The sequence below is a fragment of the Crocuta crocuta genome, unplaced genomic scaffold (assembly GCF_008692635.1).
Source record: "Crocuta crocuta isolate KB4526 unplaced genomic scaffold, BGI_CrCroc_1.0 scaffold548, whole genome shotgun sequence".
NCBI lineage: Eukaryota > Metazoa > Chordata > Mammalia > Carnivora > Hyaenidae > Crocuta > Crocuta crocuta.
Window position 1 is genome coordinate 768,576 of NW_027528725.1, and position 61,997 is coordinate 830,572.

The window sequence follows — 61,997 nt, forward strand, 5'->3', positions numbered from 1 at the left end:
AGTTGACAACAGTGTGTTGTCCCATTTCACTCCACATGTGTTGAGTCTTAACTCTGTGTGCCATCATAATAATATGTTGTTTATTAGGGCCACTACTTATATTAGAAGGATTCCTCTAATTGCCAGAAACTTTAGCAAGGTTACTTAGAAAATTAATGTAGGGGTGCCCGGGTGGCTCATTCGGTTAAACTTCCAATTTCCGCTCAGGTCTTCATCTCCTGGTTAGTGAGTTCAAGCCCCATGTCTGGCTCTGTGCTGACTCTTGGTTTTGGCTCAGGTCATGATCTCATGGTTCATGAGTTCGAGCCCCACATTGGGCTCTGCACTTATAGTGCTTTGGATTCTCTCTCTCCCTTTCTCTCTGCCACTCCCCTGCTTGTGCTCTCTTTCTCCCAAAATAATTAAGTAAACTTTAAAAAATTTTAATAAGAAATTAATAAAATTCCCTTCTGAAGCTATAAATCTGTGTCTTCTACTACCTCACAAATGCTTCAACTAAAAATGCTTTAATTTATTCTTTGAACTTCAAGACATTAAGTAAAGGTGAAAATCTATCTTCCTTCTATCACCAAGCCTTAAATTTTAACCATCTTTAGTGATCTTTTATTTCCACAGTGAGGTCAGAGGTGACTGACTCGACTGTATTTGTTCCTCAAATTTCTATCAGCCTGCATTTTTCTATCATAAAGGAAAGACGGCAATTTGGATCAAGAGTCAAATAAGAAGATCCTTTCTCGGTATTTCTGCAGGAGAGCATGAGATTGACAAATGAAAAGGGAAATTGCATCAGACTGCAGGAAAAAACAGATCAGAACAGGGTTTTTGAACCAAGTAAACATGAGTTATGCGAGATGGTGGGGAATGAGCTGACCCCCCCCCCCCCCCAAACAATAAAGAGGCTCTTCCTTGAAAAGTACCCTGGGCCGGCCCAAGCGTGCAACAATAAAACATCTTCCTTTTTGAAAAAAGAAAAAATTTTAAAGTATCATAAACACAATTTCTCTTACACAAAACTCCAAATACTGCTGAATAAATTTGCTCATGAAGCCAACCAGAAGTGCCTCAAAATCCTAAAATTTACTTGTGTAAATCACTAGCCTCATGCTCCTCTGTACTATTGCTTGAGGTTCTTTTTTTTTTTTTTGCTTTTGCTTTATCTTCGCCCAAAATGTCATCGAAGATCACATGAATTTGATCTGTAAGCACATTGTGTCTCACACCCACAACGCTGGCCGTCTATAGGGGCACCAAGCTGCTTCTCTGAGGACGTCTCTAACAGGACCTGGCAGAGTTCTTAGCGTGGGACCTGGTGAAGACAACATAAGAATGAGTCATGAGGAGCGGGACTCACACTACAGAACACAGACTCCAGGAATCCGAGCGTCAGTAACACAAACTAAATACATACCGGGATCCTGATAATAATTTCCAGTCCTTCCATTGCAGGAACCAGTAAAAACCTGACACTGGCCATGCCATCCTGTTCTTTCCTCACATCTACAGAAAGATGTAGGGTTAAGACGCGCCTTAAATCAGGGCCCATGTTGTTACTTGCAGGAACTCTCTGCCAAAGCTGGAATAGAGTCACCTTACCTACCAAGTCTTGTTATACACATGGAACGATGGTAAGGGCTGCTTCCTCTAATACAGCCCGCTCTCAGCTTCTACATTTCCCCGGGAACAGTCATTCTGTGTTCTACCCACGCTCTGCAGAAAAGAGGGAGAGTTTCGTCTTTCTGGCTAGCTAGTCAAAGGTGACTGCCATGTCAGGAACCTCTCTCCCCCACTCTTGACGTCTCTGCTCAGGCCCTCACAGACGCATTCACAGCTGCTGTCACGTGGGCTACACAAGCACTGAGAGTCCAAGTCACAATGGTCCTAGAGCTGCCAGTGACTCTGGAGATCACCAGTTCCCATCCCTCTCCTTGCAGAAATGAGGAAACTGAGACCCAGAGAAGAGAAGTCATTTATTGGTGTTTGCAGAGGGGAAAGAATAGAACTTGGGTCTCCTAACTCCTGAACAATTCAGAGGGGACCTACTTTGGATTCCAGAGTAGCCACAGAGACTTGGCAGCGAACGGGGACCTCTCAATTATCCGGCTCTCCTCCCAAGCCCAAGCCTTCCATCCGTCCCTGACTTTTAAGTGTCTCTCTGCATCCCTTCCCCAGGTGTGGCTCACATGTGTCCAGCATAAGTGTCCACAATCAGGGCCAGCTTCATGGGAGTAGGACCTGTGCAGTCAGTCACTCAAGGCCCAGAGCCCACAAGGGCCCTGCTGGGTTTAAAGTTCTACTCTCACCATCTTGAAATTCTCTGTGTTTGGACACGGGGCCCCGCACTTTACACTTTGCACTGGGCCCTGAAAGTTACATGGCTAGTCCCGCACACAGTCCATACCGACTGCAGCTTCGACTACCAGCAAGAACACAGAGCTTACAACTCTCCTTCACATCCTGAGTGTGCACAGAGCACAGTGATTTACAAAGCCACAGGGACCTCCCTTGTATTTCTCACCCAAGAAGGATGAGCAAGTAGATCAATAAAGATCATTGCTAAAAGTCTCCCGTCCCTGTGCTGTGGGTGCAGGGAGACAACCCTTGTCCCTGATTCCTGACTTCCTATCGGTGAATACACAGGAAGTACAACCTTGGGCTAATTAGTGAAACTCTCTGAGGCCCTGTTCTTTCTTCTCTCCAATTATAAAAGCAACAAATGCTCATTATAGAAAATCTAAAAAGCACAGGAAAAGAGAAGGAAGAGCACCTCTAGCCTCATTATCTAAGTGCCACCACTGTGAACACTTTGGGGTTTTGCTCTAGCCTTCTCTCCATGCCTAAGTTTCACGTGTGTAGGGGAAGTCACCCTGCTCCCCCTCCCGCCCCCCCCTGNACAGCCAATGGAAGGAGCAGAGAAGTGCTAGCTGGCTTCAAAGATGGTGACAGAAGGTGGACACTGCCAGGGGGCTGGTTCTTTTCGGATAGAGAGGGACCTGGGAGAACACGACAAGCTACCCAGCCCCCGCAGGTGACACAGACCCTCTGCCACCCCAGGAGCAGCCTGCTCCACCAGTTCCTACAGCAACAAAGTCAGCCAGGCACGGGAACAAAACGGGGAAGGAGAAATCTTTGGTTTGGGAGAGAGATGGTCGAGTAAGCAGACATGGGTCAGCGAGTCATGCCTTCCAAACCACAGCTCTCCAAGATTGACAGAAAACATGGTTGTTTCTAAGGCTAGCATCNGAGCATCCCGCCCCACCCCACACCCCACCCTACCCCCGCCCCAGCCCCAGAGACCAGTGGCAGGGATTTGCAGCCTCTCAGGGGCTGCTGAGAGGACCAGGGTGGGAAGAAGGGAGGAAGCAGCTGCAGGGGGTCACCAGTCCCCCTGCCTCCGAAGCCTAATGGCATCTGGAAAACACCTGATACCAAGGGGACAATCACATTATATATCTATATATATAATTGCATATCTTGTTTTTTTCATGCAACATTACATCACAAGTGATTTTCTATCTTATTATTAAATCTCATAAACTTCATAATTTTCCATTACATGAATGTACCACAATCTATTTGGTAATTGCAATGAACATCTTTGTAATTAAAGATTTTTTCAATATTTAGGATTATTTCCTTAGGCAAGAATCCTAGGGAAAGAATAATCAGGTGAAACGTACTGTTAACATTTAGTACACTGCTTTCCAAATGATGCCAATTTACGACCCACAGCATTAGGTGAGAGCCCTATACAAGGGCAAAAGCGTATATAAGACATTTGTTCTGTCTTGACTGTGCAGCATCCCAATTAGCTTCCCCCCCCACTCCTGGCTCATGGTGAACTTGGCTAAATTTTTGTGGCGCCTCCTCTCTTCAGTTCTTGCCCATTTTCCAAGCCTGGTTCTCCGGCCTCGCAGTCAAATCCCAATGGCCTTCCAAGAAGTATCTTCCCTGCTTAGGTTAACCAGAGTCTGTTCCTGATGCTTCCAAGCGAGAATCCTGAGCCACTACCGGCAAACCCGTGACTGTCCTCTCCCCAGGACCCCTCAGAGACAAAACAGACTCACCCAGGGTGGAGATACACACCAGGGGGTGTTGTGAGAAGTGAAGGAAGACCACAAGACTCGTCTGGCCCCTGCCCCCGCCCCCAGGAGGGAGCCAAGGATGACCTCTGTTCTGCAGGCGCAGGCTGTTGGCTTTGCTGCCTGAAACCGTAAGCAGAGGCGAGGTGCTGAGTGAGCCAGCCCAGAGGGGATTGGGGAAGGCCAGGGAAGTAGAGGAGGGGAAAGAGAGACCTGGCTGCAGAGAGCGACAGAGAAGGGCAGGAGAAAGAAGCGGTGGATTTGGAAACCAATCACAATGGGCTTCGAGGTGTGGAATGTAACCCCTTAAGAACAACTCTCGCTGTCAAGTCTTCTGAAAGGGATCTATGACATTTTCTCTCCCAAGTGTCCTCTTTGTGATTAGCACCTTAGAAATGAGTCTTATTTTATGGGGCGACTGGGTGGTGCAGTCAGTTGAGCGTCCGACTTCAGCTCACAGCTCAGGTCATGATCTCACCGTGTGTGGGTTCAAGCCCCGCATCAGGCTCTGTCCTGAGAGCTCGAAGCCTAGAGCCTGCTTCGGATTCTGTGTCTCCTCTCTGCCCCTCCCCTTCCCCCCTTCTCAAAAAAAAATAAATATTAATTTTTTTTTTTTTTTAATCAGGAGACCTGGCAGTTCTGGGCCCACATGTCCACGTGGCGACAGCCATCCAGATACACAGCCTGTGCTGAGGTTGCCTCCAGGCCCCTCCAGCCCGGCCCCTCCAAGACCTGAGGCTGAGGGCCAGGCCGTGTCCCCCCAGGCCTGCTCCTCACCCTCCAGGCCTGCCTGCTGTGGGGAGTGCTGGGGCTCAGCGGCACACATACCCAGAGGAGTGTGTTCCTATCTTTTGTACTTAGACTTTCTTTCTTTCTTTTTTTATGTTTATTTACTTTTGAAGGAGACAGAGTGTGAGCCAGGGAGTGGCAGAGAGAGGAGACACAGCGGGTTCCAGGCTCTGAGCTGTCAGCAGAGTCAGATGCGGGGCTTGAACTCACGAACCATGAGATCATGACCTAAGCTGAAGTTGGACGCCTAATCAACTGAGCCACCCAGGCACTCCTGTACCTACATTTTGTATCGTCTACTTTTTTTTCACTCCCCATCATCACCGAAGCAATTAGTAATGAAGGAAAGGCAAGCAAAAAACAATCAGCATTATCCCAATGGGAAATTTAACCACGACCAGGGGCTGAACTACTGTTGGGTACCCAAGTTTGTTCGGTACATCTTCTTACCTAACATCAGCAGGGGAGGGGCAGAGAGAGAGGGGAGAAGAGAGAGAAAATCCCAAGCAAGCTTTACACAACACAGGGCTCGACCCCATGAACTATGAGATCATGACCTGAGCCAAAATCAAGAGTCAGACACTTAACAGACAGAGACACCAAGGCAACCCTCTGCTTATACTTTTTATAGCCGCCTAATTATCCCCTCAGAGCAGCCATCACTGATTATTACAGTGTGATTATGTGTCTGTGGTTTACCTTCACAAGGGACCATGTCTGTTTTGTTCACATAGTAAAGGCTTACGAAGTACTTATTGAAAACACGTATTTTTTATTTTATAGAGAGAGCATGCAACTTGGGGAGAGGGGCAGAGGGGGAAAGGGAATCTCAAGCATCCTCCACACTTAGTATGGAGCTTGACATAAGGCTCCATCCCACCGCCCTGGGATCATGACCTGAGTGGAAATCAACAGTTGGACGCTTAACCGACTGAGCCACTCAGAGCCCCTTAAGTGCTTATTAAATGAATGAATGAATGAATGAATGGTATACAGGTGGTGAGAGCTACTCACCACAATATAGGGGGCACTGCTCCCACCCATGATGGAGAAAAAGAAAGAAAGAAACTGGGTCTGTGACCTTTCCTACCCCCAAAATCTAGAGGTCACAATTCAGAAGTGTAACTGTCCACTGTTGGCAAACATAAGGACGACCACAGAAGAGCACTCATGACAAAACTAAGGTAGCCAACAGAACTCAGTGGTGGCCCACGTTCACTCATTGGCTTTGTCTTCTCCCCCCCACAGCCACCTTTTTTTTTTTTTTTAATTTATTTCTGAGAGAGAGAGACAGCGTGAGCAGGGGAAGGTCAGAGAGAGAGGGGAGGGTCAGAGAGAGAGGGAGACACAGAATCCGNGCGTGGGCAGCACCAGCACCAGCAAATCTGACCACCACGTCCCAAGCCACAGTTGCCATGGGAGCCTTCTCTCCCTTGCCCCTCTCTAAATAAACATTAAAACAAGAAAACTATAAGGGCAAGCCTAGTTTGTAATGGAAGGGCCTGGAAGTTCTCTCTGAGGAAGGGCCATTTCCCTGAGACCAGAGGGACATGAAAAAGTGAGGCAATGGGCCTTTCCAGCAGAAGAGGAAGCACAGAGGCCCCAAGCTGTGCAAAATACAGATACAATACAATACATTCCAGAAACTGAGCAACCACTGTGACCCACAATAAATAGGGGACAGTGGCCCATGATGAAGCTGGAGAGAGAGGCCAGCTTGAATGTGGGTGTATAGTCCAGGCAATGAATTTATCCAAAGGACAATGAGCATTTGAAACAAAGTGGCTGCACAGAGAAGAGATTAGAAAAGAGATTAGAAAAGAGTTTGTGACAGAGTGAATTAAGTAGTGGCAGGCAGGGTGAAGAGAAGGGAATGATTTAAGATAATTTTTTAGGTAGCATTGACAAGCCTCTGTGATGGGCGTAAAGGGCCAAGGGAAAGAGTAGTCAAGTCTGACTCACAGTAATTAATTTTTTAAAAGTGTAAAAGCCTCTTAAATATATGAAAAGATACTCAACCAGGCTCCCGGTAAAGGAAATGCCAATTAAAACCACACAGGGATGCCTGCATGGCTCAGTCGGTTGAGCATCCAACTCTTCACTTAGGCTAGGGTCATGATCCCAGGGTTGTGGGGTCGAGCCCCACCCATGCTCCGCTCAGAGCCTGCTTGGGATTCTCTCTCTCTCTTTTTCTCTCTCTCTCTTTCCCTCTGCCCTTTCCCCACCAGCATGAGCTCCCTCCCTCAAAACAAAACAAAACAAAACAAAATGGAGGTACCAACTGTGCCTTACCATATAAACAAAAACCTATAAACTTCACAAAACACACTGATGATAAAGCTCCGGAGAAACAGCAATTCTCTTACGCTGCTGATAGGAATGCAAAATGGTACAATCCCTGTGAGAGGGAATTTGGCAACATCTGGCAGAATTACATACCCGTTTGCCCTTTGTGCCAGATATTCTACTTCTATCTCAAGGAAATACCAACAAAAACAAAGGAAAAAAAGATCTTTGCACAGAGCACCATTAGTAATACCAAAAGAAAGAAAAAAGCCCAAGTATCTACCAACAGTTAAACATGTACTTTCGTATCACTCACCAATTCCATTCCCAGGTATTTACCCAGGAGAAATAAAAGCGCATCTACAAAAAGACCTGCGTGGGACTGTTGATAGCAGCCTTAGTCATAATATCCCAAAGCTGGAAACAATCTAAATATCTATCCACCGGTGAATGGATCGGTTATGGCACACCCATACAGTGAGTCTGCCTAGCAACAGAAGAAGTAAACTATTGATATACATAAAACACGGTTGAATCTCAAAGGCATTTACCCGAAATTACCATTTACACGGAACTGTTGAAAAGACGAGACTACAGCGGCAAAGCCGACCAGTGGTTGCCAGGGCCCAGGATTAGGGGAGGGCCTGACGACAGAAACACAAAGAAATTTTCAGGGCTGGTAGAAATGTTCTACATCTTCACAGTGATGGTGGTTACATGATTAAATTCAAAACTCATTGAGATTGTATGCTTAAAATTTGTGACTTTTGTCTAATTTAAATTATACCTCAGTAGAGGTGCCTGTGTGCCGCAGTCAGTTAAGCATCCGACTGTGGATTGCAACTCTTGATGTCAGCACCGGAGATGACAGCGTGGGGACACAGCCAGCCGGTGCCAGGGGTCAAGGCACAGGGACATGGCCAGCGCCGGGGGTCATGGCGTGGGGACACGGACAGTCAGCGCCGGGGGTCACGGCACGGGGACACGGCCGGCCGGCGCCGGGGGTCACAGCGCAGGGACACGGATGGCAGGCAGGAGTGGCAGCAGGTTCTCCTCCGCCATGGACTTGTCCTCACAGCAGTCCATGCAGCAGCCCTGGGGCCATCCCAGGAGCTGTCCTCCCCCCAGGGGACAGCTCAGTGCCAGGGAAGGAGGCCTCTCTAGGGCCAGCGCCCGAGCCATACTGGCATGGTAGCCTGGTGCCCATAGGAAGCATCATCTCTGTCCACACACAGGAGGTTCCAGAGCCCCCGCAGGCCCCCTCCACCCAGGGAATCTGTGGTTGATTTTCCAAAGAGGGCTGTAACAGTACGCCTCCCTCCACACCTCCCCGGTGCATTAGGCCCTCGAGGGACACCTGGTCCCAGGCCAGCCAGCAGGCTGGCTGGCCAGCCACCAACCCACAGTTTAACTAACCCTGCCTCACACCACACACACAAAAACTAATTCTAGAATGTCTAGACCTAGAGGGAAAAGCAAAATAAAGCTTCTAGAGAAAAGCATAGGTGAATCTCTCATGAATCTCTAAGTGTGGGCAAATACACTTAACAGGGGAACAAAAGGCATTAACCACAAAAGAAAAGATTGACAGCTTCGATGGCAGCAAAATTAAGGATTTCCGCTAAGAGTCACTATTAAGAGAGTGAAAACACAAGTCACAGAATAGAAAAAGGTATTTGTGACACATTTATCTCTGAAAGGACTCACTGAAAATATGCAAAGAATTTTACAAATAACTAAGAAAAAGACAACCCAGTTTTAAAGAGGACAAAAGACTAGCACAATTCCACAAAAGTGGATATCCAAACAGTCAAAAAATGTATGAACAGGTGCTCAACATTACTATATATCAGGTCAGTGGGAAAAAATGGGGAGAAAAAAAATCAGTAAGATCCCATGACACACGCACCAGGATGGCTTAAAATAAAAGGTGAGGATGGGGAGCTCCTGGGTCTCGAAGGTGTGCAGGAGGCCCAGGAAAGCCATAGGACCACTTTATAAAACAATATGGCGGCATCCACTCTGGCCAAACTGGCCTTTCTCCTGTGACCCAGAAACTGCCCCCCTAGACCTAGGCCCCTCCCCCAAAATATATAAGAATACACACAGTAGTTTTGTCCATAGTAACCACAACTGGAAACTCAAGTGCCCCCCGAAAGGAGGATGGATTTTTAAATCGCAGTGTATTTATGCTGTGAACAACCAACCACACAGCAAAAGAGAGACAGACAGAATTCCTGCCCCACACAATGTCAAGGCTGAATCCCAAAGACACAATGACCAAAAGAAGCCAGACACAAAAGAACACATGCTGCTTGATCCCATAGTCTGCAAAGTTCAGCAAAACAAATCTGCGGCGATGGAAATCAGAATAGGGAGAGGTTCTGGACTGGGAAGGAACGTGAGAGCTTTCTGGAGAGCTGAAAGATGGCTCCGTCTTACAGTCAGCATCATCACGTGTAAAAATTCATGTCACACTATATGTTAAATTTAGTATCTATGGGGGTGCCTGAGTGGCTCAGTTGGTTAAGCATCTGATTTCGGCTCGGGTCATGATCTCACAGTTCGTGAGTTCAAGCCCCACATCAGACTCTGCGCTGAAGTGCAGAGCTTGCTTGGGATGCTCTCTCTCCCTCTCTCCCTCTCCCCTGCTTGCTCTTTCTCTCCAAATAAATAAATAAAAAAAAATCATTAAAAAAAATTTAGTATCTATGTCAATTCTAATCTAATTGCTGTTAAATGTAATGTTAAATCTTTAAAAATGAATTAATCATTTAACTAGCAGTGCGCGAATCTGAAAACAGGCAGGTCGGTGCCAGAGTGAGCCCACAGTGCTCCCTGGTTACGGGGAGAAGGGGTTATGGTGAGGAACCCAGCCCCTGAGCAGAGAATGGGGCACATGGGGTGTCATGGAAGAGGCACCAGCTGGCCCCTGAGACTCAAAGGTCATGAGTCCGTCCCCAGCCCCACCTCCAAGTCCTGACTTCTGTCAGTGACACCTCGGCCTCTGACAATAAACTCCACTGTGACTTGAGGTGACTGGCATGGATGGAACCAAAGCTTGTGATGTGCTACCTGGTCCGTTAAGTTGTTTCCAAATGTAAGACACACAGATGGGGAGAGTCGGGGCAAAGAGATGATAGGAGTGCAAACTGGTGTAGATTTTCTAGAAGACAAATTTTGTAATATAAAGTAAAAGCTTTAAAAATGAACACTCCCTAGAAATCCTAGGACAATATTTGGATATTCCCAGGGATGTATTTAAAAAGCAAAAAAGGAGGCAGGCCACGCCTGGCTAGCTCCGTCAGAAGAGCATGACACTCTTGATCTCCGAGTTGTAAGTTCCAGCCCCACATTGCGTATAGAGATTACTCCAATAAATATTTTTTAAAAAGGAAAATAACCAAAATGCTTAACAATAGTATTAAACTATTTGTCCGTCCTATGATTTTTTTTAAAGATTTGATTTTTAGGTAATCTCTGCATCCAATGTGGGGCTCAAACTCACAACCCCGAGATCAAGTATCATACATTCCACTAAATGTTTGGCCAGCCAGGGGCCCCCTATGGTTTCTTTTTAAAATATATAATAGGATATCATTAGAGCATTATTTATACCAGAAAAACTCAAGACACCTTAATTGTCTTAATTGATGATGATTTAATTACATGGCAACACTATGGACTATCATGTAATTATATGTCCTGACATGTTGACTGATAAAATGCTGGTTAAAAAAAGCAAATTGCAAAGAAAATGTATAATATGAACAGAATTTATAGAAATTAATATTTTATATATGTTATATGTGTTTATATATTTACATTTGCATTTTAAATGTTATTAAAGTATAATTATTTTTTATTTTTCATATTCATGAACTATTTGGGTTTTTATAATGAGCACACAATGTAATTTTTAAATTAATATAAATTTTTATTTTATTTTAGAGAGAGAGAGAGCACACCCAAGCAGATGTGGGGCAGAAAGAGAGGGAGGGAGAGAATCCCAACCAGGCTCCATGTTGTCAGCACAGAGCCCAAAGCAGGGCTCAAACTCACAAACCATGATATCATGACCTGAGCCAAAATTAGGAATCAGACACTTAACTGACTGACCCACACAGGCACCCCTGAACTAATAAACATTTTTAAATAATAATAAAGTTGGTACAAAGAAAATATACTGAAACCAAGATTCACAATATATTTCTAAATTTAAAAGAAGAAATTTGTTAAAGAGAATGTAGAAAATAATGCTATTTTCTGCAAAATTTAGAACCACACCAGTATTAACAGTGGATGCTTCTAGATGTTGGTGCTAAGGAAAAGGTAAACAATAAAATGGTAACAAGATAGATACATTGGTAAAAGTAGACAAAAATTTTAGACAAAAAATAAGCCGCATTAGTGACAATGTGTTGGACAGTCACATATAGCTGGGGGAAGTATAAACTGGGACTTTTCTGGAAAATAATTTGAAGTCATGTTATTATCCAGAGTCTTAAAACATTTTATACTCTTAGTCCAAAAATATGATCTAGAACTCTATCCTCGGGAAAGAATCTCAGAGATGCAGAGACTGTATACCAAGATATTCATAACACTATTATTTGTAGCACTGAAAAGCTGGACACTGTACAGAGCTCCAATATGACTCTTCATAAAGACATAGGGAAAAAAAATAGAAGCATATGAACTAAAATTTTAACATGGTTTCTTCTGGGTGGTGATAGATTTTTATTTTCTTTTCTACAAGTTTCTCTATTTTTTAAACTTACTAGTGACCTTCTACTGCTTTTTAAAGTTGTAAAGAGGAAGGATTTTTCTAAAAATGATAGATAAGACAACAAATCGTTTGTTGTATGATTTCACTCACATGAGGGACCTGAAGTAGTCAAATTCACAGAGAGATAAAGTACAATAGTGGTTGACAGAAGTCGGGGGGGGGCGGATGGAGAATGGAATTGTTTAATGGGTACATAGTTTCATTTGAGGGAGATGGCAAAATTTTGGAAATGGATGATGGTGAGGGTTGTACAACAACATAAATGTATTTAATGCCACAGAACTATACACCTAAAATGGTTAAAATGGGGGTGTGTGTGTGTGCTGGCTTGGTTAGTTGGAAGAGTGTGAGACTCTTGATCTCGGGGTTGTTGAGTTTAAGCCCCACGTTAAAAATAAAATCTCAAAAAACAAATGGTTAAAATGGTAAATTTTGTTACGTACATTCTAGCCACAATAAAAAAAGAAGAAGAGGGGCACCTGCATGGCTTGGTTGAGCATCTGACTTTGGCTCAGGTCGTGATCTCAAGGTCCATGAGTTTGAGCCCTGCATCCAAACCCCATGTCAGGCTTGATGCTGTCAGCGTAGAGCACGCTTTGGATACTCTGTCCCCCTCTCTCTTTGCCTCTCTTCTATTCGTGCTCTTTCTCAAAAAATAAAATAAACATTTAAAAAAAGGGTGGGGTCCATAAGATTTTGAATAGCTATTATAGACTATTCCACACCTTTCCAATAAATTCTTTTTTCGATGGTTTACAACTCTTACAAGTAAAGGTTTCTAACTCATCATGAGGAGTGATCAGATGTGCAACCTGCATGATGTACCCAGGAAGAAAGCCACGGCGGTGTGCCAAAGATTGCAATAATCTTTCATTACAGAATTTATGTGGATCTTTCCCATCAGTTCCCCAATGAATGAGAACAAAGCTACACACACACACACACACACACACACACACACACGACTCTTTCCCAATGCCTTCAGCGTGGTGCCATGGTTGACTCTGATCTAGACACTGAAATGGTCACATCCCCTGATCTGAATCTGCACCCGAGTTTTCTGATGGTAGTGGGTCCTTCAGCTCTTCCCTAGGGTCTGCTTTGCAGCCTCTTCCCACCCATCTCCCTTTGGAAGCAACAGCCCACTGACAGCTTTGGCATCGTGAGAGGCTCAGAGAAGAGGGCTGTTCTTTGTGCTTACAGAGAGGCTTACAGAAAGGTTTCCGACATCTGAGGGGTTATTATCCTGTTTCATCTATTCTCCAAGGGCTGAAAAAGTCTGCAAAGGCTAACACTCTTTCGAGTGTTAAAATTCGAATTATGTGCTTCATCTTTCCAATTCAACCTCAAAATACCTGTTGAGATTTTCTACATGCCAGGCGCTAGTGCAAGAGCCTGACATTCACTGATGAGCAAGGCGGCGAGGCGAGTCTGCCCCCAAGGACTCAGGTCCGGTGGAGAATGCAGACAAGTAAGTGGGCAAGGGCGACACAGTCGTAACTCAGTGTTGTCTGAGCTCTGATGCAGTGAAGTGTCCGGCATCACGGCTCTGGGGGAGGGGCCGGAAGTGAGCATCACGTGCTCACCCTCTGCTCAGCCCCACGTCTCCATGTGGCCTTCCTGTGTCGCATCTGCTAATATGCAGAAATCTTTACGACACACCTGAAATCACTTATTTTTATTTATTCTTTACTGCCTATCAAGAGTAACGCTATTTGCTTTAGCTCATTAGTTTCTCAAACTTGGCACTACTGACAGGACGGGACAATCCTTTGCTGCGCGTCCCGTGCAGTACACGATGTAGCAGCATCCCCGGCTTCTACCCGCTAGATGCCAGCCGGTAGCACTCCTTTGCCCAAGTCATGACGATTAAAAAAAATGTTTCTGGATATTGTACAAGTCCCCGAGGAGACAAAACTGCCCCCAGTTGAAAATCACTGCTCCTTTCTTTTTTTTTTTTCACTGCTCCTTTCTTACTTACAGGCTGAGGAACCCTAAAGGTCCCTGAGTATGTCCCCTTTGAGTTGCCAAGGTAGTCTTCTCTCCTGAGCGGTCAGTAGAGCCTCTGCGAATGCCAACCCACGATGGCTGTGCTCCCAGAAGCACCGTGAGTCGTGCCCTGGGGCGTGCAGGGAGCCGTGCACAAGCGAGCAGAGAGCACTGACGCCGTCTCAGATGCCAGCCTGAGGAGCATGCGCCGGGGCACAGGCTGCCACGGTGTCAGAGCAGGCGAGTGGTCGGACCTGAAGAAGCCGACTTCACGGTGTTGCAGCAGCAGAGTACCGGGTGGATGAGGGGAATGACAGATTGGAAGGCAGGAGGCTGATGGGCGCCTGGAGCGGCCCGGCTCCAGTGATGGCATTCTTAACTAGGAACGTCGTATAGACTGAAAAGTACAAAAAACGCCTAAGAGGCACAGAGGAAGTAAACTCCACTCGGGAACAGGTGGAGACGCAAGGGAGAAGAGCCAAAGTTGGCTCCCACGTGTTAGGCCTCTGTGGCCCAGAGGCAGAACGTATGAGGTCTTGGGGCTTGTCAGGCTAGGGTGGGTGGGACCCACAGACGGGCTGGGGTACAGCAAGGAGTCACCCCTGTGCTCCAGACTCCAAACTTCAGTTTCTTCCTCTATAAACGGAGGCAGCAGCCAACACAAATGCCGCTGGACAGATTAAATATTTCACGTGAGCCACCCCGCACCGTGCCTGGCACTTGGCGCTCCCCCCACAGCACCACAGGCAGAAACCACAAGCACCAATTTGCGAAGATAAATGGCAAGATCAGCAAGATTTCTCTTCCGAGAAAGGAACTCCATCCCCATTAGCAGTCACTTGCTGTTCTCCCCACCCCCCTCCCTCCCTCCCAAGGCAGTCACTAATCTACCTTGTCACTATGCATTTCCCTAGTCTGTGGACTTTCCTTTCCTGTGGAAGCATACAGCATGAGGTCTTTTGTGACAGGCTTCTTTCCATAGCGTGCTTTCAAGGTCATCCATGCTATGGCCTCTATCTGTATTTCATTCCTTTTAATTGCCAAGTAACGTTCCATGGCAGGGATATGCCACATTTTGTTATCCATTCACTAGTTGATGGACATTTAGACCATTTCCACTCGCAAGCTATTATTATAAATAATGTTGCTATGAATATTAACATAGAAGTTTTTGTATAGACAGAAGTTCTGGCTCTCAAGTATATATCTAGTAATGGAACTGCTAGGCCATGTGATAAGTCTAGGTTTAGCTTTTTGAGGAGCTGCCAGGTTGTTTCCCTGAGCAGCACAAAACGGAGATCAGAATTCAGGACTAGAGAACAAGCTAATCGGCTTGAGTGGACAGTGGCTCAGAGGAGGCAGGCAAAGGAAGAAAGAAGTGAAGCCCCTGGGAATACCTCCCCCTTCATTTGTGTTCGGGCCTCCTGTGTTGTCATGAGAACGTGGAAGGGCAACTTCGAAAGTCAGATACGGTGATGAATGTAAAAAACTTAGGACAAAGCAGAAAGGGGAAAACGTTTTCTAACTTCATTGGAAATGATAAGATCCAGTTATAAAACTGTAAAACCCAACTAGAGTATGTCTGTTTCGATGCCAGAGATGTGAAAGGTGCTGCTGAAGGACAGGGGAAGCTTGATCGTGGCATCTGAGCACTCCACGGAGCCTGGGGAGATCTGTACCTCTGAATGGAGCTCAGGGAAAATGAACATTTACACAGCCGCTAGCTAAACGGTAATACTTCTGATCAAAAATGAACAGCAGAGGGGTGCCTGGGTGGCTCAGTCGGTTAAGTGTCCAACTTAGGCTCAGGTCATGATCTCACAGTTCATAGGTTCAAGCCCCGCATTGGGCTCTGTGCTGACAGCTCAGAGTCTGGAGCCTGCTTCAGATTCTGTGTTTCCCTCTCTCTCTGACCCTCCCCTGCTCACACGGTCTCTCTCTCTCTCTCAGAAATAAATTTAAAAACTTTAAAAATTAAAAAAAAAAGTGAACAGCAGAATCCACAATTACCTCAAGAGAAAATTTTAAGTCAGTAGTGCATTTGGGATAAACCACAATGCAAAAAATATATATGCACCTTTCAGATTTTTGACATTTCCCAATTTACCACAATGCTTACACAATTCTTTTCTACTCACAAGTCACACAAGGCCACAAAGAGAAAAATGAAATGTATCATAAAACAACAGTGTGCACATTTACATATTCCCCAAAGTGTCCCCATGACTCCTACCACACCTTCGACTGAACAGCAGGTAGCATTATTCCTTCCTTCTGATGTCTATAAATACTTTAGGATCAAGTTCAAAGTTTCTCTGCAGTCAGTTCAAAACATGCCTGTGCCAATCTTACTTCCTTTTGTTTTTCCCCAGTGAGGGGATTTTGGAAATGATCTCATTTCCAGACTGTTCTGAGCTTAAGGCAAGGTTAGAGCTATTGATGCCACAAGGCAAGCCCCAGCCCAACAATCGGGTGCCCGTTTGGCCAGTTTTGTTACACAAGATGGAAGTCACGTCCTTGTCCTGTGACAGGTGGGATCGTAGGTGAGGCATGGAAAGGCTCTCTAAGCCACACAGCCCTCGTGGACTCCTGTTGTTTCCCTGCCAATGCCCACCCTCAAGACCAGTCCCCAGAAGACTGACAGCCAAGGCTGGCGAGGCACGGTTGAAGAGAAGGGAGGTCCATCTGTCCGATCGTCTGGGATGGAAAATTAACTTCTGGTGCAAAGAAAAGCCGCCTTAAAGTTTATTGACGTTAGTCATTTTTAACACTGGTTATGGGTCTTTCTTGGAGTTGTGTCAGTTCTGGGTGTAATGAAACAGCATATGAAAGCGGAAGGGCCCACGCCACTGACGGACTCTGCTCCCCAAACCACCCCTTCATGACGAAGACAACCTGGCGGCCTTTCCCCAGAAAGCAAAAGCAAACATCCTGCCCTTTGTGTCTCCCCACGGAGAAAAATAATCTGGCTTTGCCTCCGCTTGCCAGGGTGAGTGAAAAGTTCATCAGTGGAAGCTTGACCACAGGCAGAGAAGGCCGAAGTCCCCCTGTGACTTCTGAACTGGTTTCGATGGCAGGCCCAGCTGGTACATCCACACGGCAAGGCCAGCAGTCTGTCACTGAAACACAGAGCTCAAACGGATGAACACACAGCCCACGTTGGAGCAGATGGCCGTGGATAAATGTTAGTTAATATGAAATGACACCATATGATCGTGAGTGAGTGATTTAAGAAACGGTAAATAAGGGGGGTAAAAAAACAAAAACAAAATCACAAAGTAACTAACAAGCCCAACTTCCTTGTCTGAGGACTCTACATGTTTTCGTAGGTTTATTTTTTTTCAGTCAAAAACCTTTTAAGCCTTCCCAGTAAGTGAGGATTACTATGGCAATAGGAGAGCGCAGGGGACATGTGCCTCTTGTCTACTGGTCCCGGCTCCTGCTTGGGACGGACCTGAACTAGGGAGAATGACGATCTTCCTCTCCTGTCTTCTCCTCAGAGTCTTCAACTACCTCCAGGGACTCGCTAGGCTGACTGGTGTCCAGAGTCCTCCATTTCTCCCCCTTACCTCTCCCTGCCTCCGGGAGCAACTCTGCAGCCAATCAGATATCCACCTACCTGATCTCAGGGATTCCCTCAGCTCTGGTCTCAGGGCCCTAAATTCTACTCCAGAAAGTACTGCCACGCCTATAGTAACCTCCAACTATCACAGTAAACTCGACACTTGCAAAACTGACCTTCTCACCTTCCCCCTGAAACTAGCTCCCCCCTTCCCGCACTTATGTTTTCAGCATAGGCATCCCTTGTCCTAGCCCGTTCAGGTTGCTATAACAGAACTACCACTGACGGGGTGGCTCAAACAACGGATCCACGATCAAGGTGATCAGGTGTTAGCTGATTCGGTGCCTGGTGAGGGGCTGAATCCTGGCCATGTCCTCCCATGGTGGAAGCACAAGGAACGCTGGGTCCCTTTATTCAGGCACTAATCCCAATTCCGGAGAGCCCCACCTTCATGACCTAATTACCTCCCGCAGGCTCCACCTCCAGGACCATCCAGCGGGGGATTGGGGATTAGGCTTTATCGTAGGCACAAGAAGGGACACATTCAGTCCGCAATACCTCTCCTACCCCAGATTCCAAGCTCACCTGGTTTTTCCTTCACAGCATACTGCATCTGCCTCCAACCAGGCCCGCCACCAGCTGCCCAAGCTGACTTTCACAACCTCAAGGACGGCAAGCACCTCCTCACAGGCCTGCCTTTGGGCTCTTCTACTGGTAAATGACAGCCAGGATTCAAAACTACGGCTGACTCCTGAACTGCTCCCTCCCCACTTCAAAAAAAGAAAAGAGAAGAAAAAAGCCATACAGTCCCCCAAACCCCATCATTCTAAGTCCCAACTTTAACCTCTCAATTCAGGTTTTGTAAACCTAACAGTACAACCTCACCAGGCCATCTCCTGGAATCTGATGTGTGACATCCCCATTCCTATGAAATTAACACAGGCATGCCTCGTCTCCCTGCACTTCCCAGATGCTGCGTCTGTTATGAGTTGAAGGCTGTGCAACCCTGTGTCAAGCAAGTCTGTCACCCCCGTTTTCCCAACAGCATCTGCTCACTTCACATCTGTCATATTTTGGTAATTCTCACAATATTCCCAACTTTTTCATTATCATATTCTGGTGATCTGTGACGAATGATCACAACTCAATGAGAGCACAGATAGCATTTTTAGCGATAAAGTACTATCTAATGAAGGTATGTACTTTTCCGGGCATAATGCAATGCACACCTCATAGACTACGGTACAGCATAAACGTGACCTTTATCTGCCCTGGGAAAGGATCCATTTGACTTGTTTTATTGCGATATTTGCTTTACTGCTGTGATCTGGAACTGAATCCACTGTGTTTCTGTGCTATGCCCGTACCATTTCTGTTTTGGTTTCCATTCTGTCCCCCGAAAAATGACCTTCTCCTAGTTCCGTGCTAGGTAGGTAGGGCTTACCTACCTCTCTCATGAGCCACTCCGTATTACACATCCGTAATTCCTACAGCAACTGTTCACGACTTACTTAGCAACAAAGTTGCTAACAACATCTTGTCTAATACCGTCTTGACTGGTAACTCATAGGTCACTGAAGGGAAAACAGGTTGACAGCTTCTTCAAACGCTAAACATTAAATCACCATTTTTACCACAGACTCCTGAGTAACTATGCAAAAGGAATGGAAATACCCAATCTTACATAGACTTGCACAAGGATATCCAAAGCAACAGTATCCATAACAACCAAAAAGCAGAAACTTCAATTTTCCTCATCTGATGAATGGGTAAAACGCGGAGAACCCACACGAAGGAATGCTGGTCAGGAATACGAAGGAACATATACCAACACACGCCACACTATGCCCTGACACACCTTAAAACCACTACGCTACGTAAGGAGACACAAAACACCACAGACTGCATGATTCCATACACAGGAAATACCCTGGAAAGGCAAATTTAGGGAAACAAAGTAGATTCGTGGTTGCCTGAAGCTGGGATCTTTCTGGAAGATAAAAATGGTCCAAAACTAATACATGATTGTCATACTACTTTATAAATTAAGTCGCTTGATTTCTTTGTAAAATGTACCTCCATAAAACTTTAAGAATTCCAAGATTACAGTAGGTGCTCAAATACTAGTTGAACATTTCATCTCTTAACTGCTTCTATCTTTCTCACCACCCTCCCCCCTGTAACTAGACCCCAAACATCTCGAGGGCCCAGACCTAGTTTTTATGCTGATTTCTAACAGAGACTGCACTTAACCCAAAGCTACACAGACACTGTGTTCGTAACTATTGGTGGATTTGGGACTTTCCTGGTCAGGCTACGGAGGCCATCCAAACCATCAGTGCAGGAACAGTGTGTGTGGGTACGGAGGCAGAGTAAGTGTGTCTGAATCACAGCCCTCCTGCCTCATGGCTGTGGACGCAGGGCAAGTGGCCAGCCTGCTCTAAGCATGCTCCTGGTCTAAAACGAGGGAAATGGTGGTGGACACCTCACAGGTTTATACGCGGAGGAAATCAGATGATCTGGATAAAATGTCTAACCCGGTGCGTGCAACATACAAGAACTCACTGAATGTTGGCCTAAAACACTCACACACGAACCGACACAAATGCACACACCAGAGAAATCTTTCAGACAGGAAACCAGCTTCCACGGCAGAGGGGACAGCTACTGACGGGCCCACCCTCTTCTTGTCATCCGACAGGAAGAGCGGCCCCTCCCAAGCCCAGTGACGTTTCCGTGTGAACAGAAATACGAATCATTCAAATGAAGGAACTCCATATTGCCTGCAACTTTTAACACTTAGTCTGACCCTCCACGTGCAGACCCCTATCCCACGAGGCAGGATTCCCCTCCTGCCCCCTTGCTGTTTAGGGCAGAGGATCCAGTTCTAACCAGTGAGCTATGAGAGGAAGTGACATGTCACTCTGAAACCAGAACATGTGTTTGCATGAGGCCCTCCGCAGCTGAGTCCCTCTCCCACAGCGAATAGCGGTGTGCGGGCCTGCGGCTCCGGTCGGCTGGATGCAGACAACGTGGAGCAGCTCCCCAGCTAACCTGCAATGGACACACAGTGTGAGGGACAAATAAACTCTGTCCTATGCCTGTGAGTTTTGGGGTTTTATTAGCACAGCATAACGTAGACTCGCCTGACAATGGCACAGGGCTCTCAGGCTGTGGAAGTATGTATTTCATTTTAAAGTTTATTTATTTTTAAAGACGGAGGGGGAGAAAAAGAGAGAGAGAGAGAAAGAGAGAGCTCGCGTGCTCACTCACATGAGGGAGGGGCAGAGAGGGAGAGACAGAATCCCAAGCAGGCTCCTTGGTGTCAGCGCAGAGCCCAACTCAGGGCTCAAACTCACCAATCGTGAGATCATGACCTGAGCAAAAATCAAGAGTCAGACACTCAACCAACTGAGCCACCCAGGCAGCCCTGAAAGTATGTATTTTAAATCTGTTACCCCACCCCCCAAAAAAAGCCTTCCAGAGCCCCATTACTCCCCTGGCTTCTGTGACAAGCCACTCTCACTGTTCTCCATCAGTCTCTCCAACCCTTTCTCCATTTCCCTAACTTATAAACCCTGCTGTTAACCAGGGTTTTGTCCTTGGCTCGTTACTCTTCTCACTGTTCACGCTCAGCAGGGAGATCATACCCACTCTGCTGACCTCCCTACCACACACACACTACTGCTACCCAGAGCTACCCCAGGCTGGCTCTGAGCTTTCCTTGTGCCCGAAGCCCCGCTGGCCATCTCCGCCTCGTGCTCAACAAGCATCATAAACCCAACACATTCAAGTCTTCCCACTCCACACCCCCACCCCCGCCTTAGCTAACAGCCCCTAAATCAACTTAGTCTCTCAGACTAGAAACCTGACCATTAAGTTAGATTCCACCCCCAACCCCCACCTCACCCTCAGCTCACTCAAACCACCAATGCAGTTAATCAACTTAATCCTCCCTTAAGGTTTCTTATCGTTGTTTGGAGTGAGGGGTGATATTTTTGTTATTGTTGTTTAGTCCACTACAGTGAAGACTAAGAAAACAAATGACTTCAGACTCAGGGAATACCTCACTGGGGTCAGGCACACAATGACGCTCTACCTGAAAAGTCAGTTCAGTCTAGACCAAAACACAAGAGGGCCTTGATTTCTGAGTACACATCAGGAACTGTGCCCGTGGCCTTGTGCACATGCATCTCGACTCTCCAGCCACTTAAGTAAAGGACTCAAAACACTGCCAAAGAAGCTTTTGTTCTTTATTAAATTCTCTTAAGCGTTTACCAAGATCGTTCAAGTTTAAGACAGGGCAAATCTTATGAAGTATTGAAGGGTTCTCTTCTTATAAATAAATTTATAAAGGAAACATCCACTAATTTTCGTCTCTATTTTTTCTAACCTGCTCAATCCTCTAAAGTTGAAAAGAACAATTTTGGTATGCTAAAACCAGAGCTGAGGCTTTTCGATACCTTCAATCAAAATACTCTTCACTCTGAGTGGTTGGCATCTCTTGATCACTTTAACTGTTACACTGCAGGATGTGCTTCTCCCCCCTGGTGTTCTTCAGCCTCAAAACACATCAGAATTCATCCTCCATATAGAAGAAAACGACCACCAACCCCAGTGCACACATTTGATCACGTAACGTGAAGCCTTCTCTGCTCCCTGCAGGGAGTGCTATCGCTGCACATCTTAGGCGGCCACCGAGGCACTTCAGAGACCTGAACAACTTTCTTCTTTCTACAAACTCTTCTGCAGAAAGAGCTGTCAAGAAAACTGTTCTAAAACCCAAAAACGCATAGCAGTTTATGCTTCATTTCTACTTCTTTTCCTCATGGTGGAAAATCTGGCCAGTCCTTACCTTGGCCGGATAACGGCTCAGATAGCAATGCCAAATATCCCACTGCACAAACAAAAAGCCTCACCTGGTACTGGGCACGAGAGGAGGCCACCTCTCAATGCTTCCTACTATTCTGGAAACACTAGCACCTTCCTCTCAGCAAGCTCCAAAAAACTGTGGATGAAGTCCCCATTTTAAATCATTTCAACTCAACAGCAAAAATTACATGGCAAGTTTTCTTAGCACTAGCTGAAAACGAGGAAGGGGAGGAGGGTGCCAACAAGGTTTACAGGACTTGCCCCAAACTGTAAATCTAAAACCTGACTGTTTGGATAGCTGCCGAAACCTGAAATTGCTTACTCTAAAAACCATCACCAAATCAGCCAATCTTCCTTTTTAATCCGAGGTTTTCTCTTTTTTCCGGACAAAGCCCAGCATTCTTCTCTCAGAACACACCAGCCGGGGAATTGCTGATTAACTTGACTGGGTGGCTCTGTAGTCTCAGACCAGACGGTCTAGCTGGCTGCTAGGAAAAAGGTTTCATAGCTTAAAAATATATTATATGAAGTGTTAGTTCAAGATGTGTGTGAAAATGAGTTTTAAGTTGCTGCAAGAGCAGAATGTTAAGGCAACATCAGAAAACAGAGGTGTTGTAAAACACTACGCCCTACGCCCCACCTGGTAAATAGAGCCAAATGATAAGATGTTACTCAATCCCTTAATACAAAAAAAGTCCCAAAATAATCTAAACTTGGCTTTGCAATTTTACCTTTTATATTTTGATGGCAGTGAGAGAGACCCTGGGGCTGTAACTCCCTTGCAAAAAATGTCAACGTATGATTTACTCACAAGGCTTAAAATAAGGAGAGAAAATATAAAATAAATTGTCCTTTGCTTGGCAACCATCCTTTTTAATTACTTATTTTTATACTGTGTCCAGGCTACACACACCTGGGTATGGATGGCTAGTCTGGGTATAGAAAACACCAAGGGTCACTTCTGGAGGAAACACAAGACGATAAACTTCTCAGTTGGTACATCAACAGCATCAGGATAAGCGAGAAAAGGACTGTACCAAGAGACTGACATTTACACTTTCTGACAAAACTGAAATACACTGAATTATAGAGCAAATTCACTGAAACAACAAAGAAAATCTGTCCTTGTAAAGGCTATTTTTCACCCCCAAGAAAGTGTTTCAATTTTGATACTTCCACCACACAACTGGTTGAGAAAATAAAGCGCGGTGTTTAGCAATGGGGCAACCTAACTGCCTGGGGAGGCACCGTGCTCACCCGCCCCAGCCCGGCTGAGGCCAGCAGGCCGGGCGCAGGGACCGCCTCCTACTTTACTTCTCTGCACAAGCCGCGGCGGTCTCCTTGTTGAAGCCACGGATAGAGAGGTCGTAGACCACCTCCTCCACCTTCTTCACATCATACTTCAAGCCGTCATAGCGCTTCCTCAGGGAGTCGTTTTTCAGGTTGAGAAGGCGGAAGCCGGAATCCAGCTCGTTGATGAAGGTGGAGATGTGGAGGGGCCGGGAATAGTCTCCGGCGGTCACACTGTTGACGGACAGCCTTGACTGCACCAGGGAAGGGAAACGGACATATCTTACAACATATCTTACAACAGGGCTGGGCACCAGGCCTTCCTTCTGATCACAACAGCTTTAAAACAACCTTTTTTTCTTCTTTAGAATTATTTCCATAGGACAATTTCTCAAGAGACAGATTACGAGAATAAAAGAAAAGATTTTTCCCCAAAGCAAGTATACATATTAACACAGTTACCAGGAATATATGTGTCTTGCCACTAGTTGGAAAGGGAGAGGGATTACGATCTTTTAAAAATTCACACATTAGGGGACACCTGGGGGGCTCAGTTGGTTGAGCGTCCGACTTTGGCTCAGGTCATGATCTCACTTATGGGTTTGAGCCCCCCCCCATGTCGGGCTCTGCACTGATGGCTCAGAACCTGGAGCTGGCTTCAGATTCTGCATCTCCCTCTCTCTCTCACCCTTACCACTCGCTCGCTCTCTCTAAATAAATAAAAATAATTTAAAAAAAGTTTTTTAATTCACACATTAGTCCATATGAACAGCTAGCTCACTGTATGAACTGGCCTTTCTCCGATGACTAGCAGAACACAGCACACACAGCGCTTGAGGACAAACTGGTGATAGACAAAGGGCTTAGAAAAGACATCCTGAATTTTTGTGCCCATTTTAAAAACTGACAGTAAAGTGGGAAGATCAAAAACGCAAATGGCAAATTACTAAGCTTCTTACCAATTCACTGGCAAGAATTAGAACTCCCGAGAGATAATCTTCTACATCCAGATGAAATCCTTTCTCCCGATCTGGCTCAACTAAAAAATATAACAAAGTAAAAATAAGGTCATGATGTAAACAGCATGTGAGCATAAGAATATAAAATACTACATATACACACACACGTCGTTTTTCTCAAAGAAAAAGAAAAAGAATCTTTAACAACAGTCTTTATAACGTGTTCATACTTTGGACAACTAGGCCTCACTGTGGATTTATGAACTCTTAAGACTTCCCTTTTTCCTCTCATTCTCTCAAAAAGTAACAGCACCCAGAATGTTATCTGGTTACACCAGAGAATATCTTTGTTTCTGGACACAAGATGTTGCAGCATTTAGAGGAGAAGCCGTGACACCCATAGGTGACGTCCACGAGGCTCACACATGCACACGAATGTGCACGCGCATGCACAAATTAAGAAGATGCACTGACAGGGCAAAACGTTGTGGCGCCTGGGTGGCTCAGTTGGTTGAACATGTGACTCTTGATTTCAGCTCAGCTCATGATCCCAGCGTTGTGAGATCAAGCCCCACATTGAGCATGCAGCCTGCTTAGAATTCTCTCTCCTTCTCCCTCTGCCTCCCTCCCCGTTCACGCGCAGACCCTAAAATAAAAATTTTAAAAAGAAATTTTTTTTTAAGACATGGCAACATGTTAGCAAGCAGAAAATCTAAGTGGGGTGTAAACAGGCGTTCACTGTACTATTCTTTCAACTTTCTGTAGGCTTGGATTTTTTTTAAGACCTAAATTTTAAAAACCACAAACAACACCCAAGTACAAAAAGCAAGCCACTACATGTCTGATTTTTGGTGTTCCCAAATCACTATGTTAGCACTTAGTGCTCATTTGTTTTAATAAATACAAAGTATAAGCAACAGCCTCCCCCTGCAACCAGGAATTGAGCGACCAAGCCTGCTCCTGCCGACCCGCACTAATGGAAATACTTACTGCCAAGAATCTCCGTAACCGCTTCCCGAGTCACAAGCGTTTCTGACTCCAAATACACCACAAATGCTGCCAAGAAGACCAAACGCTGCAACACGAACCTCCAGTGCTCGTGAAATCTGCACGGATAGAAGCTCATTTAGGTGGGGGGGACCAGGGGCTTTAAAACAAATTTAGAGGTGCCTGGGTGGCTCAGTTGGTTGGGTGTCTGACTTCAGCTCAGGTCAGGATCTCACGGTTCGTGGGTTTGAGGCCCGCATCAGGCTCTGTGCTGACAGCCAGCTCACAGCCTGGAGCCTGTTTCGGATTCTGTGTCTCCCTCCCTCTAACCCTCCCCTGCTCACGCTGTCTCTCTCTCTCGAAAATAAATAAAACATTTAAAAAATTAAAAAAAAAAAGAAAGATTTAGTACAGTTGTAGTCACACATCTTAGAAACAGAACGCTCTTTCCAATCAAATCCACGTGAAACCCCAACATAAAAAACACGTAAAAACATGACATTTATATATATTAGATATTAGATGGATTTAACATAAGTTTTAAGTTCACGTTTATAAGCAATTACTTATTAGAAGCTTAATAAATGAGACACATGATCCATCTTCAATGAATATAAAGATATTTACAATCGAAGATTATGGATGACAAAAACAATGAGAGCGCTCTGAGAAAAATTAAAACTGGCAACAGCAGATGAGGAGAGCTGCAATTGTACATCAGCCTCAACAGCTAACTTGTTCTCACATTTTGATGTGAGTGTGTAATATTAAAATCTTGATTCATACATATAATAACTACCATTTGGAATCACTAAACAGACAGACTTAAACCTTCAGGAGCCTGCAGTTAAACTGAGCTAGAAGCCTCAAAAAAAGAATAGGGAATTTTACAACCTCAAATATTAATGCTACGTCTCCTGAATTTCAAATATGGCAAATTCAAAAAAATTTTTCAATATGATGCACATCAAACAAAACCCTCTAAGGGCCAAGTCACCCAGAGGTCAGCCTTTGTGTGACCTCCAAACTACATGATCCCCAAGATCCTGCCAACCCTATCTCTCAGTGTCTCTTTGTGTCCATTACTACCTTACAGCAGGGTCAGCAAACTTTCTGTGATGGGCCAGATCGTAGTACTTTAGGCTTTGTGAACCACATTCAGACTCTGTCACATATTCTTAACTTGGGTATTTTTCTTTTTTTAACAATCCTTTAAAATAGAAGTCTCCAGAGGCAGTGAGCCACAGGCAATGCGCCAGCCCCTGCCTTAAATTATCCCGTGAAGCTGTATTATCCACTTCTCACATACGTGTCTTATTTTGTGCCCACGTATGTGGCTTAACAGAACATCTTTTTCAGTAGGAAAACAGGCACAAGTAGAAATTTTAGGTTCTTATTCACTATATTTTGTCAATACTCAGATATAGTTCTTTCCAATTTAATATCTATGAGATTGTGATGCATTTTATAATCTATAAATTTCACAATTATGACTGGCAACAAATTTCTTCCCTAGTGGTGCATTAAGTACTGTTGACTCTTAAAATTAATGGTCAGCAAGATACAGAATATTGGCTCAACATGTTACTTGGCAGTAAAATTCAAACTTTGAGGAAAAACTCAACTCCATTTATATACTGCCACTTAATCTCATAACCTTAAGAGCCTGGATATGGTTCACCCAATTTCACAGGTGACTTAAATATACTAAAAAGATACTCGTTGTTTGACCTTAATACAACAAACACTTTTAAATTCCTTTTTCACTGTAAAAGTTATGTGTTCCTTGGGAAAATTCTCAAGGGGAGGGGGGAAAAATCCCTATCTTTGTCACCATTAAAATACCACCGGTAAGTCTGACTCCTTTGCGTTGTTTCTTCTACATGGAGAGGTTTTTACTTAGTTCTAAGCAATCATCCGGTACATATAATTTTTGTCCTGCCTTAATTTTTACTTAACACTACAAAAATAATGCTACTCCTCTCACAGACCTGTAATACTGTTCAGCGGGGAACTTGGTCTTCAACGACGTTAGGTGCGTCTTCACTGTACCAAAATGTTCTCGAGCTTTCAAACACCTTTTTGGAACTGATCACAAAAAGATAATCAAACAGGATAATGAAAGATTTGCCAAATTTCAAATACAGTTCTTGCTTAATAATCTATGCAGTCTATCTGGAAATGAATCAATGTTTAAAAAAAAAATCTCATCACCAAATGCAAGGGTGCACATCTCTACTTTTCAACCTGGCTCTCAAAATTTCAACTCTAGCTTCCCTACTCATTAACCGACACTGAAAAATAGACAAAAACTTGCTGAAAGGGAATAAGACTACAGCAAGCAAGTTGGTAAGCTGTCAAATAATCTCATCCTTGGGGTGCCTGGGTGGCTCAGTTAGTTAAGCGTCCAACTTCTTGGTTTCTGCTCAGGTCATGATCTAGCAGTTTGTGGGTTTGAGCCCCACACTGGACTGTGCATTGACAATGCAGAGCCTCCTTGGGATTCTCTCTCTCTCTCCCTCACTCTAAACCCTGCNCCAACTCCAAAAAAAAAGAAATTAAAAAATAATAACAATTGTCATCCTTAAGGGGCCATGCACCAGCTACTATCCAGAAGGATGCCTAAAATTGGACAGCTTCTCGCTCCCACATTTGGTCACAAAGAAGCCTTATCAATTATACAGACTGACCAAGTCCATATCACTGAGAAAAATGACTTCCCTGTGCACCTGTAAGTTACACTATTATATCACACTCTGAAAATATATTCCCGCTCTTTCAGTTGTGCTGGCTACATCCTACACTGAAGGCCCCATGTTTAAACTTATCATATTTGATTTCCATGAAAGGTGCTGACTATAATTCATTAGGAACATTTTACACTGGACATTTCTTACCCACAAATGCATATTAAGCCATACTCAATGAATGAAAGGTTGGGTTTATTTTTCTTTTAATGTTTATTTATCTTGAGAGAGAGGGAGAGTGCGCGAGCAAGCAGGAGCAGAGAGAGAGAGTCCCAAGCAGGCTCCATGCCATCAGTGCAGTGTAGAACGCGGGGCTCAAATTTACTCTCAGACCGTGAGATCATGACCTGCGCTGAAATCAAGAGTCAGACACTTAACTGACTGAGCCACCCAGGTGCCCCAGGAAAGACTGGGTTTAAGAACAAGAGAGCCAAATAAAAATTAGATACACAAGAGAACTACAAATCTGCCACAATTATCATGTTATAATGACATTACTACATTACTATGTGAAAGTGGAAAATCAACCATCACAGCACACAGACTTCCAGAAGTCTGTAAATCTATAAGACACTCAACTCACCTACATAGGCTATCAGGGACATTTTTCTTAAAACAATGATACAGACTTGAAATGTCTTCTGAATGAAAATTAAGTCTTAAGTGAAAGAATCATAAACTGGATTCTTTTTAAATATTCAAAATCAATGGGACACCTGAGTGGCTCAGTCGGTTAGGTGTACGACTCTTGATTTCAGCTCAGGTCATGATATCATGTTTGTGGGATCAAGCCCCACCTCAGGCTCTGTGCTAGCAATCTAGAGCCTGCTTGGAATTCTCTCTCTCCCATGCTCTCTGCCCCTCCCCTGCTCTCTCTCTTTCTCTCAAAATAAGTAAATAAACTTAAAAAAAATCTTCAAAATCAAAACAAAGAACTTACTGTCCTGAAAACCAGCACCCTGATGGACCCCTTGCAGTAAAGTTAAAATCTCTCGAGCTGTTTGTTCTAAACTCTGTACAACTTTTCGGATTTCCTAGAAAGAATTAAAAATCAAAGTATCAGATAAACTCAATGAACTATTTTCATAACCTCAAGCCAGATATATTAGACAGCACAGATTAAGTACCCATGACACCTTCACACACATGTAAAACTCTAACAATCTTTACAAGGACTGAACTGGTACAGAAAATATCCAGGCTTGAATTCTGACTTTGCCATTTACTTCCTCTGTGAGACCTTCAAGAGGTCACTACAGTGCCTGAGATTTCTCATGCAGCCTTCAAAGGATAATCTCCACCACCCACCCAAATATCCCATTGAAACACTATGAATATTAAAAGAAATGAAGTATCTGAATGTAATTTGTAAGAAAAAGAAAAATGCAATGCAATACAAAGACTGAGTATTTTTCAATCATTTTAGAATATTCACAGCATATTTACGTGGGAAGCGCTGTGTAAATACTGGTACCCAATTAGTCCCTTCCTTCTTGTAGTCTGGAGCATGAGGTAGATGTTTAAAAAAACACGGATGGCACAAATTTTTTTAATGTGAATGCGCTATTAAAAAACATGACAGACTGTGAGATCAAGGATATGAAAACGAAACAAGCAGGAAAGGAGAGGAAAGATACGAATCCCAGGAAAAGCAAACAATGCAGGAAAATGTCCTGGGGCAAAAAAAACTATCTGTGGAACTTGAATAAAAGATAACTAACGTGAACATAATACACAACGGAAGATGGCGTAAAATGAGATGGAAAGAGGGGAGAAGACACCTGTGGGCTACAAAAGAATCTGGATTACTATTCTATGTGGAACAAGCCATAAGAGAGTCTTAAAGACAAGAGGCCACACGTGCTACAACAGGGAACGCGTGTTCTCTGAGTCCCAAGCGCTGAGCCTTCGGCATCAACAAGCGCCAGAAAGCAGGAAGACGGACACTCGAACAAGGTTGGCGATGCCGAAGAGCCAAGACTCGAACACTGAGACTCAGGACCGGACTGCAGAATCAGGGGCGGGAGAGGAGCGTGCCCTCAGCTGATACAGGCGGGGAAGCAACCCACCCCCGGAGGCTTCCCCACTGCTCCAGACAGAGCGACAGAGGAGGGCCGGGCGCGGTGGCCAAGCAAGAAAGGAAAGGGAAAGGGGAGGGGAAGAGAGGAGGCTCGCCTCTCGGATGTCCTGCTCGGCGGCCAAAAAACCCTGCAGCTCCACGAAGATCTCGCTCACAGACATGGCGCCGGCTGCACAACAATCGATCAGCGCGGCGAGGGTGGCCGCCGAAAAGCGTTTCAGAGCCCACCAGCGCAGTCACTCGCAACGCCAGTCGCCGCGTCGCCGCCGCCGCCGCCGCGTCCACCCGGCCCTACGCTGCGGACGTCGCCGGGGTCCTCCGAGGTCCGCGGCGCGCAGGATTGCCGGGCTGCCCGCTGCGCTGCCTGATGCGCCGCCGGCCGCGTCAGGAGCCCAGGCGCGCGCCCAGGGGGCGGGGCGGGAAGGGCTGGGCGNAAAATGCAAGTGCAGAAAAACAGTGTAGTCTTCGTGCGGAAACAGGACAAACCATGCATTCGTATTTGCCAAGAATACACGGGAACTAAAGATGTGGGGGGACCGTGAGAGTAGGAGATGGATTGCGGGCGAAAAATGTTAACGTCTTCTCTGTATGACTGAATAACCTATTTAAATTATATGGATTTTTAAAGCGTGTATGGCGGGAAGTTCCTCTCCCACTCAACTAACACCTCCTTATCCCAACTTCCTTGAGGCAAGCGCCTTAAGGATTTCTTGTCCTTGCAGAGTTATTCCATACATCTGCTGTACAGATAGAAATGTGTGTGAATGCGTTGCGTCAACCTGAAAATAAAAAGACGCTATGAGAACCAAACAAGTGTTTGAGATCGAAGAATTGCAATTCGGTGAGCACAGACTCAAGCAATAATCAAGGAAGTGTCCCGCCTGCAGGGTGAAAGCAGGGGAAGTGGGGGGTAGGCGGGGAGAACCACATGACTGATAAAAGGGGGAAAAAAAGTTAATTTATACTAACAGGTTAAGGGCTAATACGTTTTGGGTTACACTGTGATCACTGGTCTACTGTTGACACACGAAGCGATTCTTGGTATACATTAGTTAACTATGACGCTTTCAGAAAGTCCATAACCAAGAGTCTTATGATTGGGAAGCCGGTGGTCCCGTTGATTTTAGGAGCAATTGCGTGTGAAACAATTACTTCTGACCAGTCCCATTGTTCAGTTCAGGGGTTAATTAGCTATTTGTTACAGAACTGGAAATGGAGCTTTTCTCGAAAAAGAGTCATGTCTAGAAATTATACGTTTTATATATAATTATATCTAATTGACAGTAGGATGCACTCTCCAAATGACTTAAAATGATTACTTATTTCAACTAGATGAAAGTTGTTTGCTTTGTGTGCGACATTATTCTAAAACTTACATGAAAGACATTGTAACTGCATTATACTTTTGTGAAGTGGATATTAGTGTTGTTATAAATGAAATAACTATAGTAACAGATTAATTGACTTGCCTAAGGTGGTATGCAGCTAGTAAATGTTGAAGTTGGAATCCAAATGATTTGTCTTAATTTCTATGCTATTTATCATCTCTATACCATTTAACAATAATATTTGCAAGAGGCTTCAATTGCCTTATCTAACTTGACCCCTACAACCTTAAAATGTGACAGGCTGGAAAAGCTGTCCTAACAACTTGCTCAAGCTCAAGATACTTATTTTATTTTATTTTATACTTTTGCTTGTGTTCCTCTGACATCTGTACCATTCTGTGGTGTAACATAAGCAGTAGAATCTCCTAATTCACAAAAAAGGATGAAAATAGGAACAGGAGCTCGTTTTTATGTAGACTTGGTACTTGCCAAGCATGTTCTTAGCATCACTTTCTGTGTATTGACTAACTTCATATAAATCCAAAATCATTTTTCAAATCCTGCGACATTTCTCTCTATTCCCACTCAAAATAAAGATTGTGAGTTTTAAGCTCTAGCAGACATAAGAATCTGCCAAATCACTGTTTTCCTAGAAATCTAAGTGGTTTAAGCATCCCCTAAGAGTATCTTTTCTCGTTTGTCAGATCAGAATTCATTAACACCTATGCTGGGAGCTGTTTCTGAACTCACTAGTTGAGAAAAGCTCCTTGTGAGTTTAAGGTAAGTTTGCACAGACTCTTAGTGTCAGATGGTGACTGATACCCACCCCCACTCAATTGTTTCTGCTTGAGCACCTACCCCCCAAGGCACCTTGTTGATTTTTTGGGAGTGACTCATTCTGGCCTTGACATGCTGATTGCACCTTGTGAAGGAACTTACTGTAGGAACTTCTTCTTTTGTGGTTATGGGAGCACTATTGCATTCCTGAAAAACCTGTTTTTCTTAATACTTCCCATTAAGCGATAAACAGTCTATTGACCCCTGCTCACAAAGAACTAACTTTTGCCTTTACTATGCTAAAAACATCCTGTTTATATTTGAATGCCACTTGTGAGCTGTTCCCCATACACCTATGCGTATCAATGTTCTGGAAAGTTTCTACTGCTCAAAACATTTATCATCAGAATGCCACTTTTGTGCTGTCCCCCAAACACTAAATCATAAAGTTGAGTCTCAGACAGTGCAGAGATGCCTGGCTGGTGACCAGAAAGAATCTCGCAGCTCTCTCATCCCTCTCTTGCCGACACCGTCCATCCTTCAGGGACCCCTGCACCTGCTGGAGCGGGACTCCGTCACACCTATCTCTAAAAGTCTGGAGAACTATAAATGTGCACAGGACTACTTTCCGTCCCTATGAATTTGACACTTCTAAGTACCTCAGAGAAGTGGAACCATATGGTATTTGTCTTTTTGTAACTGGCTTATTACACTTAGGGTAATGACTCCAAAGTTCATCTATGTTGCACCATGTGTCAGAATTTCATTCCTTCTTAAGGCTGAATAGTATTCTGTTTCATGTGTATACCACATTTTATTTATCCATTCATCCCTTCAGTGGAAATTTAGGCTGTTTTTCCACCTTTTGGCTATTGTGAATAATGCTGTGATGAACATAGCTATGCAAATATCACTTGAAGTTCCTGCTTTCAATGGTTTGAGGTATACAATGTTCACCTTATAAATAAGAGTGACAGATATCATACCAGGAAAAGATAGGTTTGTTGGGGAATGACAGAGAATTGCAATTCAGATCAAACTGTGGAAAAACTATAGCCACGTCGGGGGAACAAAAGAGAGGGATACTTTTGCAGAAATGAAGGACGGTGGGAAATTGGGAGGCTGTCTCCCTCTCTCTGCCCCTCTCTCTTTCTCTCTCTCTCTCTAAATAAATAAATAAATAAACATTTTTAAAAACTACGATTAATACAAGCTGGAAAGAGCGAAACGATGGGGACCACAGGCCCCAGGACCCCATGATTCATCCCCATACTGAAATTAAAGAACGGATCCTGGGACGGAGGAGGGGATGGTGAGTCAACCCAACTTTCACAGGGAGGCTGGACCTCTGGCCACCCCCACAACCCACTCTTCCCACCCCTAATCCCCGGGTGTCTACCCGGCTTCACCCAGGTGACTGCCACACACGGGGGCTGAATGTGGAGCCGTGTGTGACCTTAAACCTGGCACAGGGCAGGACATGGCAGAAGTGACAGCCATTCCCTCCCGTACAGAGGAGGAAAATTCCCCTCACAGCTTCAGGTCATGCGCTACCGAATTTTTAGTTTGTTGGGTGACACTGAGGCTGCCCTGTTGAGGCTAGTGACACAGCCTGTTGAGGCTAGAAAAAGCCTCTCCTTCTCTTTCCCCCCAGAATTGTCCCTTTCAGCCCATTCCCGCAGGCCCATGACCAGCAGGGAGCAGCTGGGTGGGGCTGAGCAGGCTGACTCAATAGCTGGCCCACTATCCAGGTGGGCATGTTGGGTGACCCCAAGGGCAGAGTGGCGGGAAGGGGAGGGGAGTCAGGGCTACGTGGGTACCTCCCGGGGCTCCCTCCCAGTGCCCGCCGTGTCTCTTCCCCTACCGCCCTCGGGGCCTCCCCACAAGCCCCCTCCTTCTAAGGCCCAGCTCCCGGGCCTTACCACGCTGGGCTCTGGCCCATAGGTGGGGACAGTGGCTGCACAGGAATGACATGCCACCACTCCATCCCAACAAGGGGATGGCATCGGAGGTCAGTGGGGGAAAAGGGAGACACACACAGTGAGCACACACTCACTCGTCCACGGAGGGGCGTGTGGAAGTGTCTGGAGGCCTTTGGGTTGTCACAATGAATACGGGTGCCACTGGCATTGAGTGCTGGGGGGCGGGGGCCAAGGCACTGTATTCAGGATCAATCATCTCTGTGAGGACCACCCCTCCCCCCGCCACTGCGCAAAGCATCAGACTCCCCGCCTCTGTGTGCAAAGCAGAAAGGACAAGAGGGAGGAAGTGAAGGAAGGAAGGACAAGCATCTGTGGGTCTAGTCTGTCGCTGGCCATGAGGCAGGCCAGCTGCTAGTCTGATCATTAGTAGTGTCCCTACTACTGGGGCCCCTGGGTGGCTCAGTCGGTGAAGTGTCCGACTTCGGCTCAGGCCATGATCTCAGGGTTCATAAGTTCAAGCCCCATGTCGGGGCTTGTAAATTCCTTTGAAATAAAATCTTTAAAAACAAAATAGAACCAAGGAAACTTGAAGATCTAAATGGCTTCATTAAATGTTTCATGAAGAGGGCAGCATCCTGTACCAAATAGAAAGGAGCTCCATGGAGCTGCAGAAAAGGATTTTAAAGGCAGAGAGGAAAGAGAGAGGAATTTCAGCAAATAATGTATTGTCACTTGTCAGCCTCCCAAGGCAAATGGAAGGGATCTATCAGAATGACCTCCAGCTTGGCAGATTAAAGTTTACATGGGGAGTGAACTACAGTCCAGTTAGGTATTAAGTCTTTGTTTACTGACGTGGGTCCTTAACATAAGTGACTTGCGTTTGGGGCTAGTCATTTTCTTTTTAACATCTGCAGTCCACTGTCTACCCTTACTAGAGTCGTATTGATGAGGGACCACGGGGCAGGCTGAGGGAAGGTACAGGCTAACAGCGCCCCCCAGCCAGGTGGGATATGTGTCACATTCCTCGGACACTCCTGGCTGCTCGATAACAGGGGAAAGGAAAGAAAGCAGATGGTTGGCTGATAGAGATCACAGTCATGCAGGACAGGAGTCTCCTTCAGCTTATGGATAACTCAGTAAACTGCAAGAAAAAGGCAATTTCATATAGTCTAATCTCCATTTCCTGGAGCCATTACATCATCCTCATCAAGATGTACAGGGGTTTAAGTGCCTGCCGTGGAGATGTGGGAAACAAAGGCAAATGAAAAATTAATTTCCCTTACTGCCTACAACCCAGAGACAAGTCCTTGAAACAGGCAGAGTGACCTCCCTCTAGGTGCTCAGCTGCCACGATGATGACACTTTGCTGGGGGCAAAATGGAATCTTGGTTTAAAATTATCTTGACCCCCCAGGATCCTGTAAATGTACTTTAACATATAAAAATTCCTTTGGAAACTTCCTTTATCTCTACCCCCCCCCCAAGATATACGCTGGCAATCATACTCCAAGCTTATGGCCCCCTGATATACACCCAAAGTGTCTCATGACTGAGGTTTTACTAAAGGTAATACATGACGTTTTTCTAACAGTACCTGGCCTCTCAAGGTCCTGGAAACCTTGCTTCCAAAATTCCTTAGAGACTTACGCTGTCCCTAATCCCCTCCCAACCTGAGGGTATATAATCAGTTACCCGTCACACACCAGGGCAGCTCTTTCTGCCCATGGGTCCTGTCCCCAGTGCTTTAATACAATCACCTTTTTCTCTTCAAGAATTCTTTCTCGGCCGTCAGCTCCGAAACCCTGTCACCCCAAATCCCATCAGTATAGTTACTGACCAGAGTGAGCCCTCTCCTTGGTGAGTTATAGAGACTGCACCAGATAGTTGCCTCACAAGGTCACTTTACTTGTACAAACCAGGAGATTTTGGGGGAATAACTTCTAAAGCCTTGACTCTCTAAGCAAGGAGAAGCAGGCCCCTTTTATTAGGCCTTAGCATGAATATTCAGAGGGGGATTTCACCATTGTAATGAGGTTGAGGCACTTTCTGATTCATCTGTACCCACATTAGGCTCAAATGTTACTTTTTCTGTTCCAGCAGTTCCTTAGTTAGTTTCCAAAAAGTAAGATTGATAGGCAGAAGCTTCTAGGAGTTTCTGGAGTTCAGGAGGTCAGTCCTGAGTTCAAGAGGTTAGGCCGGTGACAGTGTTTACAAGGTACAAACAGTCACGGCTTTGCTTAAAACCCTCATATAGCCTTGTATTTACAATAAAAGCCAAGCTTTAAGCCCTTGGAGCTCCAGACTGCTCCTCATCCCTCACTGGCTGAACTCTAGCCACTGGGTTGTTCTTTGTTACCAGCCCTAAGGACACATGGGGTCCCCCCTACTTGCACAATGAGCTTCCAGATCTTCACATGAAGGCAACTGACAGCCTTAAAGGCTCTATTCATATGCCACCCACTCCAGGAGACCCTCCTTGGTCGCCCAGTATGCCTCTACCCTGTGCAGCTCTGATGTCTCTCATTGCACCAAGCCCACCGCAAACATTACTTTGCCCCCCCACCCCCAATCTCTAAGTTCCCTAAGGGCAGCAGCACGAGGACATACTAAGGGCTCAAAAACTGAGCGTAAGAAAGAAAATAGAATTGGGGCGCCTGGGTGGCTTAGTCGGTTAAGCGTCCGACTTTCGCTTAGGTCATGATCTCGCGGTTCGTGGGTTCGAGACCCGCGTCGGGCTCTGTGCTGACTGCCAGCTCAGAGCCTGGAGCCTGTTTCAGTCTGTGACTCCCTCTCTCTCTGACCCTCCCTGCTCGCGCTGTCTCTCTCTCTCTCTCTCTCTCTCTCCTAGAAATAAATAAAAAAAACATTAAAAAAAATTAAAAAAAAAAAAGAAAGAAAATAGAATTAAAGAAAGGTCAGCAAGACCTCGAGGGCATGGATGTTGCCAGGGGCTTTATTTTTAAACCTGATTGATTGGCCGCAACGTAGACAGAAAGGAACAAGTAAGTTACCTTAAGCCGTTTTAGACAGGTGGCCGGATCGAGGGCAAAGCCAAGAGGGGCCGGCCAGCAGTGGGCGCTCGTGTTCGCTCGGGCCTCTCCCGGGCTCCGCCCCGTCCAGCGCTTTAAGCCCCGTCCCCCGTGCCTCGCCGCGCAGGTCTCCTGCCCCCACTTCCGCTTCGGAGGACGTGAGGGCTCGGCGTTTCCGGGGGAGCCGCGTGGAGCTCTTCGGCTGGGACGTTGTCGCCATGGCGGTCTTCGCGGGCCCGGCTAAGCCGTTCCTGTCGCTGAACACACAGGAAGAGGCCAAGTTTCAGAAGGAGGTGGCGCAGGCTCGCCGGCGGGCAACCCAGGTGAGCAGCCACCGCGGGCGGGACTGAGAGGGGAGGGGGCAGACCAGGGCTGGGGGCCCTCGGGACAGCTGTGCGGTTCCCTGTCCCCGCGCGCCTCGCGTCCCTCGCGCTAGCGCCTCCCGGGGTGGGCCGCCGGCCGTACGAGCCTGGAGGCCAAGGTCTCCCCGAGACCAGGAGAGGTATGCCGATCGAGAAAGGGAGTTTGACCGCGTAGGCCTTAGCGGCCTCCTCTGCAAGTACGGGGGAGGCCGCTGGGGTGATGCCAGAGAGCCGGCTGTTGGGAATGGAATCAACCCCAGATCAGAGCTGTCACGCCTCCGCCCTGCACCCCGAATTTGAGAAGCTTGTTTGCACAGTGGGTGATTTTGGAGTTCTTAAAAGACACTGTTGGCCAAGTTTCATTGGCTGACTAGTAGGGCCTGTGACATGAGGTTGTATTTGCCATGTTTTTTAGAATAAAACACGCTTTGGAGTAATTGGAAGTTCTTGGCTATTAAAAGGAAAGGGCGTGACTGAGGTGCCGAAAGGTTGGTCGGGATTTTGAGGATCAGTGTCTCGAAATTGTTCAGTTAGGTGGATGTGAGTATTCAGTTAAGTGGATGTGAGTAAACGGTGATCAGCAGGCAAAGTTAAGGGGTGGAGTTCGGCCAGGAGATTTAAAAGGATGTGTTCAAATACTGCTTATCCATCAGTTCGGTGTGTAGGAGCCTAAAACTGTCTACCACCCGACTGGTGTTCTCTAGGGGAGGTAGATGTTAAACCCCGAAATTTTTAGTTATTACTGTGTCATTGGAAATGCAGGGCAGGTTTTTTATCTTTTTTATTATTTTTTATGTTTGTTTATTATTGAGACAGAAACAGTATGAGTGGGGGAGGGGCAGAGAGAGGAGACACAGAATCAGAAGCAGGCTTTGGGCTCTGTGCTGTCAGATAGGGGACTGGAACCCACCAACTGTTGAGAGCATGACCTGACATTTAACCAACTGAGCCACTCAGGCTCCCCAGTTTTTGATCTTTTGTCATGGACTCAGAGCTAAGAGTTTTGAAGTTGTGTTGCGATGTGATTTTTTAAATTAAAAGTTTTGTTTACCTGGTCTTTATGTCTTCAGCGACAGGAGAAAGAAAAACTTACTCCTGGAGTGATCTATGTGGGTCACTTACCTCCAGCACTTTACGAGACCCAGATCCGAGCATATTTCTCCCAGTTTGGCACTGTTACGAGATTCAGACTGTCCCGGAGTAAACGGGTAAGATTAGATTGTTTTCGTTGTTACGTGTTTGTAAGTTTTGACACTTTACAAATGCATGTCGATAAATCAAATCGTTGTTTATCACAGTTCATTTCAAAAAGGAGAGGGTAAGATTTAAAACCTGAAACAGTCAAAAGAGCAAAATCAGTGTTACTGCAAATGTTTACTATTTTTTAAAAATTGTTCCAAATCCTCAATTTGAATTGATAATCCTGATAAATGAATCATATTTACTCTGTACCTACTAAGCCAGGTGCACATGAACCTCAGTTTGAGGAGCAACTCTGAGTATCTTTATTACTTATTTTTTAATGTTTATTTTTGAAAGAGAGAGTCAGAGCACGTGTGGGGGAGGGACAGAGAGGAAGACAGGATGTGATGTGGGGCTTGAACTCACAAACCATGAGATTATGACCTGAGTCAAAGTCGGACACTCAAACGACTGAGCCACCCAGGTGCCTCAGGTATGAATATCTTGTATAGCAAAGGTTTGTATACGAGTAGTTAAGTATAAGGACACAGAAGCCAGACCACCTAGGTTTGAGCCCTGGCTGTACAGGTCACTAATTGTATGACCTTGGACCAATTAGGTAATTTCTCCATGCTTCAGTTTTCTTGTCTGTAAAATGTGAATAAAATAGCATCCACCTCCTAGGAGAATATAAGCAAAAATTAAACAAGGTAATGGAAGTAAAGTTTCAGAACAATGGCTGATACCCACAGTAAATCCTTTATAAATGTTACTGGTATACTGTACCTCCTTTCTAGTAAAGAAAAAGTTTATATGGTGTGTTTTCCTAATACAGGAGTGGCCACTGTTTTTCCTTCCCTGCACACATCCACTTTGGGTTGTACCTATAGACCTCTCACTGTTGGAATCTGTTTTTATCAAATGTCATCTTGATCTCATACTTGTTTCAGATCTTTGTTCTTTAAGAAATAAATCATAGGGACGCCTGGGTGGCTCAGTTGGTTAACCATCAGACTTCAGCTCAGGTCATGATCTCATGGTTCATGGGTTCGAGCCCCGCGTCAGGCTCTGTGCTGACAGCTAGCTCAGAGCCTGGGGCCTTCTTCAGATTCTGTGTCTCTCATCCTGCCTCGTGCGCATGCGCGCTCTCTCTCTCTCTGTCTCTCTCAAAAATAAACAAACATCAAAAAAAAGAAAAAGAGTCACATACTCTACCGACTGAGCCAGCCAGGTGTCCCTGGCTTTGTTTTCTTATTTATTTGTTTTAGACACTTGATGTGTATTTTTGAATCACCTTTCAGAAGGTTGATGTCTGTTTACAGTGTGGTACAGTAAGTTAGATTTCAGCGTGTGTCTTTCACTCCCTCAACTTCCCCCCCTGCTAAGAGTAGGGATTATAGGGGGCGCCTGGGTGGCTCAGTTAGTTAAGCGTCCAGTTCTTCATCTCGGCTCATGTCATGATCTCTCAGTTTGTGGGATCGAGCCCCATATAGGGCTCTGGCCTGATGGTGTGAAGTCAGCTTGGGATTCTCTCTCTGCCCCTCCGTGCTTCCACCCACCAACCCTCCCTCCCCCCTCAAATAAATAAACAAACTTAAAAAAAAAAAAAAAGGTGGGATTATAAAGGATTTTCCCACATCCAAGGTTTTGTTATGATCATGTTGCAGCAGGGGGCACCCCCACAGTTGTAGTTAGGGGTGCCCACTGGTGCTACACATGAGCCTCCTGCTCATCAGGTGGTTTCCTGTTTCCTTAATTGCATCACCGGTTTTGATCCGGATCCAGAGATATGTGTAATGCAGAATTGGGAAACGGTCCTAGTTATTGTTACTAATCTAACTGTAAGGGAACAAAGATTTCCTGTCTCCTGTACTCCTAGGTTCTCTGGCCGGGACCCTTTAAATTTATGTGCTGCTTTTGGGCAGATGGAGGACAACAGAGGGACTTTTTGTTACTCACTGCTTCCCAGTTGCCTTCAGCTCAGAATACTTATAGAGTATTCTCTGAATACTTCAGAGTAGCGCGATTGTGGGTGGCGTGCTCTGCCACTCTAAAGAACGTTCCAGTGCCGGACAGACCCCCTGTGGAGCACTTATGGATTATTTCTTCGTAGCAACCCTTTGAGAGTGGTTATTCTTTCCCCATTTAACAGAATGAGACACTGAGGCTTAACATTACTTGCCTAACCATCACAGCCAGGATCCAAACTTGGGCATTTGGACTCTAGAACCCAGGCTCTTGTTATTAAGACAAGTGAGAAATGCACTTTATGTTGTGCGGAGGGCAGGAACCCACGACGTGCATTTCAGAAGGCGCTGGCGGCATCCCTTTACCATCAGTTGCAAAGACAATCAGTCGCTGGAAAACGTGAAAAGCAGCACAGTGTTTATTTATTTGTGGAGCCCAACACAGGGCTTGAACTCACAACCTTGATATCAAGACCTGAACTCAAGTCGAGTCAGGTGCCAGCAGAGCCACCTAGATTCCCCGAAAATGAACACAGAATTTTATTGGTCAGCTTGATGACACTGAGGAGTGGGTGTCTTCCCAGTTCTTATCTACAAAATGAAAATTACATTACCTGCTTTCTTTGTGAAGCACCATAGTATCTGCTGAGCATTGTTTTGGGTTTTGTTTTGGGCTTTTAAATGTTTATTTGGGGTGACCAACTCTTGATTTCGGCTCAGGTCATGATCTCACAGTTCATGAGTGACAGTGCAGACCCTGCTTGGGATTCTGTCTCTGCCCTTTCCCCCTACCTTCAAAATAAATAAATAAATAAACTTAAAAAAAAAACTAAATATTTATTTATTTTAAGAGGTGAGAGAGAATCCCCAGCAGGCTCTGCGCTGTCAGTGCAGAGCATGAATCCACAAACCATGAGATCGTGACCTGAGCCGAAATCAAGAGTCAGATGCTTAACTGACTGAGCCACCCAGGTGCCCCTGTTTTGTTTTTTGTTTTGTTTTGTTTTAAGTAGGCTCCTCTCCCAGCATGGGGCTAGACCTCACGACCCTGAGACTCACGACTAGGAGCCCTGTGCTCTACAGACGGAGCCAGCCGGGCACCCCTCTGCTGGGCATTGTTAATATATGAATAAAGTGGCTACCAATGAAACCAGTAGTGAGTAAAGGACTGTCAGCTCTACTAGATTTCCTTTATATGGTAAATCCCAGTTGCAGTAGTAGTGTATTTATCACGTGACCAAAATCCCAGGTGTACCTCAGGGGTGCCTGGGTGGCTCAGTTAAGCGTCTGACTCTTGGTTTCAACTCAGGTCATGAGCTAATATTTCATGGATTCAAGCCTTGAGTTGGGCTTGGTGCTGAGAGTGTGGAGCCTGCTTAGGATTCTCTCTCTCTGCCCGTCCCGTTTGCTCACTCTCTCAAAATAAACAAACTTAAAAGAAAAATATTAAAAATCCCAGGAATGCGTCAAAATCAGGAACAACTCAAACCCCAGGAAAGCTCAAAATAGTTCAGACTATTTTGGATCTTTTCTTTTCCCGTAACAGTTCCCGCACTGGGCTTCGAAGTTAGAACGAAAGGTGTCGTCATGTTATTCAGTAATGGGGCTTACGTACATTATTTAAATTAATGGGATTTTAAGAGTTTCATGACATGTGAGCACTTGATGGCCTACTGTGGCGGCTGTTCCCTTGCAGACTGGAAACAGTAAAGGCTACGCGTTTGTGGAGTTCGCATCTGAAGATGTTGCCAAGATCGTTGCTGAAACCATGAACAACTACCTCTTTGGTGAAAGGCTCTTAAAGTGTAAGTGCTCCTCCTTTGCCTTCTGTGGGAATGCGACGAAAGTGCTCAAGTGCAGGATGCGAGTGCATTTTCTAGACCAATCCCCAGTTGGAATGTTAAAACCTGCTGGAGTGAGGGCTATGTTTGTGTTGAGCTGGAAGTGGAACAGGTGGCTTTAGGAGTGCGTTGGAAGAGCAGCCGCCCAGATCGCTCATGGGCTGTGGAAGGCTTCCCTGAGGAGGTGTCATTTAGGCGGAAACCTGAAGGTTAAATCGGAGCGAGCCAGGGAAGGGAACTGCCATTCCTGGCCTGATGGGACGGCAGCTGCAAAGCAAGAGGTGACGGGTGACACTCACCTGCCTATGAGGGAACAAGAGGAGAGCCGGAAGGTGAGAGGAGGTCAGGCTGTACGTCTGGGGGGTTGAATATGTCCTCAGCACAGGGGGAAGCCAGTAGTGGGTCCCAGATGGGGTAACGTTAAAGGCAAGAAATCACATGTGAGGTCGGTGTAAATGTGGTCGGCGGCAGCTCTTCCACGAGAGAAGGGGCGGGGGGGAGACGAGGCGGGACCGGGGCGGCCTGCAGAAAGGGGCTGCCGGCTTCACGCTCCCGGAGCACCCCGATGTGGTGCCTGAGGCCCCTGGAGGCAGAGTGAGTTTTGGCTCCTCTTCGCCGATGCTGGACTGTGTGACCATCCCAGGGGCGCGCGCCACACGCTCCCGTTCACGCAGTGTGACAGCTGCGCAGGTAGCGTCACTGTGTGAGAGAGTCCCAGTGACCTCATCGAGGTTGTGGACTCCTTCACGTATGAAGAGCATGGCTCTTGCCGGGAGGAAGTGGGCCAAAGAGGTGACCGGAAACATATCAGGGGCTACACGGGTAGGGTCAGTGCTATGCTGCATCTGACTCTGGAAGGTCACACGAAGGTTCTGCCCTGATAGGGGTTCGGATGGGGGATTAGCCGCGTTGTCTCTGAGTGGAAGTGGTGTGTTTTGGAGAAGAGCCAAGGACAGTGCTTGTAGGGAGCAGAGAAGTCGGAGGAGAAGGAAGTCATTGACAGGGTGTTAGTGAGCACAGCTGGCTTGGGCAGCTGGCCTCTGCCCTGCTGGGGAGTGCAGGGAGGCAGAGTTACTTCAACTGGCAGGCAAGGGACTTGGGGCAACTACCAACTCCCCACCTGTTGATGTTGATGCCAAGGGTTTGGGTTGGCCTTGGCATATGGTCCCCGGGGCTCCCATAGCCTGCACAGAGCCCTTAGGCAGAGAGATGGAGATAAGCGGTAAGCGGGTCGCGTCCTGGCGAGGTGCGCAGAGGAGGGGGCTGAGCGGGACCCCCTTTGCTACTGCATGTCACACAGTCCAGGACCCTGTTAGCTTTAGGAGTCCCAGGGACTGGATGCCGCCAAGACATGGCCTTACATGACTCACCTCGTTCACTTCCATGTCCCTGGTCCTGGAATGGTTCTTGGCCTTTAATAATCATTGTGGGCTGTGTGCCTTTCCTTTGGGCGCTCGCCGTGTTCTTTCCCTCTTGTTTGTGTAAATGGGAGACCCACCTTGATGGTGGTGTTGGGGGTGACGCCGGTGAAGACATTGAATCCTCTCCCTCCCATTTGGTTGGAAACATTTTTCTTTCTTCTTTTAAATCTAGGTCATTTTATACCACCCGAAAAAGTACACGAAGAACTTTTTAGAGAGTGGCACATTCCATTTAAAAAGCCATCCTTTCCAGCAGTGAAACGGTATAATCAGAATCGGACACTTCTTCAAAAACTACAGATGGAGGAGCGATTTAAAAAGAAAGAAAAATTACTTAGGAAGAGATTAGCAAAAAAAGGAATTAATTATGAATTCCCTTCACTGGTAAATATTCTTTCACAAAATGTTTTTTGTATTTTTCCTTCGGGGGGAAGGGGGGCTTGGTTCCTCATTAGTCACATCATGTTTATGGTTTTATACATAAAATGTCTAGCCCAGGGTCTAGGCTTTGCAACATTGCATTGTAGATTCTTTCTAGAAGTTTGTTAGGGCAGGTCCTATTATCTCCATTATACAAAAGAGGAAACTCTTGAAAGGGATTAGCTCAGTTGCAAAGTTCTTATGATCTGTTTTTAAGTTGCTGAAGTTAAAGCACTTTTTAACCAAAAACTATAATGCTTCTAGAAAACTTTTGAGGATGTCATTCAGAATGAGAGGTTTGGTTTATTGTACGCTGTCCGTAAGTACTGAGGCTATGAATCAACCATCTTTTTTATTGCCATTCTAATTTTGGAATTGGAAATACTCTTATCATGTAGATCTGAATTAACCAGTAAGCGTCAGTTCTGTGAATTCCATGAGCAGGGGGTGAAATACACAAGGCTACTCACATGAAAGTGAGTTAGCATGGATTTTCATCCAGTTGTTAGTTCCTTGCTTGTTGAATGAGGAGACCTGGTGGAATCTTTCTGCCTCCTTTTCACTGGAAGAAAGCTGTGTGACTTTTACTACAAAGCAAAAACACTGGTCATTAAGGTGTGGCCAGTATAGGTGAAGATCTTTTCTTTCTTGACTCAATTTGGAGGTTGTTTTGAGTCTTCCATGAATTCTCTGAGCTTATTTCCAAAAAGCTACATGGTTGGTAGATGGCATCCATTCCCAAGTTGATTAGGCCTTTTAACCTCGTCCAGCAACGAGAAGGTCAAGTTACCCCCCCACCCACACCCCCCAGCCTAGTTCCCGATGTTCACTTCTGGCTCGAGTCCTAAACATACACTTTTGCAGCAGGTGTTTTAAAAAAATCATGTCCCCTTTCCAGAGCCCTGGCACTCATGGGAACCATATGGAAGCGGGGACTGTGAAGCTGGGAAACAGGCACATGAGAAACACCTCTCCCGTAGCTGTTGCTGCTTTGTGCAAGAGCAGCCTGCTTCCTTGGCTAAGACAGGGCCTGCCTTTTTGCATTCTTCCAGTTCACATTTCTTTTATGTGTGTATATTTTTTAATTGTTTTGAGAGAGAGAGAGAGAGAGACAGACCCAAGCAGGCTCCACACTGTCAATGCAGAGCCCCAATGTGAGATCACATCCCAAGCCAATATCAGGAGTCAGACTTTTCACCACCTGAGCCACCTAGGCACCCCTCTGGTTCACGTTTCTGGTTCAGGTCTTTGGCCAGCTTCAGGTTTTGGCCCCACTTCAACCTCCACAGCTGGGCCCATTCCCTAGTGAGGGTCCCTCTTCCAGTTTTGCCTTAAGATCATGGGTTTTCCTTTTTAAATTGAAATGCCTTGTCATTTGGAGAGGATTTACTGATTATGTGTATAAGGATCTAATGGTAGGTTAAGCATGTAAGTGTAAATATGTGAGATTGCCAGTTCATTTCTTTATGTTTGTTTAAGGTTTTACAGAAAAAGAAAAAGAGAAATGCTTCAGCAGCTGATCTTCAGAAATCTACAAATAGCCAGGTAAAATTGTATTTATCCTGTTATGTGCCATGTAGAAGGGAAAGATAGGTGAGACCAGACTACTATTGCTGATAAATATGCAGGTTGATGAAATCTCTTAAAATTTATTGTAGGTCTTATCGAAGAAGAAGAAAAAGGCTTCATGCACTCCTAGCACTCCTGAGCAGACGGTGGATAGCCAGGTAAAATGGTCCTCCCTATTCTGGAAGTGGGGTATTCTGGAAATGATTTGAAGAGGGAAAGCAGGGGCACCTGGCTGGCTCAGTTGTGGAGCGTGTGACTCTTAATCTCAGGGTCGTGAGTTCTAGCCCCCATGTTGGTTGTAGAGATTACTTTAAAAAAATAAAAGAGGAAAGCAGTCCATGCTGCTGTCACCTTATAAAATTTCAAATTTAACCTTGTGATTGTTTTAGTAAATTCTCCCTGGGGATTTAGCAGATACGGTGAGCTTAGCAAAAGTTACTGGGAGTTTACTGCAGGGTTTACCTTTTCCCCAAAGTGACTGTGTCAGTAGGGAGAAACAAAGCCCCTGTCTTCACAAATGTGAGATGTGTTTCCTCCCTAATCCGCTGTGATGGAGCATATGCTGTTCCGGTTAATTGTGAGCTTCTGTACTAAGTTTGATGAGCGCCTAGGCTGTGTTATGTGCGCTGGAATCATCGGAAGGTGTAAACGGGGGAACTTGTAAAAATACAGGACCAGTGGGATGGGGGTGGGGAGGGTAACATCATTCCTAACGTCTTCCTTCATTTCTGTATCACAACCTTGGACGCGTTGACTCCAGGGCCCCACACCGGTTTGCACACCAACATTTTTGGAGAAGCGAAAATCTGAAGTGGCTAAAATGAATGTTGATGATAAAGATAACGAAGTAGTTTTCAAACAGCTTGTACCTGGCGCAAAAGAAGAAACACAAGGGACTCAAACACCTACGCCCTCCAGGAAAAAAAGACGAAGAAAAGGCAATCAGTGATCCTAAATGCCTTCTGGTTCTTCTGGAAAATGTGATTTATCGTGAGGGTTAATGGCGTTTGACTCTGTATGATGGAGCGCCCCCCCTGCCAGCGCTCTTGCAGGAGACCACCTGCTCTCTTGAGCCTGGAAAGCCGTCGGTCCCTGCTGAGGTGCACGGGCGCGGGTTCTGGCCTGCCGCGGCGCGGGGCTCACACTGCCTGTGCCCTGTCCCTGCTTGCCCTCGCACATTTTGTAGCTGTCTAGTCCCTCTTCCTGGTAGAACAGTCCCCATTTCCTGCAGCCTTTGTTGTTACCGTCAGATAAAGAAAATAAACTCTTGCTTGACCACCCACGCGGCTCTGTCCGACTGCCGGCTACCTGGGAGCGCTTGGTTACTCGGACGTGATCACTCTTACCAAGTTACGGCTTTGGCGGGCCAGCAAGCTTTAGTGACTGTCATTTTGTGTTTGTGTCATTGGTGTAGGGTTGTGTTTCAGGAGCCCGTGACCAGCAAATAAACTGTTTCTGCAGTTCGTGTGCAAGTGGGGTTTGGGTGTCTTTTTTTTTTTTAAGTGTTTATTTAAATCCCAGTGTGGTTCACGTACAGTGCTGAGTTAGCTTCAGGTTTGCAGCACAGTGACTCGCCACTTCACACATCACTTAGTGCCCGTCACCAATTTCACCCATCCCCCACTCTCCTCCCATCTGGTGACCATCAGTTCTTATAGTTAAGTGTCCGTTTCCGGGCGCCTGGGGGCTCAGTCGGCTCAGCCTCCAACTTTGGCTCAGGTACTGATCTCACGGCTTGTGAATTTGAGCCCCATGTCGGACTCTGTGCTGACAGCTCCGAAACTAGAACCTGAGAGTCTATTTCTTGGTTTGCCTTCTTTTCATTTTTTTCTCTTTGCTCATTTGTTTTGTTTCTTAAATTCCACATGTGAGTGAGTGGAATCATGGTATTTGTCTTGCTCTGGCTGACATTTTGCTTAACATTAGACCCTCACTCCACCCATGTTGTTGCAAATGGCAAGATTTTTTTCTTATGGCCGAGTCATATTCCACCATAAGGACTTGTGTGTCTTGAAGTGAACTAGATTTTCACCTTCTCAGCTATTTTAAAGTTTCTGACACTCTTGAAATTTGCTTTTGTTTAGCTAATCCAGATTTATTAAAAATGCCCATCGCCACCAAATATTTTTTTCATCCAATATTTGTTAAATCTTGAGTACTGAGATACTGGGCTCAGTGTTCTGATATAAAATGGAAATGAGAATTTGTTTCAAGTGCATACAAAGAACAGATCGTTACCTCTAGAATGATACCTGACCTAGAATATGTTCAGTATGTATTTGTTGAACAACGTAGGTAACAACTTCCCTTTTTGAATCATTTCTCAACTTTGTGGATCTGGATGTCTGATGTCCCCTTCTGGTAGGCTCCGGGGAAGCCTGTCCTTACAGGCTCACAGGTCTCCCTGAAGGACACATGCACTCAAACCCCCATGTGTACAAAGCAGGAGTTCAGTATTCCCCTCTTCCCAGTCTGCCGCCCATCCACCCCATTTAGGCATGGGACCATTCATCATCACTTAGTGTGTAAATTATTTCCTAAATGTGCCCTGGAGCTGGGAGGGGGCGATTCCATCTTCTGTCATGGCCATGGGTGTTTTGTGTCAGAACTAAAAATTCTGTGGTTATAAATACCTTCCTTTGGACTAGATTAGGGTCTTCAAGGAAATTAATCAAGCTGATGTGGTTTTGATTTTCGAATTTTGTAGTGAGAAAAACAGACTAGAATGGAAGTTTTCAGGCAGTGAAATAGGGAATTTTGCAGTGATGTGAAGCAAAGAAGAGGGTATGATTCAAAACTACCACCAGTATGACCATGACTGTAAACATGCATTTTTTTGAAGTGAGAAAATAAACATTTAAATAACGTGGAAGCGTAAGTATATGTTACTATTACATATAGTGAGTAAAAAGCTAAAGGAGAAAGAACCCATGTGCTAGTTTCCGTGAGGGTCAGACCACACAGCTGCCATAAAGCGGTGGCATGTGAGCAAGCAGCGGGACCGGGGCTTTCTGTGTGTCGTGGATAGTGGCTGTGGTGTGGTGTGGCCACGCCCGAGGCCGCCCGTCACTGCGTCCTAGAGCCGGACCCTGGCTGATGAGGGGCCGGAGATGGGAATTCGAGAGGCTGTACTGATAGGAACTCCAGGTCCTGCCGTCTACTGCAAAGGCTGCCTCTCGGTCAAGGACTGACCCAGGTCAGGGGACCCAGGGCAGCCGTCTTCCCATACAGTGACTGATGCAGACGCTACGGTCCTTTAGCCCGTGAGTGTCTGCGTGTGCATGTGTACGCACATAAAATTTTTTACACTTTAGGCAGAAATAGGCCTGGGGCCCAACCTGAACCATGCCGTGGGACACCCTGTGTGGGGGCCGACTATCCTGTGGGCCACGTCTGGTGCTACCTGTCGTGATTTACATCTTTCAATGTTTGAAAAATCAGTCACAGCAAATGAAAATTATATAAAATGCAAAGCTCAGTGTTCCTAAGTAAAGGTCTATTGGAACACAACCAATTATATAAAATGCAAAGCTCAGTGTTCCTAAGTAAAGGTCTACTGGAACACAACCATATATATTTTTTAAGTTTATTTATTTTGAGAGAGAAAGAACATGGACCCCCAAGCAGGGGAGGGGCAGACAGAAGGAGAGCCAGGGCCCAAGCCAGGCTCCGCACCATCAGTGCAGGGCTCAGTGCGGGGCTTGAACTCACGAACTGTGAGGTCATGACCTGAGCTGAGGAGAGTCCGAGGCTTCCCTGACTGCACCTCCCAGGTGCCCCTAGATAGTTCTTTTTGATCTAAAGAGGAAACGGAAGCCCAGAGAGGTTACGTATTGTGTCCAAAGATTGCATGCGAGGAGCAGAATAGTAATGCGGACTCAAGCCCTTCCAGGTCCCCTCCCACAGGATGAGTGTGAATGCTAGATTGTTAGTGGCAGTGGGGAAAAGGGAAAGGTGCAAAAGCCTTGCACCGACAAGGACTGCTGGCTTCCTGAAATGGAGGCAGGAATGGGGCACTGGCGCCGGCGCGGGAGGAGGCAAACCAGGCTCCGCGCTGGCGGGCCCAGCTTTAAACTGAAAGCAGCCCAACACTAGGTGGCAGTACCTCCCAGGCACTTTAACTCTACAGTCCTCTCCTCTCACCTAGAGCGGCTGACCAGAACGCAAGATTGTTAAAGGGATTTATACACTAATGTTCGCATTGTTTTTTTTTAAAGACCTCCCTGAGAAGCACACACGTCCACCATCACCACCACCGATTTCTAGACAACTGGAAGACACAAACTGCCACTATGAGTGACTCTTAAGCAACTGGATGATTGGTTATTGCATGAAAGTGCATGCAGTTCTGAATAAGCATAGCTTAGGGTAAATTGTGGGCAAATAGATTTTTATATGCATACTTTTTTATTTATATATTTTTAATGTTTATTTTATTTATTTTTGAGAGAGAGCATGAGCAGGGCAGGGGCAGAGAGAGAGAGAGAGAGAGAGAGAGAAACCCAAGCAAGCTCTACGCTGTCAGCACAGAGCCCAAGGCAGGGCTTGAACTCACAAACTGGGAGATCATGACCTGAGCCTAAATCAAGAGTTAAGGCTTAACTGACTGAGCCACCCAAGTGCCCCTCATACTTTCGATTTTGGAGAGAGGGAGCGCACGGAAGGGAGAGGGGCGGAGAGAAAGGGGGAGAATTTCAGGTAGTCTCCACACTCAGCACAGAGCCCGGTGCAGGGCCAGGCCATGACTCTAGGATCATGACTTGAGCCAAAATTTAAAGGCAGGTGCTCATTTAAAGGCAGGTGCTCAACCGACTGAGCCACCCAAGCACCCCACAGATGGTTTTATAATTTGCTGTCCCTTAATGTATATGAGAAATCGATGGCTCTATTTAAAAAGGAAATTTCATGCAAGAGAACTTTGCTTCACTCCCGTAATCACTGTAGACGCGATTTTTAGCCCATGGCATTCAGTGTTTCCTATTTTCTACCCTCTGTGCTCATTTAGGCTTTATTTTTTGTTCGTGAGGCCTGAATTAGAAGCATGAAGTAAACACTGGGCTTAGAATGTGGGGCATTTTTCTACTTCAATTAGTAAATCCCAGCATTTCGGATTATTTTTTTCAAGGTATATCTAAGTCCTATATTTCTGGCCCTTTTCGTCTTTTTAACAAACAAAAACAAAAACCCAAAACTGTTTAGGAAGTCGGGGCCTCAGGTAGGTCAGGAGCTAAATCCCATTGATCCAATTAGAGAATGTTTCACATGCCTACCTACCAATCCCTCCTGGTTCAGGACCCAGTGTGTTTCTTAATTAAATTGCTTACCAAGAACCTTGGTGGCCTGCTCTGCTATTTGTGTTAACAGAAAGAAGGAAATGAGTTTGCAGCAGTATTATGGAAGTTACTTTTCTGTTCTGATAAGTGGCCAATTTTAGAATCTCCCCTGTTATAAATAAATCCCGGCAGCTCCAGGATGCCCAGGAAAAGAAATTCAGACACTTGATACTTGCCAAACATAGTTTCCGCAGCAAATGTGCTGTGAGTAAGGCTGTTGTCCGGCCCCTCATTCACATGTCCCTCTGGGATCAGTGTTCCAGAGAGAAATGCTCGTAATGTTGGGCTTGGGGAAGCAGGACCTTTGCAAGAAGAACCAAGGAATCATCCTAATTATCCTTCTAAAAGAGAAACTATTCCGATGTTTTTTCGGCAGTGATAGAAGATAATCCCTGGCAAGTTTTTTTTTCCTCTGAAGGAATGTGTCAGTTTCTTCTATTTCTGCTTTGACACTTAACTTGATGACAAATATTGTGGTGTTGTTTTCTAATTAGCTTTTTAAAGACATATATCACTGCCAGTACATGCCTGGTCTAATAAAAAATGCAAACAAGTAGCTTAGTAAGTGCAAATTTGGTATCTGTTTCTGACCTTGCAAATATGTACTTAGCCAGTTATCTGATTTGATGTTAACACAGAAGCAGCCATAGAGGGGCACTGATTGCTCTGCCAGCCCATTAGTGATGATCTTCTGGTGACCTTTTCCTTTTAGTTTTTCAATTTAATTGATTACCTGAAGAAGTAATATCCAAAAAGATACAAAAACTCAAAATTATCCCAACAATTACTGACTACAGACAGTCAGTCTATATCCTTGCCTGCATAGCTGCCCACTGGTCGGTTGGGTGTCTGACTTCAGCCCAGGTCATGATCTCACAGTTGATGGGTTTGAGCCCCGCATTGGGCTCTGTGCTGACAACTCAGACCCTGGAGCCTGCTTTGGATTCTGTGTGTGTCTCTCTCTGTCTTTGCCCCTCCTCCACTCGTGCTCTGTTTCTGTCTCTCAAAAATAAATTTAAAAATGTTAAAAAATNGGCCGCTATACCGAGAAGGGCCTGAAGACACACAGGAGGAAGCTGATGCTATCGTAATAATCCTGTGGCCATCCCTGGTGGTTGGACCAGGGTGGGAGCAGCTCAAAGCAGGCAAAAAGCTCTCCCCTAGGGATATGATCTGAAGGTGGCCAACAGGGTCTGCTGCTAATTTTGATTTGGATATGAGGCAAATGGAAAGGAGGCAGGTTTGGCACCAAGGATTTTGACCGAGGCCCCTGGAAGAACAGAGAGGCATTAACAGAGATGAAGAAAACGAAGGAGGTGGGGCTCAGGAGTTATATGTGGGCCATGATGCACTGGACGTGCCTAGTAGACGGCCAGGTGGAGATCCAAGTCTGAAGTGCAGAGGAGAGTTCTAGTTGGAGATAGAAATGCAGGCTACAGGCCTGAGACTAAATGGGCTTTCACAGGAGCAAGTGCCTTGGACCATTCGGTGGTTAGTGATCTGGGCAGCAGGCAGGAAGCAGCAGGAGGAGGAGAAATAGAGAGGTAGAAGGAAACCAGAGCAAAGGGGTCCCCGGGGTCAAGAGCAAAGAGTGTTATCAGGGAGAGAGGGTGATCATCTGGGTCCCATGCTGCTGGACATGTCAAGTAAGTTGAAGCCCAGGTCAGACCATTGGCTTTAGCACCATGACAGTGACCTTACCAAAGGACTTCTAAGCTCATTTCTAGTCCTGAGATTCTATAAATACCCTTTTAGTTTATGCAAGTTCTTATATTTGGAATTAAACAATTAAATAATGAAGGAAGAGTCCAATCAGGCTAAAGCGGTCCCCTCATCAGAGGTAATGCGACACCTCCCATATGGCAGAGCCAAGTGTAGGAAGCCTGAATCTTCCACCTGTTCTCCGTGCTTATTTGTTCTGGGGACATTAACTCTGCTTAGAGCCTGGCTTTAAGATCGGAGTCAAGATTCAAACTCCGTTTAGCCTAGTTTCGTCTTTCTCCTCATTACCTTTTTGTTTCTTTGTAGAGCAAGATGTTTCCAGCACTAAAACTTGTGGAAATGACAAACCAGTTCCTTCTTCATCTTTCGCTCTGCTTTACAAAAATTTGACAGTGTCCTATAGGATGTTCTTTTGATTTTTCTCCACATATTTTTGTGCTGTTGATTGGCCTGAAGGCGTCATTCCTCTAATTCTGTATTTGAGGCATTCATGGACAGGTTAAGAAAGAGGGTCTATTTGGAGAGAACAAGGCAACAAGGACCCCGACTCCTAGAAGACCATAAATTTGTTGTTGATTTTTAGAGAGTCTGTCTCACACTTCTGTGATATTCAGCATCCAAACCTGTGTAGCCTATAGGGTTTCTCCTGTTTCAGTCCTCGGCCTGCTCTTCACCGTGCATCCTCCATCCATCCTTGGCCCCATCCTCCTTACTCTTTCCTGGGGAGATCTCTACATGCCATGAACTTGACCACAGACCATCAATGGTGTATCAGAGTTTAATCGGAGTGTTTTCTTTCTTTTTTTTTTTTAATTTTAAATGTTTTTTATTTTTTTGTGGGAGAGAGAGAGAGAGAGAGGGCATGAGCAGGGGAGGGTCAGAGAGAGAGGGAGACACAGAATCTGAAGCAGGCTCCAGACTCTGAGCTGGCTGTCAGCACAGAGCCCTATGTGGGGCTCGAACCCACGAACTGTGAGATCATGACCTGAGCTGAAGTTGGTGCTCAACTGACTGAGCCACCCAGGCACCCCTTTCTTTTCTTTTTTTTTTTAAATTTTCAATGTTTATTTATTTTTGAGAGACAGACTGCAAATGGGGGAGGAGCAGAGAGGAAGACACAGAATCTGAAGCAGGCTTTAGGCTCTGAGCTTTCAGCACAGAGCCCGACACGAACCCACAAACTGCGAGATCATGACCTGAGCTGAAGTCACTCAACAGACTGAGACACCCAGGCACCCTTCTTTTTTTATTTTTTTAACATTTATTAATTTGTGGGGCGCCTGGGTGGCTTAGTCGGTTAAGCGTCCGACTTTCGCTTAGGTCATGATCTCGCGGTTCGTGGGTTCGAGCCCTGCGTCGGGCTCTGTGCTGACTGCCAGCTCAGAGCCTGGAGCCTATTTCAGAGCCTGTGACTCCCTCTCTCTCTGACCCTCCCCTGCTCACGCTGTCTCTCTCTCTCTCCTAGAAATAAATAAAAAACATAAAAAAAAAAATTATTAATTTGTTTTGAGAGAGACAGAGAGACAGAGACAGAGAGAAGGAGCAGGGACAGAGAGAGAGAATCCCAAGCAGGCTCCACACCCCTTGCTGAGACCAATGCAGGCTCAAGTCATGATCCTCATGACCTAAGCCAAAATCAAGAGTCAGATACTTAACCCACTGAGCCATCCAGGCGCCCCCAGAGTGTTTTCTTTCTTAACAGCACATAAAATAATGGGAGTGTCTTACAATCCATAGGTGTCTCAGGTTCGAAGATCCATGATACTGGATCCATGACACTGGCCACGTGCCAACTCTGCCTGCTAAGCACCCGTGCTGCTGCCGGGGCCCCTTCCGTGTGCCCCCGGTCCCCAGCACGCCATTTTCCCCCAGCAGCATCAGCTACTTACCACGTTCTCGTTTCCTGTTTGTACAATGGAAATCTTTGGTAGTAACTCATCTTTCCCATCTGGAAATGGCACTTTGTAAACTAAAGGCATTGACTTTTGTTTCTTTTCTTACTGGATTAATTCCTTTCCTTCCCAGGAAATATGATTAACATGCACTACACAGAGCCAGGGCCCCAGTGGGGACAGGAGACCTGGGGAGGAAGTCAGCGATCGAGGTGTTCCCCTGGCTATTCAGGGACTCACTGGTTGCCGTGGTCCAGCCGAGCCTGGATGTTTGGATCAGGGAAAGGAGGCACCACCGAGTTAGCCAATCTCTGAGGTCCTTCTTGCCTAGCTTCTAGACTTCTTCATTTGGATCCGTCAGAAATCCCCACAGGAGGAGGAGTTCTCAGCTAGCCCTGCCTGCCCCGGTGAGGGGGGCTCTGAGACCACACAGGCCTCCTGTTGGGTGCAGAGCAGAGCCTCACGTCACCCCCTCCACCACCCGGGTCCCCCCAGTTACAGATCAGTGCCCAAGATGCAGGAAGCTACTCTGAGGTCCGCGTCCTGGGAGCATTAACTGCAAGGAGCTGAGGGCCGCGCCTCACGGTAATGACAGTTTGTCTATGTGCTAGGACTTGCTCGGTCCCATGCCCACCCTCACTCCTCCACACTCAGCAATCAACAGCGCAGAACAGGTACCCGGGAAATGGCTGGGGCCTGAAGAGTCCATGTGTGGGTGACTTGTGACAGGGTAAGTGGGAGAAATGCCCAGTCAGCTCATTGGGAAGGAGGAGAGCAAATGAGGAAATCCTCTGATGCCACCACAGACGCTGGGGAAGTCCTCAGGTTCAGAATACCGAACGCCATGGTGGGGGGTTGTTAAGAAGCAGAACAAAGGGGGCACCCGGTGGCTCAGGTGGTTAAGCATCTGAGTTCAGCTCAGGTCATGATCTCACGGTTGGTTCATGAGTTCAAGCCCCGCGTCAGGCTCTGTGCTGACATGTCGGAGCCTGGAGCCCGCTTTGGATTCTGTGTCTCCCTCCCTGGATTCTCTCTGCCCCCTCCTGGCTCATGTTCTGTCTGTCTCCCTTCCCCCCTCCCTCCCCCACTCATGCTCTCCCTCTCTCTCAAAAATGAATAAACATTAAAAAAAAAAATCAACTGGCAGAATTGAAACAGTTGCAGGCTTAAAAGGGTAAAGTCTTGTCATAGAGAGTAGCAGGAGAAGCCAGACTGCAGACAAGAGCCCCAAGCAAGTGCTGGGACAGAGCGTGCCTCCAGAGTCACGCCGGCCACGCCATGTGTGCAGGGGCGACAGGGGGCTGGGGCACATTCCTCTCACCCCAGGGAACGCAGGAAATAGAAGCCTCACCGTATGTGTCCTCCTGTCAGCAGGTGTTGCTCCCCAAAGTCCCAGCAAATGGACAGCTTCCCGAAGCCCGGGGGGTGCTTGACACCTGTTTTGCCAGTAGAATGAATGCAAGGAAGTGGGGGCCCATATGTACGCCTGCCACCCCAGTGTGCCTGGCGGGGGGGCCCCTCCACCACCCCGCCCCTTTTACATTGTAAACGTGTCTTGCATAATGTAGCCTCTCTTTCTCTGGTCAAACATGACCCACAGCTGCCCGCTCAATGGAAACTACGGCCAACAAATCACAGAGCAGGTATGTGTCAGGGAAGAATGTCCCACCAGCCGGCAGGGACGCGGACCCTCGTTTGAATGGCCTGCGGGTGGGAGGCCATAAAAGTCACCTGTGCCGGGTGGGGGGCTGCGACCGACTGATCCTCCCAGACGCCGCGTGTGTCGGGAAACGAGGGCTATCTCTGCCTCGGGATGCACGTTCATTCATGGGCGGACGCTTGGCGCGGGCAACACGGGCCCCAAGCAAAGATTTTCTTTGTTTCTCCTTCCAAAAACCATGCTTGCAGAGATGATCAAAGTCTGTCATCTGCTTTCTGGTGCTCCTTTGAAACAAAACGGGATTCCACCTCACTTTACTTACGGCCCTTGTTGCCGGGTAGGGTGACGGTATTTACAGTACATTCCAGGTCCTGGCAGAAGCTTTCAACACACTTACCTCATATATGGATCCGTAACACATGTATGTGTGAATCGGTGTTTTACTTTTCTAATGCCTGCATATCATACAGACAGGCCAGCTTAGTCTCACAGTCTAAGCAACTGGACTGAGGTCACAAAGCTTGTGTACAGGTGCGAGAATGCTCCCGGAGTCTGTGGGACCCCAAATCTTATGTTCTGTCCACTTTCTGCCACCTCCAACCATACGCATGAAAGAACGGCAACTTTTGAATTTAAGGAAGGAAGAGAGCCTTAAACTGATTTCTCCCCTTCTTGGCATTCAAAAAGCATTTATTGTTCCTCATTTAAAATAATTTTTTTAAACATTTATTCATTTTTGAGAGATAGAGACAGAGCTCGAGCAGGGGAGGGGCAGAGAGAGAGGGAGACACAGAATCGGAAGCAGGCTCCAGGCTCTGAGCTGTCAGCACAGAGCCCGACGCGGGGCTCGAACCCACACACTGTGAGATCATGACCTGAGCTGAAGTCGGACACTTAACCAACTGATCCACCCAGGCACCCTACTGTTATTCATTTTTATTAAGTTTTTTTTGTTTTTGTTTTTAAGAGAGAGAGAGAGGAAAGAGAAAGAGAATCCCAAGCAGGCTCTGTACCATCAGCTCAGAGCCCAATGTGGGGTTCAAACTTACAAACCGTGAGATCATGACCTGAGCCAAAACCAAGAATTGGACGCTTAACTGACCAAGCCACCCAGGCACCCCACTGTTCCTCATTTTTAAAAAAATGATGTAATTTACATACAATAGCATTTATTTTATTTTAACAACTTCACGTGTACAGTTGCAAGAATTTGGACAAATGCATCTACTTGTACGACACCATCAAGCTAGAGAATATTTCTATTACCCCCAAAAGTTCCCTCATGCCCCTTTGCTGCCCACCTCCTCCCCCTGCCCCTGGCTCCCAGCCACCACCGATCTCATTTCTGACACCCCAGTTTGCCTGGGCTATAATTTCATATGAATGGAATCATGCAACATGCATTCATCTTTGCTTCTTTCACAGAACCTAATGCATTCAAGATCATCCGTGTCCCAGTAGTTTGTCCCTTTCACCCTGGGGGGGTATCCTGCTGTGTGAATGAAGACTGTCCCTTTACTAGCTGATGGGCATTTGGAGCGTTTTCAGTTTTGTGCTCTCGTTAATAAAGCTGCTCTAGGGACAGACCCAACTATACAGAGAACAAACTGACAGTTCCCAGAGGGGAGGGGGTGGGGGATGGGCAAATCAGTGAGGGGGAGTGGGAGGCACAAGTGTCCAGTAATGGAACGCATAAGTCACAGAATAAAAGGCACAGCACAAGGAATATGGTTAATGGTATTATAACAGCGTTGTAGAGCCACAGATGGTGGGTATGCTTGTGAGCATAGCATAAACTCTAGACCTATTGAATCACTATGTTGAACACTTGAAACGAAAGTAACAGTGTGTGCCAACTATACTTCGATTTATTTTTTTAATGTTTATTTATTTTTGAGAGAGAGAGAAAGAGCAGGGGAGAGGCAGAGAGAGAGGGAGACACGAATCCGAAGCAGGCTCCAGGCTCCAAGCTGTCAGCACAGAGCCCCACACAACACTCCAACTCATGAACCGTGAGATCATGACCTGAGCTGAAGTCAGACACTTAACTGACTGAGCCCCCCAGGCGCCTCAACTATACTTCAGTTTTAAAAAAAAATCTTTAAAAAGATGAACAAATTAGGGTACCTGGGGGCTCAGTTGGTTAAGCGTCCCACTTAATGGTCCCACTGATTTCGGCTCAGGTCATGATCTCATGAACTGTGAGATCAAGCCCCCTGTCAAGGGCTTCCCCCCTCAAAATAAAGAAATAAACTTAAAAAAACTAAAAATTAAAAAAAAATAAAGCTTCTCTAGACATGCATGTGTGGGATTTGAATGAACATGTCTTCATTTCACTTGGGTAAATACCCAAGTGGGCTCTCTGGGTATATGACAAATGTATCTTTTTTTTTTTTAAATGTTTTATTTTATTTATTTCTAGGATAGAGAGAGACAGCGTGAGCAGGGGAGGGTCAGAGAGAGAGGGAGTCTCAGAATGAAACAGGCTCCAGGCTCTGAGCTGGCAGTCAGCACAGAGCCCGACGCGGGGCTTGAACCCACGAACTGCGAGATCATGACCTAAGCGAAAGTCGGACGCTTAACCGACTAAGCCACCCAGGCGCCCCATGACAAATGTATCTTAATTTTATAGGAACCTGCCAAACTATTTCCAAAGTAGTTTTATATTTCCAACAGCATTGTGTGAGATTCTCAGTTGCTCCACACCCTTGCCAGTACTTGGCATAGTCAGTCCTTTTAATTTCAGTCATTCTAGGGGTCCCTGGGTGGCTCAGTCGGTTAAACGTCCGACTTTGGCTCAGGTCATGATCACATGGTTCGTGGGTTCGAGGCCTGCGTCAGGCTCTGTGCTGTTTCAGATTCTGTTTCCCTCTCTGACCCTCCCCTGCTCATGCTGTCTCTCCCTCAGAAATAAATAAAACATTAAAAAAAAAAAAAAGAAAAGAAAAAGAAAGAAATTCCCCCACTCTTTTCTAGAGTGGCCATTTTGTATTCCCAGCCAAAGTGTTTGAGGATTCCGGTCCCTCCCATGGCCAGGTCAACCCTCAGTACACCAGGTACACCAGTGTTTTTATTTTTTATTTTTTTTAATGTTTTTTAAAATTTATTTATTTCTAGGAGAGAGAGAGACAGCGTGAGCAGGGGAGGGTCAGAGAGAGAGGGAGTCACAGACTGAAACAGGCTCCAGGCTCTGAGCTGGCAGTCAGCACAGAGCCCGATACGGGGCTCGAACCCACGAACCGTGAGATCGTGACCTAAGCGAAAGTTGGACGCTTAACCGACTAAGCCACCCAGGCGCCCCTACACCAGTGTTTTTAAATGCAGCCACTTCAAATTGTGTTTTAATAAGATCACTCTTGCTGCAGGAAGGAACAGGAGGTGAAAGGGACCAACGGCCAGTTGGGTGGCTGGTGTAGGGGTCCACGTGGCAGGCTTTGAGAGCCTAAGCAAGCCTCTGGCCCACTCTCCCACCAGTAGACAGAGGGGGCTGCAAGAAGGGGATGGTGAGTGTACCGGGCACACTGGGGGCACAGAGGAAATGTGGGCTTGATGGGGTTGAGCAGTGAGAGGGCTGCAGAGCCAGGAGGAGATATGCTCTGGGCCCTGCTGCTTTGGGGGCTGAGGACCCTCCCTTAGAGGGGCTGGTGGGCAAGGCAAAGAGATCATTAACGTGTCCTTGGCTGAGAGGATAAAACACTCACAGGAAGGGGGTTATAAGGACGAGTTAGTTATCTTCTGAAATAATTCTATGTTACAACCTCACTCAATTACTTCGATGTCAACTTACAGAGTGGCTACTCTTGTGTCTCATCTGGGGCTCAGAGCCTCCCCTCCCCCACTCACAGTTTAGTGAGTGAGGGGAGCTGACAATCATTTCTAACATTGTGTCCACAGAAACTGTGTCTTTGACACTCCCTCAGGTCCCAATCTATTTATTTTTTAAATTTAATGTTTATTTATTTGTGAGAGAGACACAATGCGAGTGGGGGAGGGGCAGAGAGAGAGAGAGAGAAAGAGAGAGAGAGCGGGAGGCACAGAATCTACAGATTCTACAGAATCTACAGAATCTACAGACAGAATCTCTGTCTGTGCTGACAGCTCAGAGCCTGATGCGGGGCTCAAACCCACGGACCACAGAGATCATGACTTGAGCTGAAGTCAGACACTCAACTGACTGAGCCACCCAGACGGGCCACCAATCTATTTGTAGCCTCCTCCCGAGTGGGCGCAGGCCTGTGAAAGGGCAGCCACACAGCCAACGTCAGTGCGACTCTGTGGACAAGGTGAAGTTCATTGGACCACCTGTCAAGATGCAGCTCACTGCACCACCTGTGCAAGGATTAAGGCACACGGTTTCCATCTTGCGGGATAGCGGGCTGCCGGGGCCTCAGGTCCTGAGTAGCACTGTCCTCAGCCTTCCAGAAGCTACGCCAGCACTTGTGTTCACCCCCACTGCCAGGGCGAACTCGGGGGGCGGGGGCGGCCGCAGAAAGCGCGGTGGGAAGACGGGGCGGCCCTAGGAGCGTGCCAATCACGCGCGTGGAGGGAAGTGTTCATTATGGGGAGGCCAGACAGTGGAGCCCTGGCTAAAACCACTTTGCCCTCCACAGCAACTTTTGAATCCCTTTGTCTGGTGCATGAAATCAGTTCCCAGAACACAGAGGTTATTAATAACTGTGGGACCTTTTCCCAGTCTCCAGATCAATTGGCAGAAGCCTCTGGTTACTTCTTTCTGGATGCTTCTGTGATTCGGAGGTGGGTGGCCTCCCCTCCTGCAGCCTCCACAGTGTTTTACCTGGCTCGGGAGTCTCATGGTGCCCCCCGGACCCCCGCCCAGCGAACCAACTCCGCCAGGAGGCCTGGCCCGCTTGCACCGTCCTGAGCGGGGCTCAGGGTGGCCGGCACCCTTGCTCCCGGCGAGGCGCTCCTGCTGTGTCAGTGGAGCGCAGCGTGCACGCTCTGGCCCCGGCTGGCTCCTCGCTGCCAAGTGCGGTCCCCGGTGTTGACAAGGGCCCACGGAGCCGGCCTGATTTAGAATGAGGTCGCTTCGCTTCCTCTCCTTGCGGCTGGTGAAGGCGCGGAGTCAGCGGCCGGGCTCGGGCAAAGCGAGGCCGGGGTCTTAATGTGGGGGCCCCAGGGCTGGA

The 61,997-nt window shown here is 46.3% G+C and overlaps 2 protein-coding genes across 3 annotated transcripts; one reads left to right on the forward strand and one right to left on the reverse strand.

Moving 5' to 3' along the window:
- Positions 1 to 21,733: 21,733 nt before the first annotated feature.
- On the reverse strand, positions 21,734 to 30,741 carry TSN (translin). 2 transcript variants are annotated; one of them, XM_077755269.1, is made up of 6 exons: positions 30,525 to 30,729; positions 29,290 to 29,383; positions 27,594 to 27,690; positions 25,606 to 25,721; positions 24,616 to 24,695; positions 21,734 to 23,910 (listed from the first exon to the last, which is right to left on the reverse strand). In XM_077755269.1, exons 1-6 carry the CDS (start codon positions 30,588 to 30,590, stop codon positions 23,677 to 23,679), a joined length of 687 nt encoding a protein of 228 aa, XP_077611395.1. In that variant the 5' UTR covers positions 30,591 to 30,729; the 3' UTR covers positions 21,734 to 23,676. The 2 variants fall into 2 exon arrangements, with proteins under 2 accessions (XP_077611395.1, XP_077611396.1); XM_077755270.1 differs by lacking the exon at positions 24,616 to 24,695 and having other exon boundaries at positions 23,687 to 23,910; positions 30,525 to 30,741.
- A 6,879-nt stretch (positions 30,742 to 37,620) lies between these two features.
- NIFK (nucleolar protein interacting with the FHA domain of MKI67) lies at positions 37,621 to 47,718 on the forward strand. Its single transcript, XM_077755271.1, has 7 exons — positions 37,621 to 37,807; positions 38,917 to 39,054; positions 42,692 to 42,800; positions 44,430 to 44,641; positions 46,157 to 46,222; positions 46,336 to 46,404; positions 47,007 to 47,718. Exons 1-7 carry the CDS (start codon positions 37,703 to 37,705, stop codon positions 47,193 to 47,195), a joined length of 888 nt encoding a protein of 295 aa, XP_077611397.1. The 5' UTR covers positions 37,621 to 37,702; the 3' UTR covers positions 47,196 to 47,718.
- The last annotated feature ends 14,279 nt before the right edge of the window (positions 47,719 to 61,997 follow it).

Bases quoted from the DNA above. Each gene is read 5' to 3' on its own strand.
- TSN (XM_077755269.1), bottom strand. From the start codon at position 30,590: ATGTCTGTGAGCGAGATCTTCGTGGAGCTGCAGGGTTTTTTGGCCGCC. The intron at 29,384-30,524 runs GCGAGCCTCCTC...AATTCTTTCTAG, and splicing joins CCGAGCAGGACATCCGAGAG to GAAATCCGAAAAGTTGTACA. The intron at 23,911-24,615 runs GTAAGAAGCTTA...TCCCTGGTGCAG, and splicing joins TAATTCTTGCCAGTGAATTG to TCAAGGCTGTCCGTCAACAG.
- NIFK (XM_077755271.1), top strand. From the start codon at position 37,703: ATGGCGGTCTTCGCGGGCCCGGCTAAGCCGTTCCTGTCGCTGAACACA. The intron at 37,808-38,916 runs GTGAGCAGCCAC...TTATGTCTTCAG, and splicing joins CTCGCCGGCGGGCAACCCAG to CGACAGGAGAAAGAAAAACT. The intron at 39,055-42,691 runs GTAAGATTAGAT...GTTCCCTTGCAG, and splicing joins GACTGTCCCGGAGTAAACGG to ACTGGAAACAGTAAAGGCTA.